This window comes from Dipteris shenzhenensis, chromosome 8 (genome assembly GCF_047967505.1).
Source record: "Dipteris shenzhenensis isolate YYH24624 ecotype China chromosome 8, Dip_SZ_1.0, whole genome shotgun sequence".
NCBI lineage: Eukaryota > Viridiplantae > Streptophyta > Polypodiopsida > Gleicheniales > Dipteridaceae > Dipteris > Dipteris shenzhenensis.
In genome coordinates this window covers 24085163-24157251 of record NC_141603.1, presented here as the reverse complement: position 1 = coordinate 24157251, position 72089 = coordinate 24085163, and the positions used below count along the sequence as shown (strand labels likewise).

The 72089-nt window shown below is 43.2% G+C and overlaps 1 protein-coding gene and 1 long non-coding RNA gene across 6 annotated transcripts; both read left to right on the top strand.

Annotated features, from left to right (window-relative positions):
* Nucleotides 1-19786: 19786 nt before the first annotated feature.
* LOC147899314 (FAM63A-like protein (DUF544)) lies at nucleotides 19787-58577 on the top strand. Of its 4 annotated transcripts, XM_087378159.1 has the most exons (14): nucleotides 19787-20111; nucleotides 20427-20569; nucleotides 32818-32936; nucleotides 33666-33772; nucleotides 38034-38121; nucleotides 38293-38715; nucleotides 38842-39517; nucleotides 39701-39755; nucleotides 39860-39941; nucleotides 40174-40254; nucleotides 56955-57056; nucleotides 57329-57396; nucleotides 57541-57724; nucleotides 58075-58577. In XM_087378159.1, exons 2-14 carry the CDS (start codon nucleotides 20440-20442, stop codon nucleotides 58141-58143), a joined length of 2184 nt encoding a protein of 727 aa, XP_087234285.1. In that variant the 5' UTR covers nucleotides 19787-20111; nucleotides 20427-20439; the 3' UTR covers nucleotides 58144-58577. The 4 variants fall into 4 exon arrangements, with proteins under 4 accessions (XP_087234285.1, XP_087234284.1, XP_087234282.1 ...); XM_087378158.1 differs by having other exon boundaries at nucleotides 19787-19981; nucleotides 38293-39517; XM_087378156.1 differs by having other exon boundaries at nucleotides 38293-39517.
* A 9477-nt stretch (nucleotides 58578-68054) lies between these two features.
* Nucleotides 68055-69782, top strand: LOC147899313 (uncharacterized). 2 transcript variants are annotated; one of them, XR_015541474.1, is made up of 4 exons: nucleotides 68055-68101; nucleotides 68939-69125; nucleotides 69303-69523; nucleotides 69680-69782. It is a non-coding gene; the product is annotated as an uncharacterized LOC147899313 (long non-coding RNA). The 2 variants fall into 2 exon arrangements; XR_015541473.1 differs by lacking the exon at nucleotides 68055-68101 and having other exon boundaries at nucleotides 68846-69125.
* Nucleotides 69783-72089: the final 2307 nt, after the last annotated feature.

The following is a 72089-nucleotide window of genomic DNA, read 5'->3' as shown; positions in this document are numbered from 1 at the left end:
TGTGAATTTTACAAATGTTTCTAGGATATAGTTGGTCCATGTCTCCTCAAATTTTGGAATGAGAGCCTGGCCCATGGCTTCCTCCCTACTCATCTAAATGGAAGAGTTATAAAACTTATTCCCAAGGAAGGGGACAAAACCCAACTAAGAAACTGGAGACCCCTCACAATGCTCAAGTGTGGCTACAAGATTATAGCAAAGGCTCTGGCTCCTATAATCCAAGGTAAAATGGACAAGTGGATCCGAACTAAGCAGAAGGTTTCATTAAAGGGAAGCACTTGCTAGAAGCCATCTTAAACCTATGGAAAGGTTGTGAATATGCTATTGAAACTAATTAAAATATCTGCTTTTTGAAAATAGATTTTGATAAGGCATATGACCGATTGAATTGGGACTTTCTTATTATGTCCCTTGAGATCATGTTCCTTGGAAAACATTTTATTTCTTACATCTAGCTACTCCTGTCTAATGCGTCAGCCAAATTGTCTGACAATGGTGAGATGACCCTACCTTTCCCTCTAAGAAGGTCCATTAGACAGGGATGCCCTATAGCCCTTTTGCTTTATGCTATCGTAGCTAATGCTCTAGGATGGCTCTTTTAAGAGCAAATAGATAAAGGAAATCTTAGAGGCATTGAGCTTCCAGGAGGTATGCAGCTGGTAACTCAAGTTTGCTAATGACACAAACCTTACCCTTAGAAACACACTTGAAGACGTCTCAATAGCGCTCAAATGCCTTGACACTTTCTGCACTGCCTCAAGCTCCAAAATAAATCACTCCAAGATAGGGTATGCAGTGCTAATGGATATAGAGCAATCAATCTTGGTACAGCTAGGATGCCAAAAAATCCCCAAGGGTACAATTTTCAGACTACTGGACATACCAATGGGTTTTGGAGTCTCCATGAAAGATAGGTGGGAGTGGTTTTTGAACAGGTTCAGGTCCAAACTCAACAAGTGGAGAGGGTTTCAAGCTAACTTGTCAGGTATAAGGATTATCCTCAAGCACTGCCTTTACCCTATGTCTATCTTTTACCTTTCTTACTAGTGCTCCTCCAAGACCGCTGGCCTTGAAAAATTCATTAGACTCTGCACAAACTTTATGTGGGGTGGGCCTGGCACTAAGATAATAATATCCAAAGTCAAGTGGTCCTTTTGCACTAGACCAAAGACTGAGGGATGCCTAGGAGTCACATATATCTGACAGGTTTCATACAAGTTGGCTTCCTCGTAGGTAATGAAAGCTTTTCTACACCCTGATGCAGATTGGGCCAAACTGCTTCTAAGAAACGCCAAGTACATGAGACCATTATGAGCTCCAAAATGGAAAAAATACCCCTCCCTCTCAGCCCTGTGCACTCTTTGGTAGGCCTTTGAGCATATCAAGAGTCAGTAGTTTTTTCTAGCAAAGGGGCCTTTATGGGCATTGATCTATATGGGTCTCTGTGTTCTTTAAGTAGTGTCCCCTAAATGATGTGGATTTAAACAAAGCAAGTGTCCTCTTCAAGAAAGGCCTCCAAAAATGGAAGCAACTCTGGCATAAACAGGATTTCAGATGGAAGACATGGCTTGAAATCAGAAGAGAGTTCAAAGTAGCTAACCTAGACCATGATCTAGTCATGAGCAGGATTCTCCTATGGCAGGGACGCGTCACTTGGAAAGGGGGTCATGTGCTTAACTTGCCCAAAAAATTCTCCTAGATAGTACAGGTTTCAGCTCATATGGAATAAGAACATCCCTAAATGTACTCTACCCTATTGTGGCTCATTTTACATAAGGCTATTTGGACAAATTGTAGAAGTGAGAGGATAGGAAAGGGGTATGGACTCTGCAAAAGGTGCCCCTCAAAAAGGAAGACATATTTCATCTTTTCATCATGTGTCCCAAAGCCAAGAAAGTTTGAAAGTACATCTAGATTCAGGTTGGGGAGCTCATTAATTGGAAGGCAATCCTCCTTGGGGACTCCCTCAAAACTTCTCACTCCTCCTAGCTAACCATCGGGGCCCAAGAATTATGGGCCATATGGATCTCAAGAAACTATAATTACTAGTTTCAAAATGATGTAATTAGTGCCATTGCAGTGTTCTCATGCTAGTTTGGAAGAAATGTTGCTAATGTTCAAAATTAAGAGGTCAACTGATGGGAAAGGTTTTCCTGTTAGCAAGCAAAGCATCTGCTAGACCAGTAGATCCATAATTACAATGAAGCCCTCCCTCAACTATGGGAGGAAGCTGATGAACATGCCAAGAACTTAAACTACAGAGAGATTTCTGGCTGTTTACATAATCATGACCTCCCTCCTATTTACCCTGTCAAAGAGGAACCCTTCTAATCCAGCCACCTTTTCCAACACTATTTCTGTTAAGGGTAGGGATAGTGATCCCTGATTGTGGCAACATTCACATTCTATAAGTTGACACATATCCTTAGATTCTCGTTGCATTTAGGCACGATGACGATGGGTGAAACCCAATCAGTGTGCTCTATCTCATAGATGAATTTTGCATCTAAGAGTTTTTCTAGTTCATCATAAACCATGGTGCCATATTTTGGATTTGTTCTAGAAGGTCCACATACCTTAGGGTGGGCACCTTCCCTAATAGGTATCGTGTGTACTGACACTTCTTGCGAAATTCCCTTCATTTCCTTGTATGACCATGCTAGGCAGTCTTGGTATTCCATTAGGAGTGCTTTTAGCTTTGTTTCATCTTCTAGTGTGAGCTGTTTCCCAATGAATACCAATTCTCTTCCTCCCCTTCAAGGGCGAGGTTTACTTTTCTAGTTTTGGCTAGTCCCTCATAGATTGGAGTCTCTCCAATGTTATCGGTTTCCTGCACTTCAGATTCTCATACTGGTCTGAGCATTGCTATGGGGACACTAACACTGGTGTAGTCCTTAAAGTACTCTGGGACTTCACGAAGATCAGGCTCTAATGGTGTTGAACTAGCTGCACATGGGCTATGGTTGTGGAGTGGCATAGTAGTAGTATTAAGATTCATTTGCACATGTGGCTTAAACTTTCAAAACTTTGTATGTTGGGAACTATGGGGTAACTTTTCCACTGGCAAAGTATTCCCAAGTAATGGTTCATTTGTATGCATACTCTTTAAAAGTCCATCAAGAGACCATTCAAGAAGAGGTGGCTCAAATTTTGGGAGACCTAGCTTGGTAAGATACAACTCTACGATCCTAGCTTGGACTCATTCAAACTCATTGAAGTGGTCGGTGATGTCCTCCTTCGGTTTTCTTGTGGGATCTTTTGCTATTATTTAGCTTTGGAGTTTTGACTTTGGGAAGTTTGACAGCCATTAGGGCATGGAGAATGGCTAAATCATTGTCAAAGACATGGTCTTCTAATTGAGCACTTTCAACCTCTGTTTCAAGGTCCCAAGGAAAATTCGAGTGCTTATTGTCATGGATAGCTTCTTCAGAATCACTATTCCATTCAAGATCAACCATAAAGAATGGCACTTCTAGATCTATTGGTTCTTCATTTGTGAGTGGAGGTTTTACTTGCATGACCTTATCATCAATTTGCAAGAAGATTGGATCTAGTATATGGTAGTTGTCAATGGTCACCAATGCTTGGATGCAATTGTTGACATTGCTTTTTGTGTCTCCCACTAAGGCATGTTGTTGCGGGATTGTTGATTTGGTTGAGATCATCATTGAAGAGGTTTCATCCAATGCTCTAGGAACAATGGGTTTTATTGCTCCTGTCCCACATTGACTCTTACTGCAGAGTCACAATTTTGTATTGTCAATCTATCAGTTCCCCAATCATGGAGGACTGATGCTTCATGCAACCAAAGATGTCCAAGCAAGATTTCATAAGATTTCCTAGGGAGATCTAAGATTGTGAATTGAAGAGTAAAGCGGACCCCTGCTACTTTTGTGGATACTCCATTCATTATTCCCAAGGGTTTTTCACGTGAATTATCTGCAAGGCAAATGTTGAAATGAGCCTTTTGCATTGGTGGGAGACCCCATTCATCATAGAGATCCTTGGATAGGACATTCACACCTACTTCACCATCCACAATGGCTTGGACTTCATCATATGCTTTATGGATCAAAGGCATGGTGATGTTGCGTATGTCATCTCTTTCACCCATCTAAGATATCTTTTATGTCTTCCATAGGCAGAGGGGGATTTGCTAATTCAATCCATCCTTTTGAACTCTCCCAAAGATTGGGACAATTCCATAAAAGGATTCCAATGGGAATGGACATAGGGCACCTCAGAATGCTGAGAGTGCGGCACCTTCAAGTTGGCATGGTGATGCATTAAGTTGTGGATCTTGTTGTTGGAACTTGGTGGGGCCAAGTCAGGGATTGGATCTTGTGCTTGCTTCTTAGCCTCAAATTGAGCTTGTCCTTTTAATACCCATTGTTGAAGTGCTTGAAATCAAGCCTTCTCCACTTCTGCATTAGGGTATAGAACTTCTTTTATTTAAGGATCTAGATCTAAGGTTGATGTGCTTGGCTGCTTGTTGCTTGGCGGAGGTATAGGAACTTGTACTTTCTTTTGGAGAGGTCTTCTCGATTGAATGAAAATAGTAGGTCCCTTGGTTGCCTCTTTTTGCTATCATGTAATTACATTCACAGGCTATGATAATATGCTTGCAGGCCCTAGGCTTTGATGGTCCACCCCAATAAGGCTGATTGGGACATCAAGATTAGCCTCATTTTGTTGCGGGACCTTATTTTTAATGGGACAATCCACACAAGCATGGCCAATGTCACAATCTCTGCAGAGTGGTTGGAAAGTAGTGGGGCTCCCACAATGAGGGCATTTTGTGATCCGGTGACCCATAGCACTTGATTGGCACTCGATATGTATTGGGCCAAACTTGATTCGCATAGATAGGGATTAAACCTTATACTCCTTCCACATACTACACTGGGTACTCAGCTTCATAATCAATTTGTGCATCCACTTCCTTGGCCTGAAGTTTGTATTGGAACTTTCGGAGGAGCTTGATTTGGCGCTCTTGGATATTGGCGTGGACTTGGACTTCTGAGTCATTGCGATACTTGGGTTTGGACAGGAACAAGATTCAACCTTAGAGCTGGTGGTGCTTGTGCAAGTGCTAGTTGCCTGTACATTGGGATGGATGCTAGTTGGTCTTGTTGAGGTCGGGGTGGGTTGTTGAAGATGCAACTATTTTCGTCATGCCCACCGACTGCGCAAATGTGGCACCACAATCTTGGCGATGGATTGGCTTGTGCATTGATCTTGGCTCTTAGGATGAGACATTCATTTGTTGTATGGTTGGCCATACAATGTGGACACCATACATTTTCTCTCCTTGGATAAGTCTAAGGTGGTAGTTGAGACATGTGAAGCTTTTGTTCCATGGCATGCATCATTTCTTCTCTTAGCTTCATGGTCATGGCCTCTAGGAGATCTTCATTAGATGCTTCTATATTTGACTTAGCTTTGCCCTTTTTAGAGCGCTTATCTGGTAGATCTTCATTAGATGTTTCTGTATTTGACTTAGCTTTGCCTTTTTAGAGTGCATATCTCGCACACTTGATCTTCCATCATCACCATTAGTGTCAGAGTCGGTCATCAATTGCTGCCACATGAGTTGCACAGAGTGTTTCATAACTGCTAATTTTTTTCATGTCTTTGCGAATCTTCTTCCTTAGGCCTACAATGAACCAGGCTGTGAGGTACTTATCATTGGAGCGTGGGTCACATTTGGCAATTAACCATTTCGTTTTTCCTAGGTACATGTTGTTTGAGCTTGCTCAATTGGAGAGCAGGATCATCTTGTAGTCATTCTATCTGGAACCACCTCTTGAATTCGATTTGCAATAGGTCCCATGTGGCTCGTTCTTCCACCAAGAGGTTGAGGTACCATTCGGAGGCCAGGATTATATACATACATAACATTTGTCATTTCCTTACAATCAATAGAGCTATTGTTGGTGGATCAGAGAGAACTCGAAGGGCTTCACAGCCATCAAGGCTTGTCACTAGCTCTAAAAGTACCTCAACTTCGAGTGAGCCATCTATGCCTTCAAGGTACCAGGATTTGGTTGAGAGTGTCACCAAAGATTTTCAATACAATTTCGAAGATGAAGTTAGCACACCTTAGTTTCCTTCCCACAAGTCCATAATAATGAGGTTTGCAATAGAGGTGACAATGCTAGGATAGAAGTGTGAGAAGGAGGCATAAGCAGGCCCATTCACTTTCTCCTCAGGAAGCATACTCAACAAAGAGAAGCAGATGGGGGTGAGGCCCAGCGGTGCCCAGGAAAAGGGAAAGAGGGTGATGGAAGAGACACCATAGGAGACACTAATTCAGAATTGTAACTCACACCATAGGAGACACTAATTCAGAATTCAGAGTTACATCCTCTTCCTTACATGAGTTTTCAAAAGCTTGATGAATGAAAGCACAAAAGGCTACTGCTACTATCCAGCCCTATTCTTTGATTGAAGATCTGATGGATTTCAGGCCCAACATCACCCTACGCCAACTTTGTCTACTATCTCCATAGATCAAGCATCAAACCATCACATTCTTGAATTGCATGCTAGGAGGTTGACAAAGAGGGTTTGTTCAAGGCAAGCCCACACCAGAGACAATACTGCTTCATGATAGGATGACGCCAGATCATTGCTCAGCCTATGCTACCCCTACGTGTGAAAAAAGTCCCAAGCTCACGATGGTAATCAATGGGGTGGAGCTGAAAGAGGTCTTCTTGGATGGTGGGGCAGTCGTGAACATCATGCCGAAAGTTACGCTCCAACAATTGGGTTTAAAATTAACAAGTAATGTTCATTTTCAAGTGTGCATAGATAATCAATGCTAGGGAAAGCCTATGGAGCTATCGAAAGTGTTCATGTGAAGATTGGGAGAGTTGCATTCTTGTCCAACTTTATTGTACTTGATATAATGGAGGGTGAGTAGACGAGGAGTAGACGTGTCCTCTACTTCTTAGTAGACCATGGTTGCGATCAACAAGGGCCACTCAGGATTGGGCAAGTGATGAAGTTATGTTGCCCTTGGGATCCACATCCTTAGAAATAGATATGGTTACTGATAGGGCTTGTCATTGACCTATGGAACTTGGGGAAGAGGATTTTGAAGAAGAGGCAGGGGTGGAGGAGGAGAGATGGTGGGCTTGTGGGGAATCAGCCCAATTGGAAAGAAGTGTTGGCCTATGTTGAGGACTCATCCTTTCAAGATGAAACCTATGCAACGACAGCCCATGAGGATGGTGAGAGCCTAACGTACCTATTGGTACATGCTGGACCAAATGAGGAACAAGCTATCATCTTGGATTGGATGGGAGCCCTTAGATCCTTAGCAATCAACATGGCAAAGTTATGCTCACAAGAGGATTTTGAAGCCCATCTTGGTACCTCATGGACGGTGCCAGAGGTAAGCCAGGAAGCATCTGCACCTAGTTTGGTTGATCTAATGTATGAACGCATGCCTTTTGGTCTTAATATAATCCCTGCATGTATTAACGAATGATGACCACAAGTACTAGAGAAGGTGGTGGTGAGGTCAGTGGGGTGACTCAAGGACATGACCATGATGCAACAATGGAGACACGTGACATGGATGCCTCATATCAGAAAAGACCATGGGGCAACAACATCGGAAGAGGAAGAGGAATCTGATGAGACTATTAGTGCTATATAGGAAAATGATATTCAAAAGATGGAGCAAGTGGGGTTGATCTACCCTGTTGACTATTCTGATTGGGTCAGTGGCATTGTAGTGGTGCCCAAAATAGAGACTAGCAAATGTTGTGTTTGTGTTGACTATAGGAGTTTGAACGCAGCCACATGCTGAGGTAGGTTCCCTCTCCCCTTCACTTATATGGTGCTAGAAACCATAGCTGGTCATGCTCTATACTCCTTCATGGATGGATATAGTGTTGTCAAAGATATCATGAATATGTGTAACCAAGACAATGCATCTCTTTTATCTATGGAAGCACAATTTCTATGAAGCATCATCTTGTGCTTAGTAAGAGCACATCCATGCACACACTAGAATTATTAATTAGAAATTCTATAATACACATTCCAAGGTTGCTTGAATCTATTTCCTCATGAACAAAGGCTTCACTACAACAAAGGTAATCATAATACGAACCGAGGGGTGCTTGCAAGTCATTCATGAGAATTGCCACGTGATTGAGTTATGAGTGATGTCTATTATATTTTCACACTAATCACAATTGAACATTGAAGACTATGCAGCTATGAATGATCTCTATCTTATTTTCACACACAATTGCTCATCAACCTACATTGTATAACCAAGTTCAGGTCAAACAGCAAGATCAGTTGAAGGCCACCTTTGTCACCTAATGGGGGACATATGCTTACCGGATGATGCCATTTAGTATGTGCAATGCGCTAGCAACATTTCAATGCCTTGTCACCAAACTTTTCCAAGAGAACATCAGGAAGTTTCTAGAGGTATTCTTGGATGACTTCTTGGCTTTCAATGGTAAGAATGCCTCTCACCTCGAACCTACTGTTCAAACTGATCACATTAATAAGATGAGGTGGGTTTTTAGCAAGTGAAAAGAAGCCATGTTGTGCTTAAATCTTCGCAAATGCTTCTTCCTCACTTTGCAAGGGGTTCTCCTTGGCCACATTGTCTCGGCTGAGGGAATGACCACAGACCGAATGAAAGTGGAATTGATACTGACCTTGCCTATTCCTTGCACACCCCAATAAGTCAAATCCTTTTTGGGACATGTGGGTTTTTAAAAGAAGATTCATCCGGCTCTATGCCGACATAGTGGTGGCGCTAACATAACTCCTTTGCTAGGAACATTCCTTTGCCTAGTCCACACCTCACACCTCAATAGTTGGCATTTGACAATCTCAAGGACCTGTCTAGTGAAGGCTCCCATATTACGACAACCCCAATGGGATGTCATATTCCACGTACATGTAGATGCAAGTGGGTTAGCGATTGGTGAGATATCGGATGAGGAGCACAAATTGGACCCCCCTATGTACTTCACAAGCAAGCAACTCAATGGGGTAGAAAGAAATTATAGCACCACTGAATGCAAGGGCTTGGGGATGGTTTACACCATGACAAAGTGTACTAGCACTATCTCTTGGGGAGTAAGTTTATTATCATTATTGATCGTCAGACTCTCAAATATTTGTTGAACAAATCCACCCTTGGGGGTAGACTAAGCAAGTGGATACTTCTTTTTCATGAGTTTGACTTTGATATCCTAGTGAGAGTAGGCCGATTGCATCAACCTGCAAATTATTTATCATGGATCTCTTCTGGTGAAGCAGCCACAAAGGTTGATGATGACCTATTGGATGCGGGCCTCTTCAGTGTTGGTGTCAAAATACTAAGAGACGAGTACTAAACCCGTGCTTTGCATGGGCAAAGATCCATGACCATCCTCAACCACTCCCCATCTGAAGGTGGATCTTCCCTTAGCCAGCAAGCATAATGATCGATTCTTAAATTGCTAATCAATTCATCTTGCATACTTGGATTGGCTTTTGAAATTTTGGCTAAGTCTTAACCCATGGCTCTGAGACCTTTCATCTCCTCCTTTTATTCCATTAACCTTGCATCTCCTCCTTCCTCCCAATGTTGAACTTCCATTTCCTCCATTCCATTGACCTTTTTTCTCCTCCTTCCCCCTAAAGCTACCTCTTGTATTTCCACCTCCTCCCCTCTCCAAGCCTCCATCCAAGAGCTCCTTCTTTGTGACACATGGCAAGCTCTTCTCCTCCAAGCTACCATGTGTCCTCTTTTTTTTATACTATTGTATGTGGTTAATAGGTTAAAGATGAATGCTAGTTTACTGTCGATTGCTTTCCACAAGTAAAAAGCCATCTAAAACTAGTCACTAAACTCAATTTTTGATACGACACAACCAGCTTATTTCTCAGGCTATTCCTTTCAAACTGATCACTGAACAGCTATACAAGCTAGGGGAAGACCACATCTTGAGGCGGTGTGTTCTCCCTCACAAAACACAAGCCATCCTTGAAGAGGCTCACTCAATAATGGGGGATGGCCATATGACTCTAGAGGCTACTACTAGAAACTCAATGCACATGGGATTGTGGTGGCCAAAGTTGTTCTAAGACTGCTATGCCCATGTGCGCTGCTATGACTCATGTTAATGAGGTGGACCAAAGCCTACCCGATGAGAGTACCATCCCCTTCAACCATCAGCCTTGTACCACCCATTTATAGATGGGGATTGTATTTTGTTGGACCCATGTCTCCTGCCACTCGAAGAGGGAACAAGTACGCACTTGTTGCTACAGACTATGACACCAAGTGGGTGGAGGCTAAGGCCATGAAGACATGTACCACTCAAGTCATGGCCTCATTCTTGTGTAATCAAATCGCCTCTAGGTTTAGATGTCCTATAGAATTGATGAATGACATAGGTACCCATTTTCTAAATGATGTCATTGCTGACCTCATCACCCAATTGCAAATCGTTCATAAAACATCTAGTTCATACTACCCTTGAGCCAATGGCTTGGTTGAGAGCTCCAATCGAACCATGTCTAATATTGTGGCTCGTTTATGTCTTCAGAGGGGAGGGATAGGGAGGCAGAGAGGGGGAGAGGAGGATGAGGTGGAGGGGAGGGAGAGGGAGGATGAGTGGAGAGGATATATGGGGAAGGGGAGAGACAAGTGGAGAGGTGGAGGGGAGGGAGAGGGAGGTCGAGAGGGTGGAGAGGTAGAGGTTAGGTGAAGCCATGGGAGAGGGAGGCTAAGAGAAAAGCGAGGGGGTAGGCTAAGAGGCAAGGGGTAGTTAGGAAGCGCATGCGAAGAGGGAGGTGAGGGGCGAGTGGAGAGTTGAGGGGCTGAGGGGAAGGGATGAGTGGAGAGGGAGAGGGGCGAGTGGAGAGGTAAGGGAAGGGGCTATTGTGAGGGAATCGAGTGGAAGGGGGAGACGAGTTGAGGGAGGGGAGGGGAGGCAAATTGAGGGAGTGAAGGGGAGGCAAATTGAGGGAGTGGAGGAAGAGTGGCTGTTGTGAGGGAGGCGAATTGAGAGAAGGGAGGGGAGGTAAGTTGCAGGTTATAAAAAATGCAAGCGCTGGATCTAAAGGTTGACAAAGCACTAGGACTTTTATGTCGAGAACTTGGAGTGGATTTTCTCCATCACATCAACACCTTGAAGATGGCTACACAAAGCTCAAGTATGTTGGAGACCCTGTTTGGCTCGAAAGTAAGGAATTCAAAGGTGATGCTCAAGCAAGAGCTCTATGCACTTTAGAAGGTGATAGTCTGGCGACTCATTAAATCGTATGCAATCAGTTGCATCAAGCAATCCAGGCTTTGGGAGTATGAGTTGATGATGATGACACCAAATCCATCCTCCTTACCAGTCTTCCAACAAGGTATAGTGAAATTGTGACAATTTTACTTGTGAACTCAGATTCACTCAGCCTTCATGTTGTTGTTGCAATCCTCTTGAGTGAACCGAGAAGAGTAGAATTAAGTCCTACAAGTATAGCAAAACAAGCCTTTGCACTTAAAGGTAATTGGAAGGCCAAGGATAATGGGAAGCAAACCATGCCATTGTGTAGCTATTGTGGTCATAATGATCACGAGAAGAAGACATGCTATAAGAAAGCATTTCCCAATAGAAATGGTGCTAGCAGCCAGATAATGAAGAAGAAGTTCATGTTGCACGGTTGGTACAAGAAAAGGAAGTTCTAGTTATAGACTTGGTAAGAGATTATGCCTTCTAAACATCATGCCAACTGAGATATTCTTAGACGACAGTAGCCTTTGTTTCTTTATTTTCATAAGCTTTTTTGGTTTGCAAATATTGCTTCCACCTTTCAGTTTAAGGGGGGGTGTTAGAAATGGTTAACTGCATGGGGTGACCACATGGTGAGGCTGCATGGTAACCTCCTACGTATACCTGCATGAAGGCATGCTGCTCTCACTTCTACACTTCCAGAGAGATCGATGAGAGTCATCCCCATGAATTCATGGAGGTCACTTGATGACCTCTAGCTTCTAAATAGTGCTAAGAGCACTCTTGATTGGAGCTCTATGAGCTGGTGGCTCTTGGTGAGTCCGTTTCTTCAGGCAATTTCCCTCTAGCGTTTGGTTGTGGGCATGTGTCACCATCCACTATATATGAGAGCCTCTTCTCTTAGATGGTGTGTGAGAGATCTTTCTCTATCTTGTGCTAGCTGAGTGTGTCATAGCAAGTAGCTCGGTGGATCTCGACCTGCATGGCCATCCAAAGTGACTCAGTGTGAGTCGTCTTTCTTCATTTCGTGTAGTACAAGCCTTTGTGGCTAAGTCATTTGTCATTTTTGCTTGTAAACCTCCACAATAAGCCCCATGGAGATGCGTGGATGTGGAGGTATCTAGATATTTTTGAGTAGTGGTGGTGATAATCAAAATATATTTGTTTGGCTTTAAATCCATCTCTAGTTTTTGCTTGTGAGATTTCTCTTATGGTTTAATTTGCATTTTAATACGAACAAAGAGGTGAGTTGAGGGAAAGGAGAAGAGGTGAGAGGGAGCCGAGTGGGGGCAGAGGGAGGGGAGGGACCCCTTGTGAGTGGATGGGAAGGGGAAGGGAGAACAAGGGGAAGTAATAAGGTGAGAGGGGGAGAAGAGGCTATTGTGAGGAAGAGAGAAAAAAGGGGTTGTTGTGAGGAAAAGAAGAGGGAAAGGGACTGTTGTGAGAAAGCCATCATATCTTCAAAGTAGCTGCTAAATCTCATGTCTTGTAGAGGTGCCATATCTCCGATTCGGGCAATGATTTGAAGGGATCTCCAAAACATTCTATGCAATCTCATATATTGTACATATCTTGAAAACGGTAAATTCTCTCGCGTCAGTAACTAGAACCAAACTGTGTTTTGACCCTAACTAGATTTGGTTAGTTGTTTGAAGTGAAACTTGCATGGCCAAAAGCATATTATGTGATGTTTTAGAAGTGCCCTCCTCCATTTCTCTTGCTCTCTATTTCTTTTCCATTGCTCTTGCTCTTGCTCTTGCTCTCCACTGACCTCAGTCAGTGCTTTGGGGCACCCTTCTCCATTGCTTTTCCTCTACTTTCCTATTGCTTCCACTCTATTTCATGAAACAACCAAGAACACACTTCCTTTAGTTTTTCTGATACAACCTCCTCTCTTGCTTTTGGTCTCCATTCCTTTGGCTTCTGCTCATATTTGATAGGCACCATCCTTGCAATGCATCCCAAAATAGTCTTTCTTCAATTCCTTGAAGCTCAAATACTTGCCATTAGATACGACAAAGATAGTGAGATTCTGTTGCATCAAAAAATAGGTATTGAGGATGCCACCATCATGTAGGCAGTTAGGGACTTGGAAGGTGGAGAGAAAGGCTACAAATTAGATGGTAATTTTGGTATTTCAAAGTATCTCTCCTTACCCTCCATTGTATTCCTAAGCCCACCATTCCAGCACTTTTGATAGCAAACCAATTTGCACCTACACTATCTGCCATAAATCCTCAAAATTGGGGTTTCTCAATCCCATTCTTTAGCGTCTGCTCATCCAACATTTTCCAAAATTGCACTTGTGCATCAAAGTTTTGCACTTTCAACTCACATGTTTCTATGGTTGGTAGTTCACGTACATATGGATCCTAAACATGAGTGGCCCTAGTAGCCCAACCTCTAATATGATGTATATGATCAAAATGTACCCACATTTCTACAAGATTTCCTCCAGGCCTCATTCTATTTGCCAAGTCAACTCAGTAGACATTTTGAAAATGTTAAACTAACTACTATCTTGAAGTTAGCCACCAAGAAACAATATGGTTTGCAAGAAAGGACTAGGATGCCATTGATTCAGATCTAGAATTGCAAGAAATAGTATGCTTTGAAAGAAAATGATTAGTACACCGTTGCTTCAAAGCTAGAGTTGCATCAAGGCCACCCTCGCTTATGTAAAAATCCATTCTTGCACACTCACATATCTCTAAAGATGCCTACAGTGGCAAAATGAAGTAAGTGTTTCAAGCACTTTATTAAACCTTGATTCATCTATCTCATCATGTGTAGCACCCTCGTCAACGACTATCCTATCCATTAATATATCTCTTTTTGCTGACATCTAAGTGTTCTTGCAAGAAGCATATAGAGCTCGCATAGCACACATTGACACCATATCTTCCACTTGCTTGCTTTTCAATCTCAAGATTCCCAGCTCTACAGTGTGATCATGCGTCCACATGTGAATTGCATATCTTGTTACTTTGTTGCAGTCATGAGGCAAGCGATAATAAGTCGGTGCACTACACAAAGCCACATAGTCAAGTGGCCCACCACAATGCTTATTACAAGCCAATGTTCCAATATCTTCTAAGAGAGGGCCTATAGATGGCACATTTTTTAGCTTACCCATCCATTAAGTTTTATTAACAATGCCATTGCGCTCAGTATAAGCACAATCAATGTTATAGCATAACAAAATCAACATGGGACTCCCTAAAGGCAGTTTTGAATTGGTTGTTGATTTGATGCTAAAAATAACATTCCCTCTTTTTTCTTCTCTAGATCCTATCAAGCCTTAGTGGTAGCATCTTCTGGGGCTTTTTCGTGCCTCTAGATATCAAGTTATGGGTCCAAATAAAGCAATATAGAATTTCAATCCTTGTGATGGCATGGAGTCTCACCTTGAGCCATCTGCCTCGGTACATCGTGATTCATAATCTTAAGAAAGAGCTTCCTCTTTGTGGCAAGGAGAAGCACACTATTTTCATGATGAATTGTTGATGCGTGATCGAGAACAACCTCAAGTACGATTGCATTCCACTTTGCAATATAGTGATGCTCCTCAAGCACAGAAGCCTTCTATGACTCAAGTCCTTGCTCAAACGATGGAAATACATTCATGATGTTGGACCTTCAATGACACAATAGGAACTCCAACATGCCTCATTGATACCTATGGGGCATCCTTCATTTGCTTCTAAGGTATTCAATAGGGAGAAAAAAGACTTGCAAATAGAATATGTGTCTTCTTGGCTTAACTATTGGGAAGCACATTTTAGTGTCATGCAATGTCTTGAAGACCACATAATAATGGCTATGGAATATGCACCTGTGTGGTAGTGCACATGTATGGCTCACTAAATTCAAATGGAAGTTGAAGACTCCATTCATGTGGGATGATTCAAAGCTACATTAGTGGCTGAATTTTCTAAAGGACCTGATGATAATTTTATAGAACGACATACTATGTAGGGCGAGACATTGGAGGCACCCACATATGAGTTTGAACTTTTTGAGCATAAGTTTCTACCTCTTCAGATCAAGTCTAATGCCTGTTCTTGTATAGTGGCCTTCCCTAAAGACTACTAGAATGAAGTGAGACATGACATTAGGAAGAGGTTATGCATTAATCCAATACTATCATCTCTCAAGGAGATAAAGGTGTATTGGGTGCATCTTCTCTCAAGATTCAAGTAAGGTTTGGAATCAAAATTGAGCAAAAAGGAGCTACACTATCATGTTAAACATGTTTTCTTTCCAGTGCGAGCATCCATGTAAGCATTTTTATGAATCTCACAAAGGCCTTCGCAAATATCTTTGCATTTCAAGTCTAATCAACAAGGGCACATAGGCAAAGATTGTTCTTCCTCATCATCACACTCTCTAAAGCATGGAGGCTAGGCTATTGCTCACATAGTAGAGGGAAAGGTTTTAGATGTGTCAATGGCAACCTCAGCTATTGAACTTTTTGCTATTGATTCTTGTTGTGATAGTTGTGACATATTTAATGTCTTTTGGTTCTCGTGATTTGATTCTCGTGAGAGAATCTTGTTACGTATTGACCAATGAATATTATTTTTGGAAATGCAAGCACTCAAACTTCACTCATATGGCATTGATGTAGGAGCTAAACCCCTCTAGTGGTGGTACAACTTGGCCAAAGGTGGTTCAAAGCTTTGGGATTGATGCTATTTTCAATATACAAGGATATGAGGAAGGGTTGAGTTTCTACATTATATCCTTGGATTGAATCAATGTGTTATTGGGAAAAGAGTTACTTTTTCAAAAAGAAAAACTTGTAAAATTATGGGACAACAAGGGTATGGTATCGAAGTTAGTTGATTCCATGGAATTGAAATGTGGTCTAGTGGACTCTAGATTTGTTAGCAAGGTTGCGCATTCGGAGGGTGGATTGCCTATTGCCATGGCTCCAATTTCACACATGAACAGTATTGGAATTGTACGCAAGTGTCAACTTAGGGGTGGATCAACTTTTCCTTCTAAGGATTCAAAAGAGGCAAAGTTCCTCCAGTGCCTTTTGACTAAATTTTCATATGTATTTCCTTCCTTATGGTTTACCTCCTTTGCGAGTGGTAGATCGTAGGATTGAGTTGCTTCCTGGAGCTCAATTGGTATTTTTGCAACCTTACTGAATGAGCTTAAAAGAGGAAGATGAAGTTGCTCAACAACTCAATGAATATATTTGTATGGGATGCATTCACCCTAGTAAGTCTCCTTGGGGAGCATGAGTGCTACTGGTTTATATAAACGATAAGACCATGCACTTATAAAGGTCTTAACAAAGTTACTACTAAGAATAAATAGCCTTTGCCAAGGATGGATGACCTCATAGATCGTCTCCATGGTGCAAAATATGCCACCGAGATTAATCTGTGATGTGGCACCATCACATGGAAGTAGATAGCCCTAAAACGGGGTCTCTTACACAATATAGGCATTATGAGGTCATAGATCATCTCCATGGTGCAAAATATTTCACCAAATGAATGGGGTATCATTAGATACATATTAGGGAAGAAGATATTCTTAAACCGGAGTCTGGTACATGGTACATTCATTATGAGTTCTTGGTTCTACCATTTGGAATCACAAATGTACTAGCTACTTTCCAACAAATGCATATTTGGGAAAGTTTGTGATCGTGTCATTTTAGATGACATACTTTTGTACAATGGAAGTTTAGACAAAATCAAACCATCCAAACTGAATTTGAACATGAATCCAATCTAACTCAAGCCATGCAAAATCCATATTCGGGAAAGTTTGTGATCGTGTCACTTTAGATGATATACTTTTGTACAGCAGAAGTTTAGACAAAATGAAACCATCCAACTAAATTTGAACCCGAATCCAATCTAATCCAATCTAGCCAACATGTGATCCTACATTGCAAGGTCCTTGTTTACCTTGGGTATGTGAAGTGCTTTTGCATGTAAGGCTAGTTGCTCTAATGATGGCAAACCAAATGCAGAGCACATCAAATGAGGCATCATGTTGTTGGCCCTCTCTCACGTCTTTAGGTTTTTAAAGCTTACGTTTGTGGCCCCATTGTGCCTATCATACAAGCAATGGTGTTGAGGGAGGCATAATGTTTGCATAACATGGGGTGAGTAATAACAATAGAATGGTTATAGCCCCTGACCTTTGTGGGGTAGGTGATGCTATACCTATCGTTTCTACCTAGCTCATATCATGTTGCACCTCAAACAAGTCGATGGAAGGATTCATGGTAGTGACCCTGCCATCATTACCCATTGCATTTCACATGTGCATGTGGTGCCTCGAGGATGATTGCATCAAGGGTAAATTGGGGTCACCTTCCCTAAATCAAAGCAAATGGGAGTAGAGAAGAACAACCTAGGCATTGGTGTGCACCTCGCTCTATGTGAAAGATGACTACATGAGATTGGTGGTCACATTGTAGGGCAAGTGAGGCATTGGGTTAGACGAGTCATTGCTCACATGAAAGGCAAGGTGATGGCATTGAAAAGAAAGGCAGCAGGCGGAAGATGAAAAGCAGAGGTGCAAAGTAGCCATTGATGAGGTTTCAAAAGATGCCATCAATTAAAGTTGCAAAGAGGGCCTTCACTCTTAGCTATAGAAAAGTTAGTTCAGTACAATGCATAACTCAAGCATCATATAGTCATTGTTTTGACTATAGTCATTGTACATTGTATTATTAGTAAGTTTTCAAACTCTTACAAAGTGTAGCATCATATAGTCATTTTTTGACTATAGTGATCGTACATTGTATTGTTAGTAAGTTTTCAAACTCTTACAAAGTGTAGCAACTGATTTTGAATCATACTGTATCAATGATAGTAGTTGTATTGAATTTCAAATCTTGCATCTTATAGCCATTGATTTACTCTAGGAACTTAAGTATACATGTATTGAATTTGCAATTTTTTCATAATATAGTCATTGCTTTGCTTACTGAGTTGTACATTATACATTTTGCTACAAAGTTCCTAAGCTCTATCTGTCCACCTGTGGTTCACAAAAGTCTTTGAATGCCTCCATTTCACATGCCTTTGTGTAGTTTTTGAGTTATCAAAGATTTGCCTTCTTCTTTCTTTTTGGGACATCTTGAATGCTAGTTTGACTTTTGCGGCAACTTTGAAGGCAAATGCAATACCTTGCATAGTGGGACTAAGGGCTTTTTGCTACCTACCATTAAACCTAACACAGTTCCATTTTCATTGGTACCTAATATGTTATCCTAAAAGTGGCCTTAATAGCAAGTTTCGGATCCTAATTCATACAAAGCGGTCTATCTTTACATTGTGAAGTCCATTCTATGAGCTTGAGATCACAAGGGCTTCTTCATTTCACAAGTTCTCAAAGGAGTCACCATGTTATGTAGTTTTGATTTGGTCTTGATGAAAATTCAAGGTTTAATGTCAGGTGAATAACAAATTTTGGAAACAAGCCTTCAAATTTGGAAATAAAAGGTTTTAAAGCTTGCAAATTTCAAGGCATTTTAATAACAATTATTGCGTAAGACTTGAAACTTTCAATAAAAACCTTTGAAATTTCAACTGGAAGGTTTTTGTATCTATTAAAGAAAATGTTTTGTGTGAAGAGTGGGACTCGTGACCCTCAAAATTACATTACTCATAATCGCATTTCATATCTATAAGGATTTTGTTACGGGCTTAACCCTCAAAATTTTGTATTTGTTAGGAATTTTGTATTAGTTGGCCTGCCCTTTAGGGAAGGTCTTAGTGATGGTTCATTTTGAGAGCTAAAATTATTTTATGGGAATTTATTTCCTCCATCCACTGTGGAAAACTAAAATAGACCCTTCCTTTGAATGTTTTTGACATTAAGGGCTTCCTTTAATTGTTTTCGACATCAGGTATTCCTTTACGTTTATAGGAGTTTAGAGGACAGGCCGAATGATGCTATTCGTCTTTTTTCCCTTGTTCTTTGCATTTGTTGGCAAATTTCCAGGCATTTTGTATGTGTCACGAATTTTTTGGCCTACTCTTTAGGCTAGGTCTTAGTAATAGTTTCATATTTTCAAAAGCGAAAATTATTTTTCATGGTATGCACCTTGGAAAAAGATCTTTGGGGCATCAAGGAATGGGGCAATTAAGCGCAACAACCTATTTTGGGGCACCTTCTCTCTCTCTTTTAGCTTCTTCCCTCACCTCCTTCCACTTCACCCTCTCTCTCTCTCTCTCTCTCTCTCTCTCTCTTCGAGCTTCTTCCCTCACCTCCTCTTGCTCCACCACCCCTCATTGGCCCCGCCTGCATCCCCTCGTCGCCTCCCCATTTGGTTTTGGGCAGAGGCCTATTGAGTATTATTCAGCGAGTTTTGTTGGTGTGGACCCTCAAAATTATAATCACGTTATAGTAGCCAAAATGGACACAATGCAGAGAGAGGGGAGCGAGCCAAAAATAAGCAAGAAAAAAACAAACCCTCACGTGTCTCCCAAGTTTTCATTTTTTTTATAATATTGGTTGGTTCATTTTCATCTATCTACTGAGGGAAACCGCGTTTCACCCATCTCTGAGCGTTTTTAGTTTTGCTCAAAAATCCGCATTTCGCGGTCTTGCCCTCATCGATTCGCCTCCCTTTCGCACCTTCCATTTTCGTTCCCCTTGCTCACTTTTCCTCATCCTTTTCGTTTTCTCCATCTTCAATCCACCTCTCCATCGCTGCATCTCCCATCAGTAATCCCATTCTTCCGCAGGTTCCTCCTTCATCCGCACACCACATCTTCTCTCAAACACCTCTTGCCTTCTCAGTAGCTCGCACCCAGACACACCACATCTGACAGCTTCAAGCTTATTGCCAGCTTCATCTTTGCCGGCGCGACTCTTGTACGTCCATTTGACAATACTTTCACTAGAATTACTGTATGAATTCAAACGCCTCAGATTATGACCCAATTTGTGGCCATTGACAAGCTAGCCTTGTGATCGTGCCTAAATACTTCCTGATTCGAGGGTTAGCTTTCCTACGGCTCTTCTTTGAACATCTGTTCGTTCTTTCTAGCTCGTGAACAAGTGAAGCCGAATTATAGGCTACAGAATTGGTCCAATGCCGTCCAATAGCTTCTCTATGAAAAGGCTAATCTCACTTGAAATGGTACTCTTTATAGTTATACACTTACACTAATAGTTTCTTTTGCACAGGAACTGGACGGTAATGGGATCTTATGACGATGACAGAAAGGAGGCTGCAATCGTGTACAAAACGAAGGCTGTGCAGTTTCTTGGCCGTTCCGTCCCTATTATTTTACAGAATGACAATGGCCCGTGCCCTCTTCTTGCTATCTGTGAGTTCCTTGTTCATTATTATCCCAGGAAAATTGTGACGTTGTGAAAGGACTTTCACAAGATGTGACCTCATAAAACCATCTAACGATTTCCGTTCTATGTGCCTTTTTTATTTCTTTGAGCACCATTGTATATTTGAACGAGCATCAATATAAGGCCCCAACAGACTAGAGTTCCTGGCATTTGTGATTGTATGGATGGCGGCCGTCACTTAATAGCTTTGGTCTGCCATCGTGCTTGAGTCTTCCTTTTACATGTTACATAAGGATTGAATTGAACAGTCTCTAACCCCTTTTTGTTCTGAAAACAATGATCCTAGCGTGACTAATCCTCTCCTCACAAGAAGCAAGTGCCTAAGGAAAATTGACGGAAGACTGAAATCATTAAATATTTGTTGGTTGACCTTGTCAAACCATTGGGACTTTGTGCGTGAACTACTTTCATATAGCCCCTTTTATCTTGCAAGCCTTTTGAATGTTATAAGGTCCTTTCTAGGGTATGGTTGAACGTTGAAGCCCGTGAAAAGTTATGTTGAGAACCCCTCATGTTTTGCTCTTTATCTGCTCCTGCAAGAGATTTGTAAAAAATAAATAGGTTCATAAACTTTTAGTGTGCATGAAATTAGCTTTCTTGGTTATTGAGCTCCACGTTTGTGTTCTGCTTGGTCAAAGAAATCAGGTTTCTACAACGATTTGAAACATAAAGGACATTAGCGAGTATCTCTTTGTCATTTTGGTAGGTAGAGACTGCCACTGGCTCCTTCAACCATTTTGGACGTGTGCTTACAGGCGCTAGTGTCTGTCCTTTTCCCATGTCGTTGAACGGTCATTGCAATGCTGAACCTCTAGAAAGAGCTCCAGTTACAAACAGATTTGCATCATCTTACTTTTGATTTTGATTCTGCAGGCTTGTCTTCATCTTTCTTGTTGTGGTCTGCCTTTTCCTCTTTGCAGTCTCTTGCAAAGTGAAGCTTCACACAGCTTTGGTTTTTGGTTTCTATGGCTTGAATACTTCTCACCATTTGGAGACTCTGCGTATCCTTGTGCTTGTACTCCCTTTACCCTCAAGTAGGTCCTCTTTGTCCTCTTTGTCGTACTTTTTTGTCCTCGTTGCTTCTTGTAATAGCATTGCTGTGATTTGTGTCTTTGACCATTTTGCTGTTGTGACATTGGTGATAAATCCTCTGAAGCCTTGGAATCATGTATAAAAGAAGCATCGCTAGTGCGTTGGTGTCTATTTTCAAGCAGCTGCCAACAACTAATTTTAGTTCAACTTGACATATGTTATGTGATCATGCATCATGTCACCTTTCATAATCTTCATCAGATCCTATAGAATTGGTTGTGAAGACTGAGTTTTCATGTTTGGTTGCTTCTCTCGTAAGTATCCTTCAAAATTGTCCATGCTTTGAAGGGCATCTTCGCAAGCTGGATATGAGGGATCATTGGATGTTTCGTTGTTAAGTTCCATAATGCTCCAACCATTTATTGTAGGTCCTCAAATAAGACGTGACATGTTTGAACAATTGTGCATCAAGCTCACCTTCTATAGACCCAAAGAACATTGGGTCACCCTTGAGCCCAAGGTTTAGGGTTTCCCCTCGGTTAGCTCATGTTTAAGGGGATTTTTATGTAGCTGATAAAGCCACACTACATATAGCCACAGTGATTGAGGCCGGACAATTGGCTTAAACCTCGTGATTTGGCTATTGATCATTTTGGTGTTTGGGTTCCTCAGTGTTAGCCCGTTCAGTTAGACTTCAGCACCACACCCGTAGCGTGTGTTATATGGGTGGCAATGGCTCCCTATTGGATGCCTCTATGATCAACTACGGATTACAAAACCAAGAAGATAATACATAATTCATGGAAATTTTAATGGAGAATGCAAGGAGAGGGAGGTCGCGAAGGTCTAAAGGGAGTCATTTTGATGATGGAGAATGCAAGGAGAGGGGGTTCGTGGAGGTCTAAATGGAGTCATTTTGGAGAGAGAGAGAGAGAGAGAGAGAGAGAGAGAGCACAAAAGGAAACTCATACAAGCCTCAATGGGCAAAGTGCACAAAGGAAAACTCATACAAGCCTCAATGGGCTGGAGCAAAGGGTGTGCTAGGGTCCTTGCTAAAGTACTAGTCTATATGGATCTAATGTGCTCTAGAGCTTAAGCAAAATAAAAACATATACAGATTGAAGCAAACTGAGAGTTGGGACTTGGAAGCTGAAGCTTGTTGGAGTAGCATGGAGACAAGATGGAGAGAGCAAGATGATGGAAAGGGAGAATGTTTGTTCATGAGAGATATGCCCAATATATAGGCACAAGTTACATCCAAGTGACATCATATATGAGCTCAAGAGAGCATCTCTAGATCCACAATTCTCTCTCAATCACAAACCACACTCCTATATTCACTCAATCACACCTACTAACTAACACATCATCAGTCACACCTATACACACCATGTGTTCACACACTCACAACCATAGACCTTCTGACCCTAGGTATGATACCATTACATCAAGTTGTCCTTCATTCCCCCCCACAAATTGATGACCTCATCCATCAGCAGTAGTACATGGGATGCTCCATGGCTTGCCCACCATCATGTGGCAACACACATGGCTCCAACCTGTGACTCACTCCTAGGATTCTTGGTTTACAACTGGGAGATAGACAATGACTGCATGGGAATACCCTATGGGTCCAACAAGGTAACACATAAGACTAACAATCATTTGAGGGGGACATCCCAAGGCAGAGAACCCTTATTGACCACACACACAAAAATTCTAAATTGAAGATGTGGGGAAACTCCCCCCTTTGATGGCATATCTTGTCCTTTTCCTCCTTCTCTTCTAAGCTACCATAGTGTGACGTACATTGTCATTGAAGAGGTTCTTGGTGTAGCCCTTCTTGCAACTCCTTTGCGCTTTGATCTTTCTTGCATCTTCTTCATAAAAGAATCACTAGCTAGTATAGCTAGTATATCACCATTGACGCACATAATGTCTTCCTTGATCTTCAGATCTATGCTCATCAAATCACTACTCAAGTGAAGCACATAACCTTTCACCATTATATGCATTTTAGGCAAAGCCAAGGCAGAGAACCTATGAAGAGTATCCATCATATGCTTCAATGTTGCATAGCATAGTGTATGAAACATAAAGCCATTACATAATTAACTTCAAACTTTTGTAGTATACATAGAGCATATCATCCACATAGAAAGGCAAAGGGCCCGTTTACATCACGGAATCACCTTCAAGCATCAAATAGGCTACATCATTGTTGTCAATGAAGCTCATCATCTAGTCAAACATAGTCAAACTGGATAGCAACCCAAAGATCAATCTTGAATCGATGCTAGAAGACATTATATGGGCAGATGACCAAAAGCAAAAGTGAAAAATGATAAACAAGGAAACTTTTGGGCATCTAACCACTTGCAATGCTTTAGCCATGAAGGAGATTTGAGAGAAACCCCCAAATTGAGCAAACAGAGATTGGAGGATCAAATTCGACCTATCCTGAGCAGCAACCAAGGGGCATTTATAGTGAAATGGAAGCTCTTACTGAGGAGAGTATCCAGTATGAAGCATGGGCGAAAGGCGCGTGATTTCATTCGGGAAACGTTGATGAAAAACGACTGGCTTTTTGTAGAATTCTCCTTGGTCATTGTAGAATTCTCCTTGGTCAGTGGACCAAATGGTCTCAGACTTGCACTCAAGACTTCTTATACCGTTGCCCAACTATGGCTTGAAGGAACTAGAGAAGTGTGTTCTCTGTCAATGGAATTGCGCAAAAATTTGACGATAGAGATAGTGGCGGCACGGCGCATATAGTCCATATCTGGCTAATTGCTTGATGTTGTCATACAAGAGGAGTCTACGGCTAAGGATTATGACAATGGTTGCGTGTAATGGGAGAACTAAGCTCTGCAAGTTTTGGAGAGAAAGAAAAAGATGATGGAGAAAATGAAGGTGGTGATGACACGTGGCACACGTGGGTAGAGGCTTAAGGAGGATCATACAGCTTTGATACCACATGTGGAGTAGCATGGAGACAAGATGGAGAGAGCAAGATGATGGAAAGGGAGAAAGTTTGTTCTTGAGAGGTATGCCCAATATATAGGCACAAGTTACATCCAAGTGACATCATATGTGAGCTCAAGAGAGCATCTCTAGATCCACAATTATCTCTCAATCACACACCACACTCCTATATTCACTCAATCGTACCTACTAACTGACACATCATCAGTCACACCTAACTCGGGCACACCTACATACACCATGTGTTCACATACACATACTCACAACCATAGACCTTATGACCCTACGGAAAACGCTGATGAAAAACGACTGGCTTTTTGCAGAATTCTCCTTGGTCAGTGGACCAAATGGTCTCAGACTTGCACTGAAGACTTCTTATACCGTTGCCTAACTGTGGCTTGAAGGAATTAGAGAAGCGTGTTCTCTATCAATGGAATTGCGCAAAAATTCGGCGATAGAGATAGTGGCGGCACGGCGCATATAGTCCATATTTGGCTAATTGCTTGATGTTGTAGGTTCGCCCATATAAGAGGAGTCTATGGCTGAGAGGATTCCGACAATGGTCGCGTGTAATGGGAGAACTATGCTCTGCAAGTTTTGGAGAGAGAAAATGAAATATGGAAGATGATGGAGAAAATGAAGGAGGTGATGACACGTGGCACACATGGGTAGAGGCTCAAGGAGGATCATACAGCTCTGATACCACATGTTGGAGTAGCATGGAGACAAGATGGAGAGAGCAAGATGATGGAAAGGGAGAAAGTTTGTTCTTGAGAGGTATGCCCAATATATAGGCACAAGTTACATCCAAGTGACATCATATGTGAGCTCAAGAGAGCATCTCTAGATCCACAATTCTCTCTCAATCACACACCACACTTCTATATATTCACTCTATCGTACCTACTAACTGACACATCATCAGTCACACCTAACTCGGGCACACCTACAAACCATGTGTTCACATACTCACAACCATAGACCTTATGACCCTAGGTATGATCCCATTACATCAATTGTCCTTCAAAGCTCAGCACCGTGGTGGCTCTTTGATGAGCTATGAAGATATCTCAGATCTGCGTCTGTCGAGCTATCTCACGCTGTGGTGGGAGGCACGGTCTCTTGGATCTCTGAACCCATTGAGCTATGTCCAGAATGACCCTCGTGTCTGTCGGTCTTCCTTGAGGAATGCTGTGATAGGCCGGACCTCAATAAAGTGAGCTCTGGTCGCTCGGCGGCCTGCACGTGGTCCTTGCGTCCCTCTCGCGATGGCATTGTTCTCTCTGTTGACCTAGGCTGCTCTCATATCAACTAGCTCCTCCTCTACTCCGCTGTGTCCAGGAGTTGATTGAAATGCATAGAAGTCTATGTCTTGCTGCTGTACTTGGTCAGCCTATGTCTCCTGTGGCCTGGTCGCCTCCTGTTGCTCTCTTATTTGTCGTAGTAGTGTCTCCCTATGTCGGCACATCTTTATCAGATAGAGCTTAATATTGACCTGATCATGGAAGTGGATTAGTCGTGAGAGTGGATTGAAGTCGCTCCCCCTCTAAGTAGAGACAATGATAGTGTCCTCGGATATCATAGTAGGCTGTACATGCACAAAGAAAATGCTCCTTCGTCTCAACCAACCCCAATGTGCATAACATGCAAATCTGCTGCTGTCTGGGTACCTGCGGCTCTCCCCGCCTCAATCCTCAGCTAATGGGACGAAACCCACATCTGCCCAATGGCGATCCTCAGTGCGTGTGAAACTCCTCTGTCCTCGAGATACTAGGGTTTGATGATGAAACCCTCATCCGATACTCTCAAGAAGTGGTCGTGATAGAATTGGGTCTTTGTGGGGAGCTCCTGGTCCCGAGTCCAAGATTGATGGAGCTGGAGGAGATCTAACCATATGATATGGTTGATCTCATCTCGTGGGATCGACTCAGGTGTCGCGTCCATGTTGAAGTCTGTCCATCTGGATGTCGGGCTTGGAAAACCATGTGGATATACGTGTATTCCATGTGTCTGCTTTGCCCTCTGCCAGTCACCTGGATGACCTCTAGGGCCAGCCTCGATAGTCTCCAATGAGGTAAGTCCCAAACTTTGTGGATGAATGTCACTGTATGAAAGGTGGCGTCAACTTGGAGAGGTGTAATGGCAAACTCTACGAAGATGGGTCCTGTGAAGACTAGGACTGCACTATCTCCACTAGCTCACCTCGGTAAGTGAAGCTATGTCCGTGCGTGAGGTGTTGAAGATCATAATCTTGGTCTTCCCAAGGTTGACAGTCAGGTCTCTTTCTCTGCAGAACACTCTAAGACCTCCAAATGTCTTTGCAGCCCCTCCGGTGAAGATGATGAGGACTATGTCATAAGCATATAGCAATATGTGTATCATGAGGTCAGCCAATAGTGATCCCTCGCCGCCCTATGCGGTCTATGAAGGATGTGATCTCATCAATGTAGAGCCCGAGGAGAGTTGGTGAGAGGAGGCAGCCTTGCTTCACTCCTATCGTGCTCTCGACCCAAATCCGATAAGCCTCCTAGGGCATGAACTCTTCCTCTGACGGACTCATAGAGGCTCATCGTATCCCAAATCCAAGTCTCTGGAATTTGCATCTCCTGTAGTCTGAGACTTGGAATTTGCATCTCGTGTAGTCTCTTCATCGTGTTGGGATCGCGGGATGGTGTTGAAGGCCTTTCGAAAGACTACAAAGCAAGCGTAGTCTTTCTGGTGTTTGGACTTGGCCTCGTCAGTGATAGCCCTCAAAGTGAAAATGTGATCTAGAGTTGAATGCTGCCTCTAGAATCCTGCTTGTCCTAGTGCTGTTGCCTCTGAGCCTGTGAATGACTGCTGATCTTCCTCTCTAGTAACTGATCCATAAATCTTGTGGCCAATCAAGAGGGTGCGGTAATTCTCAGTATCCATGGGGTCTCTTGCTTTGTGTATGGGTACGATAGTGGTAGTGCTCCAAGCAGGTGGGAAGCTGTGGCATACAGCATGGTCGAACATTTGTGCTAGAATCGGGGTTAAGACCTCCTGTCCATGTGCAAAATCCTCAGTCCGTAGGCCCTCATGATCTTGTGCTTTCCGGTTGTGCAGCCAACGGAGCGCAGCCTGTACATTCTGTGTAGTGAACAAGTGACAGTTAGTGGGCCTGGGCATAGAGGACATGTCCGGTGGTGCCTGCATTGGAACATCATATAGAGCGCATGCATACGTGTGCCACACATTTGGATCAATGATGGGAATAGGTGGCTTCCCCTCCAATAGAAGCCCCCATCCAGTGGTCGGATCTCCTCCTTGAAATGATATGACAATCTCATCCATCCTGTGTGAGAGAAAGGCCTGCCTCTTATGGCGGTGTTAGTCGTCAGAAGACCCGTTGTGCCTCAGATGCCATGAAATGGCCTAGTGCATGCCCCGTCTGAGGTGGGCTCTTGCCTCTTTGCATTCGTCGTTGAATAGAGGGTTTTGAGGCATCTTCCCATCGCGGGCTTGTGAGGATCGGGTCGTGGGAAAGGATCTGGTGGCAGCGTCTTGTACCACTGAGGCAAGTCTATATCATCTCCCAGTAGGGCTGGAAGATCTCTGGCTAAGTGACTCATATATTGGGTTGAGGGCACGGTCAAAGTGGATCTAGGTACAGGCAGGCGTGGGAGGAGCTCTCCTTGTAGCTGGCATAGCAATATAGATGAGAACTCTGTGATGTCATCATGCATTGTCTCATATGGGCTGTGTCCCTCTGTAGTGAGACGTGTTTGTGGGGAAGTAGCAATCAGCAATGAAGATCGGTTGGGCATTTGGTAGCTGGACTCGTATCTACATATGGCGTGCATGCTTCTCTGAAGAGGGCAGCCATGCCCTCAGAGCCTCGTACTCCATTATCTCTCCTCAATGCCTTCCTATGAGCTGACTCCCATGTGTATCCTGTCACTGTGGGCAGCTGTCTCTCTGGGCTTTCATGTGTCTCAATGTAGAAGATAGTGTCTCTATCTGTGTTGTCTCCAAGAAGTCCCCCGGGTTATGCTCACGCGAAGGTGAGATTGACCCCCATCTTAGTGATCAAAGCTTCAGCATCTGCCATGGCGGTGTTCCCAACTGCTAGACCTGTAACAAGGACGTTTAGTGCTTTACTATTTCTTCTCTTTTCTTCTTGTAAGGCATCAGAAACTGCTAGACCTCTAACAAGGACGTTTAGTGCTTTACTATTTCTTCTCTTTTCTTCTTGTAAGGCATCAGAAATGAATTCTTTCTTTATTGGAGCTGCTTTGCCCTTAGCGACCACTTCTCTCCATTCTTTCATTTTAGCCTGTCCCTTATGTATCTGCTTGGAGAACTCCTCATGCTTCCCTTGTATTGCCATGTGTAGGGCAGCCATCTCTTCCTTGAGTTTTTAGGGCAGCCATCTCTCCCTTGAGTTTTTTCATTTTCTGTTTTCCTTGAGTTTTTCATTTTCTGTTTTTGTTTACCTCTTTTTTCTTCTCTTTCATTTTCCCTTTCATTTTCTTTGTAGATTTTTGGTCTTTAGAACAACAAGAAATCTAAATTTGTATGATTGGACTTATTCTAGTCTTACAAAGGTATATTCTGTTTTCAGCATGTTCAACTCCTCATTGAGAGGTGGTTTCCCCTTCTTCAAGTGGGTTACGTGCTTTCAGTAGTTCATTCTCTTCCTTGAGCTTGGCGACCTGCATTTCCAGCTACCTGCATTTCTAGCTCTTTAATCATCAATGTGTGATGGTTAGTCTTGGCATCAACCATGCGGGTCATCTCCTCACGTACCTTACCAATCTGGATTACCATTTGTATATGCATATCTGACTTCTATTTGTTCATTTCCTCCTAGCAGCCACGCTTGGCTAAGCCAAGCTATAGACTATGCCTTGCAGTTGTGCAGCTTGGCGCATGGCGTGGCAGTTACACGGCCTACGAGACTCACCACCCCGACAACCTCAAAGGGAGGCCCAGGTGCAAGATAGGCAACAGAAAAGCCAGGGGAGATTAACGTCCATGGGAGGCCACGGCTAGCAGAGAGCGGGGCAGACTGTAGAAATTGACCAACAGAGGGTACGCTCAGTGGAAGACTGATAGAATAGCCCAGGAGTTCACACAGTGTGTGTGGGGAGTGGAATCACAAACTTCTTAAACTTATGTGCTTCAAATAGATGTGCAGACTCATCAATAGACAATGATCCAACCAGATATAGAAGCTACCAAAAGCCTATATTTCCATCCAAAACTATGGACACAATACAAAGAGAGATAGATCCAAAGTCCCACCAAAGCATGGTCCTTTGATCTTACCACCACGTACTTCTACTATTTGCCGGATATCTCTAGACTTGAGCCTGCGTGCTCCACCTCGAGCATATGTAGACTCTGATCCTTGCACCTTGCACCCGCGTGCTCCACCTTGAGCGTATGTTGACTCTGATCCTTGCACCTTGCTGTCCAAGATGGCAGCCAAGGGTGAAGCCTCTTCAAGTTCCCTGTCTGCAGGTCCTGGACACCTTCCTGGGGCTTATGAAAGCCTGTCTGGCTGGCCGCCTCCTCCTGCAATCTGCTGCTGAGTTGCTTCTTCTGCTGGATGAATGAATGCCCAGCTTTGGGCTCTTTTTATAGGTCTAGGGGCCCCACAATAGCCGACTGGCCAGCCCCATTTTGGCCCTACAGCCGACTAGGGCTGGCTCCTCTGGCGCACAAAACTAGGCCTTTATGGCCCTTTCTTCCATGCCCTATATGGCCGACTTGCCTGCCATAAAACCCCCCCTCACCAGCCCTTTATCTTGGGCTGTGCAGCTCTGCTTGGGCGGTGTGCCCTGTACCTTTAAGTGGGGGCCCAGCCCCCCTTTGTAGTGTTTGCCAGCTCCCTCACTCCCCCTTAGGCATGGGGCTGTGGGCCGACCAGCTTCCTCCTGGACCCTATATAAGGGCAGGTTGCTGCCCACTGCAGCCCCTCCCTTCCCTGCAACACCTGGCCCACGCTTGTGCTACTACCAGGCCTTGTACCCTCGCTTCTTTGCTGCTCTTCCGTTGCCTCGTGCCAGGCCAGATCTAAGGCTTGATGTCCTGCCATCTCTCCTGCACATCAGCTCCTTTGATGCGCCTTCTGAAGCTCCGGTTTGCTGTGAGGTGCTGCCCTGGCAGCTCCCTCTTTCTTTCTCTTCTCTGGCCATCTTCTGCCCTAGGTCTCCCTCCCCCACGCTCTCCTCATTTGGGAGCTTATAGATGGGGAGGTGACCTTTCCAACAGACACATGGTATGCACGTATATTCACATGGCTTGCCAGGCATGGTATGCAGATGGACATGCTTCCCCCTTTCAGTACAACACGGACGCACCATCTGAATCGATCCCATGAGATGAGATTAACGTATCATACGTTTAGATCTCCTCTAGCTCCATACATCTCAGACTTGGGAGGGGGGAACCAGGAGTTCCCCACCAAGATCCAGTTCTATCACGACCACTTACTGAGAGTATCTGAGGAGGGATTCATCATCAGACCTCTGTATCTCGAGGAAAGAGGAGTCTCACATGCACTGAGAATCGCCATTGGATAGACGTGGGTCTCGTCCCATTAGTTGAGGATTGAGACGGGGAGAGCTATAGGTATACCAGAGAGCAGCGGATCTGTATGTTATGCATGTTGGGGGCGATTGAGACAGAGGAGCATTTTCTACATGCCTACCTTACCTACTATGAGATGCGGGGCTGATACTAGTGTCTCTATTGGGAGGAGAGCGGCTTCGGCCCACTTTTACTATTGATCCGCTTCCATAACTAGGTTTGCATTGGGCTCTACCTGATTGACATGCGTCGACACAAGGAGATACTATTGCGACTAATCAAAGAATAGCAAGAGGCGACCATGCCACATGATACAGCGATAGACTGAGCATAGCGACGCGTTAGAGACTTCTATGCATTTGAGTCAGCTCCAGGACACAACGGAGTGGAGGAGGAGGAGCTAGCTGATGTGAGGACAGTTTGGATCAGCGGGGAGAGCCGACACGACACTGTCGAGTGAGGGACGTAGAGACCACACTTGACACGGAGAGCAACTTGAGCTCACACTATTGAGGTCCGGCCTATCTCAACTTTCCTCAAAGGAGACGGCTACAGACGAGGAGTCACTCTAGACATAGCTTAGCGGGTTTAGAGATGGAGGAGACCATGTCCCCTGCCACAACGTGAGACAACTCAACAGACGTAGATCCTAGATATTTTCACAGCTCATCAAAGAGCCACCATGGTGCTTTGAGTCCCAGCTCTCAATTTGCTTCAGCTTGTATTCAATTTTGCTTGAGCTCTTTAGCTTAGCATAGCATAGCTTAGTACTTTGCAACCTAGCGCGCCCTTTGCTCTAGCCCATTGAGGCGTGTATGAGTTTTCTTCTTGGTGTACTTGGCTTTGGATGACTTTAAGGCCAGCTTTGGTAGTCTCCAGTGAGGTAAGGCCCAAACTCATTGAATGAGTGTCATTGTCTGAAAGATGGCATCAATCTGGCGAGGTGTCATGGCGAACTCTGCCTGTACTATCTCATGTGGGACTGAGGGATTACTCCAAATCATCCTAGACCCCATGGTCACTTGTAGCTGCTCAAATCTCCTCCACATTGTCACCAGGAGATCACTCCTCTAGAAGGGTGTGGCACACATGGCAGTCAGCCGCACTAGTGTCGAAAAGCCACCTCTCTAGCCGGGCCAAAGCACTCTGCTCCCATGTGAGTCGTGCCATGGCTGCTTTGAGTCATCGTGAAGACGGGCCTTGTTGAAGGCTGCTCCCAAGTATTGTAGGACTGTGCTATCTCCATTGGCTCACCCGGGTAAGTGAAGCTATGTTGGTGAAGCATTGAACGTGAGGTGTTGAAGATCATAACCTTGGTCTTCCCAAGGTTGACTGTCAGGCCTCTCTCTCTGCAGAACACCTCTAGGGCCTTCAGATGTCTCTGCAGCCCCTCCGCTGAAGATGATATGAGGACTATGTCATCAGCTTATAGCAATATCTAAATGATGAGGTCCTCAGTAGTGATCACTCGCCCCCTAGGCGGTCTATGAAGGATGTGATCTCATCAATGTAGAGTCCACAGAGAGAGAGAGAGAGAGAGAGAGAGAGAGAGAGAGAGAGAGAGAGAGAGAGAGAGATCCTTATTTTTAGCAATTAGATTCAATGATCTATAGTCAAATTATGTACTTACTTTGTGCAGGCAATGTTTTGCTACTCCGCAATAACGTCAACCTGAGTCTAGATACCGCAGAAATATCTTTGCAGAGGTTACTATCTCTGGTTGCAGAGAGGCTTCTGGATTCCAACAGTAACATAGAGGTATGGTACTTGATTGTGCACTTTTATTTTGATATGAGTTTGTTTTGCTGGGGTTGGCACATTTGGGACTTCAGCATAGAATTGTGTTATTCATTATTAGGATCTTTTGTGAACATAATGGTCTTTCGAAATTCACTTCTAAAAAGCTTTTGCCATGTCTTGTCTGTACACACGAGCAGCGTTCTTGGAAACATGCATGATGTTAGGCAGATCTATATTTTTTGGGGAAAAATGAGCTAGAAAATTTGTCCATCACAGTGAAATTGCCTCAGCTTAATAGGAAGATTCTTTGTTGTTGGATGTGATTGGAAACACGCATGATGTTAGGCAGAACTATATTTGTTTTGGGGAATTTGAGCAAGAAAATTTGTTCATCACATTGACATGGTTGACGAAGATTACCTCAGGTTTAATGGAGGTTGTTTGTGTTGTAGAATAAAGATGAGGAGTATGTTCGTAATCAGCAGCAAACATATACAATACGAGCGATGTGCTTGGAAACATGCATGATGTTAGGCAGACCTATTTTTTTGTTGGGGAAACTTGAGCAAGAAAATTTGTTGCCTCAGCTTAATAGGAAATTTCTTTGTTGTTGGATGTGATTTGAATATGCATGATGTTAGGCAGAACTATATTTGTTTCCGGAAATCTGAGCAAGAAAATTTGTTTATCACAGTGAAATGGTTGACGAAGATTGCCTCAGGTTAACGGAAGCTGATTGTGTTGTAGAATAAAGATGAGGAGTATGTTCGTAACCAGCAGCAAAACATATCAGATGCTATTGAGCTGCTTCCTCGCCTTAAAGCTGGGCTGGATGTCAATGTTCGATTCAGGAAGTAAATTCAACATACCCTTGTTCAGGAAGTTTCAAATTTGGCTTACCACGTGTGTTCTTTTTTTCCTGAATCTTTCATGCATTTGAAATGTTCTACTCGTAGATTATAATTGATATTTCTTCTGAGATTGAGCATTGTTTAAGGAGAGCAAGATTATTTTGTCACTAGATCATTATTTAAGCTTGGATACATCCCTGTCTGCTGCTGAGTTTGTCTTTAGAGTAAGCAGTGACCCTTTCAGTTGTCCAAGCACTGACAATGCAACCAGTAAATGATACAAACAAAGCAGGCTTTAATCCTAGTGATTTCCCTTTTGATCGTAGTTGTTGTTTGCTCATTTGGTGTCCTGATACTTACACAGTCATTTGTATTTGCGGTTGGAGGTGTTTAGCTGAGGGCTTTTAGCTGAGGTTAAGCAATTAATAGGGCCGGGCAAGGCAAGAGTCGCTCTGGAGTCACTGGAAATTATATTCCAGACTTTGTCAAAGAAAATGAAGCTGCAGCACATTTCTGCACTGTGTGAAAATTGGAAATTATATTCCAGACTTTGTCAAAGAAAATGAAGCTGCAGCACATTTCTGCACTGTGTGATTGTCCTGCAGCTTCATTCATCTTCTCTTTTAACTGAAGCATGAACGAGATTTCTGTGAGAAGTTTTAGTCCCGACTCCATGAGGTCTCGAGTCAATGAGCCATCTTTGCAAGTCAATTGCCATTATTGAAGCCTTAAGACAGCTTGTTTGATGAGGTCAATACCGTTGTGATGGATGTCCTTTCATTGAATGCCTTCAATTTTTTTGGCTACTTCTTTTCAAGGAAATTATACTTGTAAAAATTTTGACAAATTTGTAAATGCTGGGGCTGTCAAATCTGAGAGAGTCTACAATCAGTTTTTTTGTTCAAAAAGTAAGTTCAGAATAAGGTCTGCATTTTAGTGCAGCTTTAGGAAAGTTTGGAGAGAAAGTGGTAAAAGATTCTCTTTCCTCGTGGACTGTGGCCAGATTATTTTTCGGTTGTATTATTGTAAATGAGTACTTAACATCACGGGCTTTACTCAAAGAAGATGGTTCATTGTCCAACCTGTAAGACTCCAAATGAGGAGAGCATAGGGACGTCAAGCATTCATAGGATTAGGGAGATTGAAAGGCTGCCATTTTTGCATCAGACATGCATGCCACATGGGCAAGTCTGGATGGAAGTGGTCGCCCACATGGGCTACATATGGTCAGCACAAAGGCTGACATACGGGGAGCAGGAATTGGAGATCACAGTGTTGTCTGTAGGACAGCAAGGCGCAGCCTCAGGGGTTGCCACGTGGGCAGAAAAGCATGCACATGGAGAGGCTGGCAGGTCTGCAGACATGGAGTGGGAATCTGAGGAAGAAGAGCTTTATATAGGCTGTGGATAAATGCCAGAAATAGTGGCTGAATTTAGGAGCAAACTTGGAACTCAGCCAAGGGCCCAAGCAAATTGGGGGTTTGGGTTATAAATATATTGGCCATCACTTGTTGGTAATGTATTTGGTCAGCCCATCACATCTTGCAACGAAATCACCCTTCTTACTCTCTCTCTCCTTCTATCCCAATCCAGTATCACTTCCCTTAAACGTTGAACCAGCAGTCACTTGCAAGGCATGAACATGAATTTCGAAATTGAGGCATACTTGGAGAAAAATTCGTCCAAAATTCTCGTAACAGAAGTTCCTACCTCAGGAGTTGGCTTTGATACCAACTGACACGACCCCAACACTCCTGAAACCTCTGATTTGCAAGCAAACACAAGAACACACCAAACGTGAGGAAACTAAGCAGGCTGCTCACCACCCAACCATGACATCTACGGGATGCGATCCCGAATCGATCCCGAATCAGGAGATGTCCCCTCTGAGTCACGAGCTGAGCTACTGGCACGAACTCCCAACTAGATGCTAACCAGCCTGGTGTCCCATACCACTAGGTGGCACTGTGAAGCCTGGGATCTATTGCTGGGCCTTGGGCTACGCTATGATGCAGGCGCGCGTCCGCGACTCAATCCAGAATTAGACCTAGCGCTTGGGAATGAGACTTGCTCCCATCGGCTCTTCGAGAACTGAACCTCTGGGCCCCTTATATAGACTCGGGTCCCAAGTGCCAAAAATAGCAAAGACCTCTACCTGGTTCGTACCCTTGCCACTCAACCCGAGAATCAAGCCTGCCTAGCCCTAAGCCTTCCCAGGCTACCTGAGCTAGTCTTGTGTACCCAGTACACGTCAGATACCAATCTGTGCACATGACATTGCTACCACTAGGAGCTGAGTACACTTATCTCCTCACGCAACGACGTGTCATAGACTTCTATGCATTTGAGCCCTCAACAAGCACTCAGCAAGGGCCTTAGCGTGCCCTTTGCCTCAGCCCACAATGGCTTGTATGAGTTACCTTTTTGATTTTATTATGTCTCATAGACCCGTGAAGCATCCCAAAGACGTTAATACATCTTCTTCGTTCTTTCTTCTTTAGTATATCCATCCCCCACCATATGACACACATCATGACACTATCCACCTATCATGACATCCATTTCGATCATAGCCTAACCCACGAGTACTCTGCACGTCTTTCCACCTCACTCAGAGATCTTGAGGACATTCCGCCCCTGGAAGATCGAGCCACTCCTTTCATGAGGCCATCTTGCACACTTTTGCACACACCACTCATTCCACTCACTTGCCGTCTCTCTGCTCAGTCTCTTGCAGTAGCTGGTACGATGATGTGTCAACTGAGATTTGAGAATAAGCATTGGTATGTATTTGCATATTTATCTCCTAGGAGACAGCCAAGGGTGAAGCCTTTCCTTGATCTAGCTCCTCAAGTGCTGCTGCAGTGGATGATTATGAGCCCAAGTGTGGCTCCTTGTGTAGGCCCTGAAGGGCTCCAAAAATGGCTGACCCAGCATCTTGGACCAACCAACCACTCTTGGTCTGTAAAAGCAACCCACCAGCCCTTCCTTGGGTCTATGGGGGCCTGACTGGGGTCTGTTGGCTGGCTGACCTGGCTGGTCATCCAACCAGCCTGTTTGGGCCCTATATAAGGACAAGGGGACTGCCCATTGCAGCCCCTTTCTTCGCTGTACCTGGCCCACAGACTGCCCTGTACCTGTCCTCTCTGGCCAACCTGATCCAGGCCTTTTCCAGGGCCTGTGCAAAGACCCTGACCTGCTCCAAACATGCCACCACCTGTTTGTACAGTTGCGCCACCTGTCGCACGTCATCCTCGACCTGCTCCTGGCCTTTGGTACCTGCCCAAGGCTAGGTCCGTTCTACAGGCTCTTTTGCTCTGTTCTGTTGCTCAGGCTCCCAGGCTGCTGTGTGGCATTTCCGTACAGTCCTGGGTCTTCTTGACAGCCCCTTCATTGCTAGGTCTTTGTCTTGTGTGCTGCCCATGTGGCAGCCACATGTCCATGCTGTAGTGAGCTTGTATGCTGCCTACATAGGAGCCTACATGCTACCCATGTGGCAGCCACATCAGCCCTAAGTCCCTCCCCCATGCTCTCCTTATATGGGGGCTTACAGATGGGGAGGCGACTTCTTTAACACTCCCTCCTTAGGTGGTGATTGGCTGGACAATAGTAGGTGGATTTTTACTCATGTAGACATCAGGATGTTATCTACTCCCATTGTGAAAGCTTGGTGCAGTTTCATGAGTTCATTGGGGCAGATTCTTCTTTCCACACCAAATGAGATTGATAAATAGTCTATCATGTGCAATGGATCAGTGTTGAGTGATCATGTTATATCTCTTGGAGCTTTAGGATATATGCGGTGGTCCAAGTGGGATAGAGGTCCTGCTTACTTGGTGGGATTTTGGAAGGCCTTTCAAGACCTTTCTGAGGGTCAGAATTCTCATATGGGACACCATCTCAGAGAGAGCATTAGGAGGATTGTTCAGACTCAGGATCAAGTTCGTTGAGTATATACTTTTCCCATTTTTAGGAGATGGAAGGCCTATTAGTGTCTTTTATGTGAACAGCTCTCTTTTTGTGATTATGATCAATCAAATTGAACGCTTGTGGCCTTGCTTGTTGTATCAATATTGTAATATGTTGGTATAAATACACATCTTTTTGTAATTAAAGATGACCTGGTTGGGCATATTGGAACATTGGATTTCTGTTCAAGAAGTGTCGTAGTTTCTTCACATTGTGTTCAAGGTCTGCAATCTACTCGTATACATGTATGAATGTTAATGGTATTTGATCCATTCTCTGTTATGACTCTCTTGCAGTATACATGATTTTGAGTTCACACCAGAGTGTGCAGTCTTTGATCTCTTGGACATTGGGCTTGTGCATGGTTGGTTGTGTGACCCCCAGGTGATGTTGTGTTTATACTAGTGGCATCCAACCAAGAATCTATATTCATAAATTCAATGTATTGATAATCCTTCTTTAAAGAAAATCAAGGTCACAGCTTCTGATTATTTGTAATAAATTTTTTTGGACTCTGGAACTTCAAGTCTCAGTATGGTTATATGTTGCATGCAGGATGAAGCGACGAGCAAAGTTATTGGAGCAAATTCATACAATACTTTGGTCGAGAAGCTTGTTCAGTTACAGGCCAGCAAGGCAGAGATGCCAGCTATATCAATGGATTTCATCGACTTTGCTGCTGCGACAACAGCAACGTTAGGAGTACCTTCTCCTTCACGTGAAATTCTTTCGAAAACAAAGTCTTTTGAGGATCAAGAGGTACTAGCATTGGCAGATGCCAAAGAAAGAAAGGGGGATGCAGAAGAAGCTGCTCAGCTACTGGAAGCGTTGAGGTTTTCAGAGGAAGAGATGTCATCTAGTTTCACACAGGTCCCAGCGGTAGAACTTGAAGATGGAAATTCTGAAAACAAGTTTCATGCAATGCAACCATTTGCAAACAACCTTGATGATGGACATGGACACAGGATTTCAAAACCGGTAAACTCAGAGTCTGTGGCTATACTAGCTGACAATTCCCTTGGAAAGGACAATATGGAGGGATCCTATTCAATTTTGCCTGATGTCTTCCCAGAGGAAAAGGATTCAGATGAATCATTTGTGCAGGTAAATTCAGAATTTGAACAAGAGAGCCTAGGAGATGGACCAGCTACCCCGGGATTGGTTGATACAAGTGCACAGACAGTTTGCAATGAGAGTTTGCAATCTAGTAAAGGAATCAAAGCTGAATCAAGCCATCCTGATATAGATGCGCCTGGTATGAGGGAAGACGGTTCAGGGCTCTTGAAGGGCAGGCTAACTTCTCCTATACAGCAGCAGCCAGTTTTTGATGAGGATGGATTGACTGTATGCCCTGCAAAAGAGGAAGCAGATTTTCTTGAGATTCAGATACCATATTTCCCAAAAAAGTGTCAGATTACTGCAGCAGAGGTAACAGCTGCGTTGAAAGATCAGAAATGCCTGGTTGATGAAGAAAGACCAGTGGAGCACAACAAGTTATTAAATGAAAATGACATTTTGGGTTCTAACAATGATGTGACAAATGAAGCTAGCTCAAGCCAGGAGCACTGTGAACCTTTCTATGAAGGGGAAACTTTGTTAGTTGAGGTTGGAACATCTAGTCTTGAGAGTAGGGAACCTTTATATGAAGGAGAGGTTATTTTAGCTGAGTGCAGTGATGGAACACTACCAATGGAAGACAAAGCTTCCAATTGTGAAACGTTATCAGAGAGGTCAAAATCGAAATTGGAAGAGGAGAATCTGAGTGTTGCTGTATCAGAAGGTGAGATTCTTCTGGTTATTCAAAATTGTCTGCTCGGAACTTTATCCAGATATCAAAGCAATTTGTAAAGTATCCATTTTCTCTGCCCCAATATTGGAATGAAAAATTCCGAGCTGTTTTTGGTCAGTCTCTGATACTTTTGCAGGCAATCTGGTGTTCTGACTCAATGATTGTCTGATGTAGGAATGCTAATTGAGAATTTTTTGAACAGCCATGCAAGTCAGCTGACCATCTATGGGTCTGTGAGAATCCACACAGACTATTTGGTTCACTTTGCTGTAATATGCAGGTGTATCGAAAAAGCTATTTTTTGCAAGCTCATATAAGATCGTGTCTTTTCAGGCTTTTTTGTCTTCAAGAAGGGCTAAAGGAACGCGAACTTTGTGTTTTTTTCCGGAATAATCATTTCAGCACAATGTTCAAGGTACTGTGGAGTGTTAGGCAAAACATTATGCCACGGCATTTATTTGGTAGTCACAACTTTGTTTTGTGAAACTGATGCCAACATGTTCGTCTACCCCAAAGAAAGTACTTCTGCCATGTAATTGATCTTTTGCTTGTCTGCTTGCAGAATCTGATTTCATAGTTTGCTTATATGACTTTTCAGAATGCTGGAGCTTTCCTGATTAGACATATTGTTGGTTGAATTGTGCCAGTACAATGGGGATCTATACTTGCTGGCTACAGATCAAGGCTATTTGAATCAACCGGATCTGGTTTGGGAGAAGCTTGAGGGGGTATGTGTGGTTGTTTAGTGCAAGTGAAATTAAGTCTCTTTGATATCAGCAACATATGTGAAACCTCTGTGTAGATGTTTTAAGGTAAATTGTTTATATGAAATGTGCATTAAAGATCAGACTGATGAGCTTATGGGTGAAAATGTATTTGAATGTTTCTAACTTGATGTAAGCAACAATAGTGAAACCTTTGTGTAGATGTTTTAAGCTAAAAGTTTTATATGAAATGGCATTAAAGAACAGACTGATGAGCTTATGCACGAAGATGAAATTGAATGTTTCTAACTTAATTATCGAAAGTGGGTTTTGAATGCCTGCTATCTTTTCAAGAGGGAGAAAAACCATGTGAGCTGTACGAGTTTCTTGTGAGTGGTATCTCTAGGGTCTCGGAGTGGGAGTGAAAAATAGTATCCCTTATCTTTTCACCCACCATCACAAATAAATGGGCTCATAGAACAAGGAATGCACCATGGACAATGCTGTTGTGAAAAGAATCTGACTGGTTGCTTTGATTTTTGAGCAGCCAGAGCAGCAGCACACAAGAGCAGGTGCAGCAAAAGTGCAACGAAAAACACACAAGGAGCTTTTGCTTGACGTCCAACCCCTCTGGGAGAGTGAGGGGAGAGATGGAAGGTAGGGGAAGGGCATGCATACACATGCATGACAAATCGCACCTCCTTCTTGCCATTTGCCCCTTCATTAAAGTGCTAACGCCCATACCAAGGACAACGTTGGTTGTCCTTGGGTCCAACCTTTAGAACCCTCTTTTAAAGCCTTTGCCTCGCCCCTAGGACCTAGTGGTGCACCTAGACTTTGTCCCCAGGAAACTTCTAGGAAGCGTGCACTTCCTCTAGCCAGTCCCTCACAGCCAAACTATTACTGCACTTAACCATGGTTAACTTTGGGTTAAGCGTGGGTTGAGTTACAAAGATACTTTACATCAATTTTCACGTCCCCATGACATACTCTCCTCTTAAAACAACAAACTACCTAGGTTGCTGCTGAAAAGTTCAGTGAAAGTAAAGTAAATAGGCAGAAATAGCCCATACTAGAATACACATCATTTGTAAGATACAACCTACAATGATAATATGGGCTAGGAGAGCTCGAGAGTCCATCCATACATCAATGCATCGTTTGGGTTGAGTGCCATGAACACCCATCATGGAGACCTCACGGCAAAAATACTGTCAGCAAACAGCATCTCGGGTTAGACAATCGGTGCCACCAAGCGATCTCCAGATACATGAGTAGTTTGAATTAAGAAAGGGGAGGTGCTACCCTCCTCTCGAGCACTAGGCAATGCTCTAGATCTCTGCTTTGTTGAACTTGTAGGAGCCTGTACCGCAGTGGGCGTAAGCTGAAACGCTTCCAGGTAGAGTTGCAAAATCTGAGGTGACTCTGCTAGGTCACCCTCCTCCATCCACTTCCCGCTGTCTGTGGTAGAGGGGTGAGCTCCTTCCTCGTACCTATCCTCTGTCCAGGCTCCCCGCGGGGTGCATGTGGCTTCTAGCAATTATGATAAGAGAGAAAATGAGGGTAGAGAGTGGAGGGTGAGCGAGAAAGAGCTGTAGAGGTCAACAGGTAATCATATTTCCCCCAAAGCCTCGACCCTGGGATCTTATGCCTCAATCTCCATGCTCCCACAGTCCGTACAACAGCAAAGAGCCTCGAATCGCGTGCCCAGTAGGCCGCATAGCAGTAGAGAGCCTCGGGTCCTGCGTCAAACAGTCCGCACATCAGCAAAAATATATCAAAATTTGTGCCACATGTCGTACAGTCTCTCGAAATGCGCGCATGCAGCCAAGCTGCCTCGAAAAACGTGCCTGGGGAAGGGGGGTGGGGGTGGGGGGGTTGAGCAGTCAGAGCAGCAGCACACAAGAGCAGGATCAGCAAAAATGCAACGTAAAACATACAGAGAGCTTCTGCTTGACGTCCAGCTCTTCTGGGAGTTTGAGGGGAGAGAGATGGAAGGTGGGGGAAGGGCATGCATGCACATGCATGATAAATCGCACCTCCTTCTTGCCATTTGTCCCTTCATTTAAGTCCTATCTCCCATACCAAGGACAACGTTGGTTGTCCTTGGGCCCAACCTTTAGATCCCTCTTTTAAAGCCTTTGCCTTGCCCCTAGGACCTAGTGGTGCACCTAGACTTTGCTTCTAGGAACTGAAGAGATCTAGTAGCTAGCTAGGAACGGAATGGAAATATGGAAAGCATAATGAAAGGCAAAATGGAAAGCATAATGAAACATTTGACACTTAGAGTGTGTGTGCCTATCCTATAAAGGCATTGTACTTTCTCATGTTAAATTATGAAGCCTCAAGCCTTTCTTGATCATTTTTTTTTTGCGCAAAAAGTAGTGCTAGTTATATTACTTGAAAGCGAGAGTACAAGAAGGCCTAAAGGCCAGCGGGCTGCAATCACAAAACGGATTCAGCCCGAGGAGTCAAAATGCTAAATACAAGCCTCTCAGGGCATAATCATCAGAGAGTGGACAAACAGCCACGGTGGAGGGGCGTAATGCCACTGAAGACTCTGAGTAGAGTGCTGGAAGAACAACTCCCGGTGGTCCCAGTGGCGAAGGAAACGTCGTCTCTTTTCCTTCCCTGCCCGGGACTCTTCCTGAATCTGATCCCACGGACCCTTGAGCGTGTGAACGATCATGCTCCAGATGTCTGCGAGGGTCTGGGTAGTAGAAGTAGTCTGAGCTCCTACAGTCTGCGCGCATCTGGAAGTCCAGATATGCCAGCCTGTAATGCTCCCTACGATCTCCCAAACTGGGTGCCGAGGCATCGCTCTTGCATCTGTCTCTGTCAGATGCCAAGGGAAGCTGTCCATGTATGCCCAGGTGGCCTGCATGATGAAAAAGACGAGATCCTGTCGAGAGAACTCATAGGCCAAGTGATGTCCCGTCTCAGTGCTGCACCAGCAAACGGCTTCCCAAGTGATCGGTCCTAGCTCGGGTGTAGCCCTCGCTAAGATCCCCACGACTCCCTTCCAAACCGTCTGCGCATGCGAGCAGCTCCAAAGGCAGTGCTTCAGGGACTCCTCCTGAAAACACATTTGGCAATGCCCCTCCTGCCCCATCTGCCTCAGCCAGCTGCCAACTGGAAGCCCCTTGTGTGCCACCATCTAGAGGAAGTAGGAGATCTTCCTCGGTCGCTTTCTAAGCATGATATATTTGGGCACTCTGCCCTGGGGGTGTTTCCCAAAACTGAATGTAATAAATCATGTGTGTTGAGTCAATAAAGGTACTCTCCCTTGGATAGTCCTCCTAAAATGATGTATTTCGTTTCTATTTTTGGTGTGTGGCTCCATGTTCCTCATTAGTCTTTGGAGCCAAGAGGGGATGTACTGTGGGAGCCATATGTTTTGGCTTTGATAGGTCTATTTGTTGGTGCATTGGTCTCCTAGACCTTTGAGTTGATCATACATTCATGCATGATGAGCCTCTGAGCCATGCTAGATGAGATTTCTATGTGATGCTCACTAGCCTCTGAGCCATGCTCACTTGCCTTTGAGAACCATGTCTAGTTCTAGACCGGCATGCACAATTTTTGATGACTGTCATGTTTTGTTCTTGGTTCCATTCCAGTAGTCCCTCACCTTTCCTCCATGGAGGGTGTTAGGAAATGGAGTCAATTTGAGTGACTTTTAGTGTGTTCTAGAGTAGTACTATACTACTTTATATCCTAGAGTGCCACGTGTCACTATGGGACTTATCCCATATACATTTGACACGTAGAGTGTGTGTGCCTATCCTATAAAGGCATTGTACTTTCTCATGTCAAATCATCAAGGCTCAAGCCTTTCTTGATCATGTAAGTACTTTGCTTGGTTGTACATTTCTTTCTAGCATTCTTTCATTTCCATTATATTTGCCTAGTCTTGCTTTTCTACTTTCCTTTCCATTCCGTGTCTTGCATCTTCAGAGAGACTACTGGAATGGAACCAAGAACAGAACATGACAATGATGGTCATCAAACTGTGCACCTTATGTAACTCAAAGGCTAAAGTTTGAGCGTGTTCAGAGGTTGATCCAAGCACTCTCATGGCTTGAGACTCAACATGGTGCGTTGCCCTATCAGCTAGATTTAGATTTAGATGCTCGTTGGGGAGACACTAAAATGAAAATGTTTAGACTTCACAAGCAGTTGTAGCTTGAATGAAGAGATTTTGGACTACCTTTTGATTAGCCTTCTCCTTTAGTGCTAGCCTTCATCATGGCTGAGTCTGCCCTTCACCTCCGGAGTGCCGACAGAAACTCAGTACGAAGACTTTGTATAAATGGATGCTCAAGTATGTGTGGGTGTGTGGATTTGTATGTGTGAGAGCATATTTTTATACTATGGTCTATACCCACTGTTGGGCACTGATGATGTCAGTGGGGATGTCATAGTAGCTAGTCCCTGCTATGCATGATGGAGTTTATGGTTTTCAACCTTGTGAGTGACTATCATGAGATTGAAACTGCACTATGTTGTGTTTTTAGAGGATGAGCTTGGGAATGTTCTCGGATTCATCTAGGTATATGAGACTCAACATGCTCAAAGGCTCACGTTATAGCATGGCTACATGACCAGTTCATAGGTCTAGGAATACACCAACATCTTGGAACTCGGCTAGGCTTGATAACGAGACCTATCAAAGCCAATACATATGGCTCCCACATACATCCCCCCTTAGCTTCATAACAGGACATGTTAGGAAGCCACACACCAAAATAGGAAAACCAATACATCTTTTTAGGAGGACTATCAAAGGCAGAGGACCTTTAGATGAAACGCTCAATACAAATCTCTGATTTCTTAGCGTCGAATCACGGACAATCACAGGCGATGGCATCCGATTTTTCTCCCAGTCTTAGTCATAGATTGCATGCACACAAGATACGTAATTCATGCCTATCCACAAGCCCATAATTCCCTAGATGGTTCCCCCCTGCCACATGTCATCATTTTAGACCTTTAGCTTGGTACACCATTTACCTCTCTCTTGGGACACAATTAATACATTTGCCCCTTGGCATTCTTACACATTTAGGTGCACCTAGGCATGAGCACTCAGAACCACCTAGTCGATGCCAATACACCCTCACCTAGGACCTTGGCAGTTACTTCCCTTGACCATTTAATTTACGCACATGAAATATTACCGAAGTCGGTCCTCTAAGGAAAAATGCCCACCGATCTTTCCGAGGTCATGCTATCTCGGCTAGAGCATAACATTCCTTCTCTCTTCAAGCATCATCGTCCTCGATGATGAAATCTGGGAATACTCTCCATAACTGGTATACGGATTCCCAGGTAGCTTCTGATAGAGGTAGACCATGCCATGCAACCAACATCGTGGGTATCTTCTGATTGCGCACTTGCATTGTTCCTCGGTCCAGGATTCCTGTTGGTTTGCGTCTTGCATTATCCTCTACCTCCTGAAACAAAACAACACCTTCGATTAGTGAGTCACCAGTATGCAAAAATTTCTTTAAACGAGAAACATGAAACACTGGGTGCACCTTACATTCCTGTGGTAATTCTAATTTATAGGCTACCTTGCCTATTCTTTTTAGAATTAACCATGGCCCACAAGATCGAGGTGATAACTTAGCACACTCTCCTGCAGTCAAAGACTTACAGTGCAAAGGAACTCTGAGAAAAACTTCTTCTCCTTCCTTGATTTCTCTAGCGGATCGATTTTCATCCGCATACGCCTTGGCTCTATCCATAGCTTGGCGGATGTTAGCTCTCGCAAGTGCTAGCATCTCCCGCATCTGAACCACAAAGTTCGTGGCACTAGGCACTTTCTGAGGTATTTCAACTATAGTTGGATTCGTTGGTCTATAACCATAGTTCAGCTCAAACGGACTGAACCCTGTAGAGGAATGTTTTCTATTATTGTAGGCAAACTCTAACAATGGCAACCACTTGTCCCATGTATGTTGCCTCAATGACACATATGCTCTAAGCATATCCTCTAAAATTTGGTTGATTCTTTCTGTCTGACCATCCGTTTCTGGATGATCCCCACTACTCATTCCCAACTCAGTCCTTAGTGTCTCAAATACCGTTTCTGGATGATCCCCACTACTCATTCCCAACTCAGTCCTTAGTGTCTCAAATACCGCAGTCCAAAAATGACCGGTAAATTTGACATCTCTTTTGCCCCAGCTTGAGGTATTCTTCCAGTTGTCTTCGCACCTCAGCTTCTTCGGTAAAGCTTAATCTATAGGGAGGTCTATTTACAGGTTCTGCCCCCGGGATAAGCTCAATTTTATGCTGAACATTCCGCTCTGGAGATAACCCATAAGGTAACTCATCCCTAAAACAATCAGAGAACTTCTCCGATATCTCTTTAGCCAACTCGGCCATTTTTCCATCTTGGGTAGCCTCAGTGCTAGCCGATGCATCATCAATCGACTCTACCGATGCTATACATAGACACAGAAACCCTTTCGGAGTCTTCTGAATTTCCATGGCTGAAATCAATGGTCCTCGAGGTAAATCCTTTTCACCTCGCAAAACATATTCTACCCCGTTCATCTTGAACTGGTAAATATGCTTTTTCCAATCAATGGCTTGATTTTTTCAAAAATGCCAAGCCATGCCTAGGGCTATATTTGCGTGAGCAAGCCTGGTCAACTCAAAGTCCAGCTTCTCAACATAGTCATGTATTCGAAGTTCCAACTGGGTAACCCTCTGGTCCCATACTTCAGTTGAACTTCCGTCCGCCATCCTGACCGTATAAGCATAGTCAGACGGACTAGTTTTCAACTTGAGCCTCTTAATAAGCTTCGAGTTAATTACATTGTGCGTTGACGTTGAGTCAAACAATACAATCACATCATGATTGGCTACTTGTCCTTTCATTTTAATCAACTTGGGCTCATCGAAAACCGTATACCCCGTTGTTGCGGGCTTTGAAAGGATGTTATCGGGTGCACCGCTTACTAACTTAGTAACAGACACACTTAACAACACAGGTACTAACCTCTGAGAAGGTCCCGCTAATTGCATCTGCATATGTTCGGCATTGGGACTCTCCTACATTTTCGTGTCGCATTCATATATTATCATATTGGCCGTGCGACGGTCTTTGTTTAGTGGACAATCTTTCCACTGATGTCGCTGAAGGCAGCCGAAGCACAGTCCTTTTCTAGCTTTTTCTTTTTGCTCAGGGGTCAACGAGGACTTTGACCAAGCCCGGGCTGTCATTGGAGTTATTTTTCTTTTCACCCCAACGGTGGTACTTGTCTTTGCTTGTCCCTCAACCGGCTTCACCTGCTTGGTTTACTTGGCTGCGAGACACTTGTCTTTGAAGTCCATTTCCTCTGAAATCCCCCTTTTCTCGGGTACTCATGCTGAGTCCCTGCCTGCACAAACCCACTAGGTCTGCCTCTGGCATCCTCATAGTTCAGGGCTACTGCAATAGATTCATCTAATGTAGTCACATATTTAGCCCGAACTTCCATTTTAATCTTGTCATTCAGTCCATAGATATAGTCTTTAACTGAACCGACATAGGGAGAGGGTTTGTTATTTTCATAACACATTCCCTGAACTTGTCAGTGTACTCTGCCACCGACAAATTCCTCTGGCAAAGGTTTCTGTAAGCATCCCAAGCTCGGGACTCTTCGTCAGGTGGAAGAAAGTGTGTCTTAAATTCAGCCTTAAACCCTTCCCAGGTGGTAGGGGCAACCTAATCTTTCTGTTGCTTTATCCACCACCTATCCGCTGCCTCAATAAACAGGTGAGTGGTCTTGCGGATTTTTTTTAGATCAGATCTGATTTCACAAATGGCGAAGGCTTCTTCCCACTTGTGTAACCAAATCTCGATCACATCAGAACTGCGCTCGGTCATCCGACCAGCGTACTTTTTTGATCTATAATTAGCAATATTAGGTACCTTGACCTTCGTACGTTCCGACGAGTGTATACTGGGCTCTGGCTCTGCTGGAGCTTTGCCCTTTTCATTTCTAGATGGTCTAGCCGACAAGGCTTGCACCATCTCTCTAATTTTATTTTGACTAGCGTTCACTTGAAGCTACTAGTTCATGATCTGTTGTAAGGCATCTTCTAGTACAGAAATCCTACCCACCAAAGTAGGTGTGGTGTGATGGGACACTTGTTGCGTGGATCGTGCTCTAGATTCACCAGGATTTACCCTGGAATCTTGTCCCTCTGCCTCCATTCTTTCAAAAGGGAAAATAGAATTTAAAATAAATAAATAAATAAATAAATAAATATATTTTCCCATACCCCAAAACTCCAAAAGTATAGCACACTTCAAATTCCCCTTTGCTGTACAGGAATAATAGACTGCAAACTGAAAACTGAAAATTTGTATAGAAGGGAAAAAAAGATGCTCCCTGGAAGCTCCACGTAGCGTAGATATCTTGATTTCTTTTGCGTGATACCAAATTACAAGCCTACGACTGTACGCGATCCTGGTCTCCTTCAACGAATCCATCAATGGCTCAGCCGCTCCATCAACAGAAGCAGCTGTCTGCGCTCACATCCCTGCATCAGACCTCAAACCGACAACTTCACCCAGCCTAAAGCAAGCGAACAACGAGCTCCATAGCCTCCACTAGCGCAAACGCCTTCAAGCTTCATCAACACCACGATTATGCCATCAACACCAAGCGGTGGCTCTCCAAACGCAAGCCCGCACGAACATAGCCACCTAAAACAGCCAAGAGGCTGTCGTTGCCAAGAGCCCGTCAGAGCCCGTCAATGCCCATCGCCGCCCATCGTCAGCCTACCCCGTTGATTTCCGTCGCCGCCCTTCTTTCTTGCACTCACCCAAGCTATTCGCTTCTCTCTCAGACGTAATCCCTCTCTTTCGGAATCAGCCTGGTCTTCTCCAGCCTACTCTCTGTTTCGGAATCAGCCTCAGCTCACGGGCTATTTACGTGACCACATCTCAGATGTACAACCTTCCACGCATCTTCGGCGCTGCTCTCTTGTACGCAATCCCCTCGTCTAGCCTGAACGCTATGATACCAAATGAAACGCTCAATACAAATCTCTGATTTCTTAGCGTCGAATCACGGACAATCACAGGCGATGGCATCTGATTTTCCTCCCAGCCTTAGTCATAGATTGCATGCACACAAGATACGTAATTTCTTATTCTTCATGCCTATCCACAAGCCCACAATTCCCTAGATGGTTCCCCCTTGCCACATGTCATCATTTTATACCTTTAGCTTGGTACACCATTTACCTCTCTCTTGGGGCACAATTAATACATCTGCCCCTTGGCATCCTTACACATTTAGGTGCACCTAGGCCTGAGCACTCAGAACTACCTAGTCGATGCCAATACACCCTCACCTAGGACCTTGGCAGTTACTTCCCTTGACCATTTAATTTACGCACATGAAATATTACCGAAGTCGGTCCTCTAAGGGAAAATGCCCACCGATCTTTCCAAGGTCATGCTATCTCGGATAGAGCATAACATTAGACACAATGAAAACCAAACACTCAATACATATCATTTTAGGGGGACTACCTAGGACAGAGGACCCCAAAATATATCAAGCTGTAGGAATAATAAAAATAGATCTCTTAGGAGTAAGAGATGTTCTCCAAGTAGCTAATGCACATGTGTGCACATCCTTGCGAGTCGATGACGATGTCAATGAAGCACCAGGCACGGATGCCCCAAAATATGTCGGTGAAGTCCATGGGGTAGCTACATGGAGCAATCACATGATGACTCTCAAAATGCAAGGAGAGTCACCAATGTCGAAGTAGAAGCCTCAGGTACCACAACCAATCGCGAAGTCAATCAATGCGAAGTACCTCAGGTACCGATCGAATAAGCAACGTTGAAGAAGTGACTTGTTGATGTAGAGTGGTCTACATCAAGCTCGAGGTAATGCACTAATCAGAGAGATCACTGTAGTGGAGTGTGTCGGAGTAGTATCAAAGAACTCACATCTAGCTCGGGAAGTCTTCACCAATGTTGGAGTAGTCACGTGAAGGAGTAACCGCAATGTAATGTCAAGAGCTCACATCAAGTTCGGAGAAGCTTCACTTGTTGACGGGGTGTGTGTGTTAGAAATGACCCAACAGAGGGTACGCACAGCGGCAGACTTATAGTAATGCCCAGGAGCTCACACAGTGTGCGTGTGGGGTGTGGAATCACAAACTTCTTTACTTAATGTGCGTCAAATAGATGTGCAGACTCATCAATAGACAATGAACCAGCCAGATAGAGAAACCACCAAAATAATATATTTCTGTCCAAGACTATGGACACAATACAAAAGAGATAGATCTAGAGTCCCGCCAATGGTGTGGTCCTCTGATCTTACCACAAGGTCCTTCTCCTATCTGCTGGCTATCTCTAGACTCGAGCCCGCGTGCTCCACCTTGAGCTTCTGTAGACTTTCCGTCCAGTGAGTTCTTCTCCACCTTACTGCGTGTGAATCAGCCTAGGTGGGCAGCCCCTGCCAAGCTTTGTCTGCAGCACACAGGTCCCCTTGGTCCTCCTGAATGTAGGCCCCAAGATAACTGTTCCATTGCTCCAACCTGCTTGTGAATGGCTGCTCCAGAAGATGATGATCTCAGCAACCTTCTGCCCTAGAAGACAGTCTAGGTTCAGCCTCTTCCTGGAGCTAAGTCTGCAGCACTTGTTGCACTCTCTCACCTCCTGTAGATAGGCCCAGAGAGTAGGCTTCCTGCTGCTCCTTTCTGCCCTAGAACTGCTGGCTATGCTGGATATAGAAATGAGGCAAGTGCCTCTGCTTTTATAAGCCCTAAGGCCTGTCATAAAACCGACCAGTCAGGCTGCCTATGGCCGACCCAAACAGGCCGACCAGGCCCTGACCTGGACTGTATATAAACGCCCCTTTGGAGCTCTCTTTTCTAGGGCCTTTGGCCCACACTTCCATGCAAGGGCTGAGCCCTTGGCCAGCCCTAGATAGGGCCTGGTTGGCTGGCTTTGCCCAGCCCAACCAGCCCTCCAAATGGGCTGCCATGTGCTGCTCCATCCCCCCGCCATGTCAGCACCTGTTCACCCTGCTCTCCTGACCCGCCTGTACCGCGCCTTTGTCCCAGCCCTCTGGTCATCTGCATCTGCTCCGTACCTTGCTTCCAGCCCTCCGTACTGGCCTGTACAGTTGTGCTGTCCGCCTGCACGTCTGCTGCAGATACCCGCAGCCCAAAGACCTCGCTCCAGGTTCTCCAGGATGCTCTTGAGCAGTGCTGCCCACATGACAGCCTTGCTGCTGTCCATGTGGCAGCCATCTCTTCACTCTTGGCTGTGAGGTGCTGCCCATGTGGCAGCCCCCTCCCTTTCACTTCTCTGGGCATCTTTTGCCGTAGGTCTCCCTCCCCCACGCTCTCCTCATTTGGGGGCTCACAGATGGGGAGGTGACCATTCCAAGAGTGTGGAGCATGAGTAGCAGATCTAGAGCTGCGTGGGCAGCAGCAGCAGTGTGGAGCGTGGAGCTAGAGCTGATTGCATGCGGGCAGGCTGTACAGGCAGACTGGTACGGCATAGGACTGCAGGGGCAGATCGTTGGCAGTACGGGCAGATGCAGCTGCTAGTACGGACTGTTGTACGGTGCACCAGTCCATACAGTCTGTACGGCTGGCTGTACGGCTGATGCTGAGGCTAAAGGAGCGACCGATGGTGAGGCATGGGTAGGAGGAGAGGAGCTCAACGTGGAGAGGCAAAGGAAGAAGAGGGAGTGCTCAAAGGAAGAGAGGAGGAGAGGAGGAGAACTAGAGTGGAAGGAGCTAGCCTCTCCATAGGTCTGAGATGGGCTTCAAGGCCTCCTCATTCCTTGAGGAAAGCTAGCTCTGATACCATATGAAGAGACCTAGTAGCTAGCTAGGAACAAAATGGAAATATGGAAAGCATAATGAAAGGCAAAATGGAAAGGAAAATGAAAGAACGAGTGCTAGGCAATGATAACCAAAATACTCACATGATATAAAGCTTGATGTTGACTGATGTGATAGACAATAGACAAGTACAACACTATATAGTGTGCCATAGTGTGCCACTAGACTCTAGAAAGTCACAATGTCTATGGGATATCTCTCAATATGACACGTGGCATGTCTAGGACTCACTAGACTATAAAACCACACCTAGACCACCTAGAACACTCATTTTAGACTCACTTTGGCTTCATATTCTAACAGGAACTTCTAGGAAGAGTGCACTTCCTCTAGCCAGTCCCTCACGGCCAAACTATTACTACACTTAACCATGGCTAACCTTGGGTTAATCGTGGGTTGAGTTACAAAGATACTTTACATCACTTTTCACGTCCCCGTGACAATGTTCCACAAATTCTTGGCAACCAAAACATGCCCGGGTAATTTGTGCCATCAAGCTTGTCCTCAACCCCAAGCATCCCAAACAAATCATTCTTGCTGCTAGTCATGGTGCTGAAATTCAAGGCAAATGCACCAACTGGCAAGGCAAACGAGAGGAAGGCAACCTCTCAAAATCAAAAGGCAAAACTCTGCTCAAGCTTCAAAGCTTTTCATTGCAAAAGACTCTGTTGTCTCAATGTGTACTTGTTGCAAAAATTCCCTAAAAGGCAACTCCAAACCTTCCAAGGCAACACGGGGTCTTTCCAAAATGCTAATGAAGCAAAGAAAGGGCTGTTTTGCAGAAATTGGAAAGAACCAATGCAACAGAGGCTTACGCAATGATGTAGCCTGAAAATACAACAGGGAAAAGGCTCCAAATGTGAGCAAAGGGATTCACCCTTGAAGGAGAGGTGAAAAGGACAGCAAATGGCAATGAGAGATACCAAGAGAGGGTTGGAAATGACAGTTACAGCAAGAGAAATCGCTCCCACGAGGAGGATAACATTTTGAAATGAGAGGAGGGTGATCCAATGGAGGGGAACTCGCAGCCCAAGGCAAAGGGAAGCCAAATGAAGAGGAATTCAAGGAGGGACCTCTAGATCACTGCAGCAAGCTCCAAATGTCTTCTAGCACCGGCACGCAGCACGAGAAACCATGTAACGCCTCCGAACATTGGCACGAACCTCGCAAGAGTCTGTACAGTTTGCAGAAATGCATTAATTTTAGGTGCAAACGTCCGTACAGCCTCCAAAGCGCGTTAAATGCTGGTGGAAATTTCTGTCCAGCAATAAATGCTGTTCTGACCGCTTTGTACATTCCGTACGGCTGTACGAATCCACACATGTGAGGCGGCAGCAGCAGGAAATGAATCGAAACAGGAATTCCTTTGCGGCAGATGCTCCAAAATGCGATCTTCACTCGCCAAATGCAAAGCTCTTGGGACAGAAGTTTTTGGAGAGGCTACAAATGCTCATGGGTGTGTAGAAAACCAGCAAACTAGCAAGAATGAGAGGTCCAGGGGCTGCCAAACAGCTTGAACAAGCTGCCAATGACTGAGGGAATGGATCCCCAACTTGCTCTGATAGCACTGTCTAGGGAACTATGAGGATAGCTATGGAGGGTTGAAGATAAACATAGCTGAAAGGGATGAAGTGATGAACATGAAATGCAATAGATAATCTCATTCAGAAAGAGAAGCCTCTAAATAGGCTCAATACAAAGGTAGATGACATCACACATGAGCTCAAGAGAGCATCTCGTGATCCCCATCACACCAACCATATCCTCAATCAGCTCCTAGAATCTCTCAATCATCCTATGTGGCATCTACCAGCACCTAACAGTGCTTATGGGCACCTAACTGTGCCTCTAGCACACACACAGAGAACCCAAGGTGTGCCTGGGGCACACCTTGGGATATCCCATCAAACCCCCTCTCAGGGGAATGCCTCAGGCTATGTCAAGGATACATCTAGTCTCATAGTTTCTCATGCCATCTCATGGTGGTCAAGGATAAATCTATGGCTAGGATCTCATGCTAGCAAGAGTTCCCAAGGGTATGAAGTAAACAAAGGGATACATAAGACCCTCCAATGGTTATCTCCCCTGCATGTACATGCACACAATGTCTGCAGGAGGTACCATGGAGCAAAACACATACACATGGCCTACTTCATATGGTGACCAGAGGTGTTTACAAAGAACACAATAGTTTATTCCATTCATTTTGGAGAACTATCCAGGCAGAGTACCTTGACTCAACATAAAAGAGAGATCTGGAGCATATGTGGAGTTGGTTCAAAAAGCATAATCATCATAGGAGGCCTCATCTTGTGGAGGCACATCAACTGAAAGTAAATTGGCAGTTTCTGGTTTTGTAGTTGCTTCCTTTTTGGCCTTACAAAACTTTTCATGGTGATTGTTTTTGCCACAATATTTGCAAGGATTGATCTTGAAGCAATCTTTTGAGAGGTGATTAGTCTTCCCACACAGGTACGTCCACAAAAGGACTTTAAGAATTGCATAAGGGCCAAGTCTGCAGCATTGAACAAGTCGGCCATGCTCCGCAAAATTGAGAGCCAAGAATGGCATGAAAGATACTCCCACAATCACTGAACTAGCAACAAATCCAGCTCCTTCAATCGCTGGAATAGATAGGCTTTATACTTTTGGGAAGACTCCAAAAATACACAGAAGTGCCGTAGAGTTTTCCAATCGATCATGCAGCATGAGTGAGCAGCTTTGAGTCTGCTTCTTAATATCATCCACACACTTTTGTGATTAAATGAAGCAATCAACTTCAGAACTTCCTTGTTATTAGGTCTCGTGGAATGAAGGAGGGATGCCAAACCTCAGATTCACAAAAGTAGTCGCATGTGAAACACATGTGGTTGCTCAGAAAGAGCCGAAAATGAACTGCAGCAGCTGGTTGCTGACGTTGGCTTAAGATCTTGGTTAGCAAAGTATATCTGCGGCAATGTCTCTCTCAAATACAAGGAGATGAGACAGAATTGTCACCTCGACTTGAAGAATCAAATAAGCCTCTAAATAGGCTCAATACAAAGGTAAATGACATCACACATGAGCTCAAGAGAGCATCTTGTGATCCCCATCACACCAACCATATCCTCAATCAGCTCCTAGAATCTCTCAATCATCCTATGTGGCATCTACCACCACCTAACAGTGCTTATGGGCACCTAAGTGTGCCTCTAGCACACACACATAGAACCCAAGGTGTGACTGGGGCATACACCTTGAGATATCCCATCACAATGTAGGCTAGGGCAAGCAATGGAAGCTCAAGAAATGAGGCCCGCATGGCTTGTTTCTTTCTCATCAACCCTCAAAGTTGTCACCACACTTCCGCAACGCCCTTTGGAAAGAAGACTTGGAAGCTGCGAGATGTCAAACAAGCCGTAGCACAACCAAATGATCTTGCAATAGTTGACAGAAAGTTGAACATTCCTTGTCATATGAGTCTGACTCTTGAGATTTTACCCACGACTCATTGCGAAATCTATACTACGCAGTCCCAAATTTAGAAACTGCACTCGTGTCCACAATTTCCAAAAACTCGACCCCTCTTGTCTGGCACATGCACATAGGTGAGTTCTTTGCACTGACGAACAACTAAGAGGCGTTGAAATGCGGAGTTTGATCATTGTTGTCAAGTGCTGATATATTTTTTTCTAGAGTTGTTTCCCAATCGTGCTCCTAGCGGGCATTTGTTTTCAGTTGGGGCTCCTATTGTTATGCCTTGCTTCATTGATTTATGTTGCATTGCAGCTGAGCAGGGGGAAGGGATAACAAAGGTGCCCGGGTCAGAGCTCTGATACAAATGTAGAAAAGGGGTAGGGGCAGATAAGAGGAAGGTGGATAGAAGAGCAGAAGGGAGGGAGAATGAGCGGAATATGGGAGAAAGGGCGGAAGAGGTGGAAAAGAGGGGGGGGGGAAGAGAGAGAGAGAGAGAGAGAGAGAGAGAGAGAGAGAGTAGGCTGCAAGTAGGAGGAAGGAGAGTAGATAGGATTAGATAAAATTGAGTACTATAGTCCCCTCCAGTATATCTTCATTTTGCCCCTCTCTAGGCCTAAAAATCCCCTAAGCCAACTTAGACCTAACCTTCACTAACTTGGCCCAATCTTGGCCTTCATTACAGCAAGGGTTGGCCTCCGTATATGTTTTCTGTTTTTACACAGTGACGCATTTGCTGGATGTATATTACTCTACCCTGGTTGTTAGCCCATGTTTCAAAGATGTCCTAGGCAGTGAGTTGGGGTTCTCTAGAACAAGTTGGTTTCTTATGACAGCGAGCTTTATCTCTATTTACCATGATTAGCACCTTTCGGATTGCTGATTTGTATGGTTGGTTTTTTCAAGCATTAATAGAAAGTTATTTTCTCTTTTTTTTTTTGGGGGGGGGGTAACTGCTGATGCAACTAGGAATTCCAGGAAAGAAACTCCTTGTGTCAGTTGTTACCATATCCTAAAACGTGTCCCATGTCATGTCTTGAGCATGAGTGACCTGAGATTCACATGGGGCTGACTAGGATCCCATCTCGAGCCATTGTATGTCTTGAAGCATGTTTGAAGTCTGCTGCTGACATTCTTTGCTCCTCTCTATATGAAGAAAGAGAGAAAAAAAGAAAGAAGTAAATATATACATGTGTGTGTGGGTGTGCCCAATTACCCACTAAGATACTGGCAAGAGCATTTAATGTATTCAATGCCACGTGTTGAGATAAGGTCAATGGCATTATAATGGCCCATTTAAATAAGGTGTAGGGCAGCATTGTCATTGACTTCAATACTAGCGAGTTTTTAATTTAAGTGCAGTATCTCCTCTGCTGTTTTCACAGGTACATGGGGACTCGGTGTTCTTAACAGGCAATTTCACACCGTTCAAAGCAGATCAAAGTAGTGGTTTGTGGAATGAACAGGATGCTGTAGCTGCTACTGCGGTATTTTTATACTGTTCTACGTCTTTGCAGAAAATTTTAGTGGGAAAGATAGCCACTCTTTTTGTAATTGTCCCAGATATTGAGGCTGGCTTTTTTATTCTAATGGCCAAAATTTGATAGAAAGCTTGTCTTCTTTTAGGCTATGTTGCTATTTATTTTTTGGAGTAAGGGCTGTCTACATGTCATTTCTTTGCGAGTTCTTGATCTTGTTCCAGAGATTGAAATTTGAAGCACACTGAAGCAGGATGTTTTTTGGATCTTTATCCCCTCAGGACTATCTTTCATCTCATCCAATCAATGACACAGGAGCTCAAGAAACTGGCTTCAATCCCAGCTACAAGTATGTGTAGGTTGTGTTTGCTGTCTTGCAAGTTCAGTGTCTTTTCAAGTTTTAAAAAGGCTATCTACAACAAGAAAAAAATGGAGAGGTGTCAGGGATGAATGGTACAGCATCAGCCTGATAGGGATTGATGGATATATGCAGTTCTGACCTCCAGCTGGCTCTAGCCCTTCAGAAGCAAGAGTTTGAGCAGCAGCAACAGCAACAGCAACAGCAGCAGCAGCAGCAGCAACAACAACAAACACAAACTGGGTCGCCTGCTTCTCGCCATTCACATTCTCAGAGTACAGCAATGGTTACAAGGCCAGATGGAAGTCGTCTTGTCACTGTAAGTTTCAAATTTGGTCGCTTGTCTTGGGCTTTAGCAGTCTTGGCCCCATGATTTTACTAGGCTATTGTCTCTTGCTACTGTGCAAATATATCCTGTTGTGTCTTATGTAACATTGCGATTGAGATTATGCGTGGCACTCTCCTTTTGTAAGGGCATGAAATGCATTATTTTTGCTAACCCATTTTGCATGCAAATTCTGGCTAATGACATGTATTTTTATTAGAAGAAAGGATAAAGTTATGATGGGGTAAAGTTTTTGCAAAAATAGAAGTATAGAATGAATCAATCATGTTTTTGTTTTTTTGGTGCATCATGTGTCAGTCACAATCCTGATGTGTTCTTTGCAGGGACCCAAAAGGAGTTCTTATACCTCAAAGCCAGATACAAAGACAAAGGAACGGTGTACGATTATGTAAGTTGGGGTGCTACATATTTTTGATGCCAGCTTTATTCATTCATTTGACCTGAGAGTCAGGGAGGAGAGTTTGCAGATACTGTTCGTGTAGACTCCAAGCCCTTTTGTAAATTGTCAGGCCAAAAGCCTCATCTGTATAATAATTGTCAAAGCTCTTCCTTTGAAAGGACGTAAGAGTGTCTTCCCATGTACATATGAGACTTATTTGCTGAAGGTCAATTCTCGGTCGGCTTGATTTAGATTGACTTGGCTTGGAGAATATGGCCATGAGAGAAATGGTAGGAAAGACATCGTAGTATATTGCAACTCTCTCTCTCTCTCTCTCTCTCTCTCTCTCTCTCTCTCTGTGTCTGTCTGTCTCCCTACCTTTGGTTCAGATATATAAATGTAAATTCCCTGCTACATGGTTAGTTCAAGCAGATTTTAGACTTTATCTGACTATGGATAATTTCGATCTATATAGAACTTTTTAACATTCGAAGATGTGAGTACGTGGTAACTCAAAATGTCTGTTGATAAATGACTTTTTTTTTGCAGAGTAATTTGATTTTCAACATAAAAGAACTTGTGAGTTTCCAGGTTTTGTAATATGTCATTGATTATTCAATAAGAAGCTAGAAACTCAGATTTCTTGATCATGTCAGCACGCTTGTGAAGTTTTCTACGATGTCTTGTATTTGCAATGCTATCATTGAAGTAGCAAGGGATACAATATAGCATGTCCTATCGGACTTTCCCTAATTGACCATCAAAAGGGAAATGTGGGGAATAATGAGACACAAACTCTGTGATCTCCTTGGAAACAATGATCCAAAATGATTCAGTATGGGACTTTTTCCTAGTCGATGAGATGTGGAATCATAAAAAAGGCAAAATGTGTGGGATATAATCAAACACGACTCGTTTGATCTCCTTTGCCTTTTTGGTCTGACATCTTATTTAGGGACCAATTTGTTATTTTTCATTCCAATAGAGCATGCTAGGATTTTAGTGCTGAAGGTCGTCAGTAATGTGCATACTGTTTTCTGTACTTGATCACATACTTAGGTCAAGGTTTGGGGAGCTATTCATGAATCTAAGCGAGATTGCAAATTATATTTTTAGAAGGTTCCCATTTTGTACTTCTTGAGTCAGTCTTAAGTTAGAGTTGAAAGTTGTCAGTAATGTGCGTATTGTTTTCTATACTTGATCACAGACTTAGATCAAGGCTAGGGGAGCTATTCTTGAATTTGAGTGTGACTGCAAATTATATTTCATAAGTGTTACCCTCTTACTTGACTTTGTCAATTACGTTAATCTTTGCGGTTGATGCCTTCTTTTTTTCTTGGATAATTATTTGCATAATGTTCCTCTTTATGACAGTTGAAACAAGTTCCCTTCTTCAAGTCGGTCTTCTTTTCTTCATTTGATTTGTCGCGATCCTTCTAAGATGTGATCGATGGCGTAAAACGAGAATACGGTTTAAACTTAAACTTCTTGTCCCTCTTTTGAAAAGGAACAAAAGGTTTATTCTTTTCTCCATCCTTGGGTATCCCGTTCTTTCTTGCACAATTTGTAGCAAGTGATATAGCCGAACTCAAGGAATGAGGATTGACATGTTGATCTCGGCTTTTATTTTAGCCCTAAGACCAAATACAAATTTTCTCTTTTGTTCTTTCTCAGAAATTCTATCCATGGTTTGAAGTTGAATGAGAGATTTTCAGAATCTCTCAATATATAAAGCAACAGTTTGTTTTTCTAATTGATGCAAACTATCCCATTGTTGACGGACTTTCAACTTGAATTGTGTCGGAAGAAAGTCTTTCTTCAATCTTTTCTTCAATTCCTTCCAAGTAGTTGGTCGTATTTTACTACTTTTGACCCCATTCCACTAAAGTGCTGCATTGTCAATAAGATGATTAACATCATATTTAATTTTTTCTTTTTCAGGAAACCTTTAACCCTGGAAATAATCATGCTGACTAATCCATGGCATCTTTCTTCCCATCATATTTTTGAAAAGCAAAAGATTTCCCACTAATTTTCATTTCCTTCTTTTCTCTCAATGCAGATTTAATCTCTCTATGAATCACTCCCTCAAAATCGGATCTTGAAGTACTCTCATCTCTCTCATGTCTCTTCCTTTTCTTGTTCTTAGTTCTCTGAAGCTCTTTCTCTAATTTCTCTCGATGATCTCTCTCTTGCAAAAGTTGAAGGTGAAGTGCATTAATTTGCTCTTGAATTGTTGTTGGAGATGGTGGGAGATGCTGTGCCATTTTGTGAAAAAAATAAACTCTCTTACACTCAATAAAGCAAAATTTACTCAATTGTTATACTTATCTCTTGTGTTCTCACCACCCAAGTTGAGAGTGTTCACTAGCGTTGCAAATCATCTTTGCTAAGATACATAATACCAACTTTACGATGCATCAATGTGTGAGAGAACCTTATTGATGCTTAGTGACAAGCGCTTATAACTGAAAAACTTCACTTATCATCTTCTTCCACGTTCTTCCCTTTGATAAGTGCATTCGGACCCGCTTCTGAAGTCAGTCTTGGTCTGAATGGACAGGGTATTGGATTCAAAGGCCATGAAAACCCCAAATCTGACTCCACGAGATTCTGTTGTCGCCAAAATTTCATGGCCTCTTCTTCTCTTTCTTGCCTTCTCCACAAGTTCGTCGCAGGAAGAGTTACTTGCTAATTTTTTTTTGGACCGACCGTTTTTTGCCGATTGGAGAAGCTTGGAGGGAAGACTTGGAGGGCATTTGCATTGGAGTAGAGAGGTAAGGATTGAATAGAGAGGTATGAGAGGGAGAGGTAGCCCATCGTGGCAATCCTAAACAGAGAAGAGATTCTTTGTTTCTTCTTCAAAAGAAATAACTTTACTCAAAAAGGTAAGGGGCCATCTCCCAAGTACCATTTGAAGCTTCCCTTGCAATCTGAGATGACGGTTGCTTGAGCTCTCTTCCATGGCATTTAGTAGTTCACGACTAGTAGTAGCTCATGACTAGATTTGCCCATAACATGCTGCTTACATGCACGCATAGACATTTTATTTTTTAATGAAAGGTGTCGTTTTGAAACTAGTAGCACTCCGCCCATAACAGGTTGAGAGTTGATTTTGGAATTCAAATGCACATTCAAAATCTATGATTTTGAAAACAGTTAAGAACTACATCTTAAATACAGGTTTCACACCTAAATTGAATATCATTATGTTGTGTGTCTGTTAAAATTTACATGGTTGTTTGTTTCAATTTGCCTTGGCTAGCAAAATCTCTTAATTGTTGTCTCTTTTGCACCAACTCCTAGCGCAAGGCAGATGTTTGCTAAGATGTTGCTCTGTACATATCGCTTTGTTGTTTTTGATGTCAAAGAGATGGCTACAATAATAAAAGGGAATACATTGTTAGTGTATTTATAGGATGAGGGTGATTTTAAAATGCAAAACCAACTTTGTGTTTACTTTGTTTGCACTTGCCTCAAGTGCTGCTATTGTGGTCACTATCAATATGACCAACTTATCAATCTTCACGAGTTGATTCACACTTTTTTTAAATCTCCCAAGGTTCGGTCTTTTATCCTTAATGATCCAAAATAACATTATTCTAAATCTAATTTTTTATCTTCTTTCTTCTTTTACTATTATAGAGCATGTAATGAGAAACTCATCTGGTTGCATTACTTGATAGGCTTGCATCTTGTTGCATTCATTTATTAGAGCTTGGCATGATTGGAACCTCAGAAAAAGGGATTTCAAAGGTCATGATTTAGTACTCTTGTATTCCAGTAAGTTTGTCAAACACAAACCTAAGTTTGTAAGTGGTTGGACAGGCCCATTTTTCATTGCCAAGCTTATCCCAAGTGGCGGAGTCTACTTGGCCACTTTGCAAGGCAGACTCCTACCTACACCAGTGAATGGGTCACGCATCAAGAGGTACCATGATCAATGAGGAAACACCCTCCTAGTCCTTGTATATACACTCTTGCCTTCTCCTTCTGAGTGTGACTAATCATTAAGTTGGAATATAATCTAATTGAGCATTTTTAGAAAAGAGGTAGAAAAAAATTAGAAAAGTTTTAGAGACAAGACATGACATCATATCCATAAGGCCATTAACATTATTCTAAATCCAATTTTTTATTTTCTTTTGTTGTTGTGGAGCACGTAATGAGAAATGTGATAGGCTTGCATCTTGTTGCATTCATTTATTAACCGAATCAAATGTTGTATAGCTTATGTCGTTATGGAGCACATAATCATTAATTTGGAATATAATCTAATTGAGCATTTTTAGAAAAGAGGTAGAAAAAAATTAGAAAAATTTTAGAGACAAGACATGGCATCAGATCCATAAGACCATTAACATTATTCTAAATCCAATTTTTTATTTTCTTTTGTTGTTGTGGAGCACGTAATGAGAAACGTGATAGGCATGCATCTTGTTGCATTCATTTATTCACTGAATCAAATGTTGTATAGTTTTATGTTGTTATGGAGCACATAATCATTAATTTGGAATATAATCTAATTGAGCATTTTTAGAAAAGAGGTAGAAAATTTTTTAAAAAGTTTTAGAGACAAGACATGACATCAGATCGATAAGACCATTAACATTATTCTAAATCCAATTTTTTATTTTCTTTTGTTGTTGTGGAGCACGTAATGAGAAACGTGATAGGCTTGCATCTTGTTGCATTCATTTATTAACTGAATCAAATACAACATAGTTTTATGTCATTATGGAGCACATAATCCATTAATTCAAAATATAACCTAATTGAGCATTTTTAGAAAAGAGGTAGAAAAGAAGTAGAAAAGTTTTAGAGACAAGGCATGACATCGTGTCCATAGGATTTGATCCTTCCTGTAAATATTAGGGGTAATGCTTTTATTATTCGTGATGGACAAAGATTAGTGCTTTTTGAAAATTGAAGCCCAACAAATACATGAATATGGAATTTCTTGGATGAGTTTGTGAGTTCTCTCTTTGATACGATGAAAGTAATTGTCATTGCATCCTTGAAGATATAATGAGCTCAACCATGATCTTTGAATGTTAGTACTTTTGCCCTTTGATTTTGCATTTACTATGGTATTTTCTTTTGATTCGCTAGCTCTTGCCCACCATTAAGAAACATGCATTAAAAAAGAGAGTTTTGGTTAGGTAAAATTTTCAAGGAAATGGAGTCAATTTGAGTGACTTCTAGTGTGTTTTATTGAGTCCTAGACTGAGTTCTAGACTATTTTATATCTAGGAGTGCCACGTGTCATATTGGGAGCTATCCCATATACATTTGGTACTTAGACTATGTGTGTGCCTATCATATGAAGGCATTTTACTTTCACTTGTCAAATCAATCAAGCCTCAAGCCACTTTGGTTATGTACGTACTTTCCTTCGGTTGTTCATTTCTTTCTAAATATTTCATTTCCTTCGCTTTCCATTTCCACACCCTCATCCTCTAGGTGGAGCTAGAAGAAGGGGAGCAAGACTAGGAACATAGGAAGCTGCCCTCTCTCTTAATGGTGGAGTCTCCTTTCCCTTTCTTGGCCTCTTCATTCAACATTCACTTCATGCTCCACTCACCTCGCTGCTTCTTACATTTGCTGCCCAGCCTGTGCACCTCACTTCCAACCCTCATCGCCTTCATTATGCTGTCTCAATTCTTTAGTTTTGGCATCGCCGGGTTGTAGCAGAATAGTAGAGCAGTAGGACTAGCAATATCAAGGCTTGAAGCAACAATTATTACGCAACCTATCTTGAGCAAACACTTCAGCATCAGATCTTCTCAGTTACACACAGTTTCTAGCAACATTCGACTTGATATTCAGCCATGTTTGGCCCTATTTCTTCCTGAAATCGTGCCATCCCTTGATGTGTCTTCTGGATGGACATTGCTGTCCTACTTGTCACTGCTTGTTAGCCTGAAGATGAAGCTATGCCTTTCCAAGTGAGAATGCCACATTTCGAGGCATATAATTGCTAGTGATTCATTTCAGTTTGCTGCACATCTTCACGAAGTCATTTTTCATTATGAATTCCTTATCTTCCAATTTGGTGCTCGTGGAGAAGTTTAAAGGGGAAGGATTCCCAACTTGGCAAATAAGAAAACAGCTGCTTATGCGAGAAGGAGTTTGGGATGTGATTGAAGATGATGAACTCAGTGCTTCATCCTCTGATCGCAAGGTATGGAAGCAACATAATGCTAAAGCCATTGCTCTTATTGGTCTTTGCCCAGCAGATACACTAATCCATCACCTGGACTTCAAGACAATAGGCAAGAAAATATGGGAGCGCCTAGAGCGCCTTTTCGGTAACGAAATTACAAACTCCAAAGTGTTTTTGAAATTACAATCTTACAATTTGCAAATGGAGGATAATGATGAGTTCCATGATCATTTAGCCAAGTTGCAATCGCTTGTGCAACAACTATGCAGTTTAAAATGTCCACTAGATGATGACAAAATGGTGGTTCTCATGAAAAGTATGAAAGGTCTCTTGTTTTGAGAACACCCTTGAAGTTCTTCGACTTGCAACGACCACTTTGAGGACATGGTGGCTCTTCTCCTTGAGAAGGATCGATGTAACAAGGACACAACTACAATAAAAAGACTCAATGAAGACCATACACTTTTTTCGAAAGGCAAAAGCAAGTTCAAAACCTTCAAATGTCCTTATTGCAAAAAGCTTGGCCATTTGGAAGATCGGTGCTTTCAAAAGCTGGCAAAGCAACAATCAAAGGAGCATGCACACTTGGTGTAAGATGCCACCAATGAAGACGACACTTTGGAACAAGCACTTACAACAGAAATCCACAATCTATCTCTCCCTCTAGAGGTAGGTGAGAAAAATGAATATATTTTCTGAGATTGATGTATTTGGCTACTATGCCCTGGGTTGTTTCCTAAAATGAATGAAATAATGATGTGTGATTGTCAATAAAGGTTCTCTGCCTTGGATAATCCTCCTAAAATTATGTATTGCTTTTCATATCTATGGTGTGTGGCTCCATGTCCTTAATTAGTCCCTAGAGCCAGGAGGGGATGTACTGCGGGAGCTATGTGTTGGCTTTAATAGGGTCTCTAGGATGTTGGTGTATTCCCTAGACCTATGAGCTAGTCATGTAGCCATGTTAAGACATGAGCCTCTGAGCATGTTGAGTCTCAAGCCATGAGAGTGCTTGGATCAACCTCTGAACATGCTCAAACTTTAGCCTCTGAGTTACATAGAGTGCACAGATTAGTAGTCCTATCATTGTCATGTTCAGCTCTTGGTTCCATTCTAGTAGTCCCTCACCTTTCCTCCCTGGGGGGCTATTAGCAAATGGAGTCAATTTGAGTGACTTCTAGTGTGTTTTACTGAGTCCTAGACTGAGTTCTAGACTATTTTACACCTAGGAGTGCCATGTGTCATATTGGGAGTTGTTGTCCCATATACATTTGGTACTTAGAGTGTGTGTGTGTGCTTATCCTATAAAGGCATTGTACTTTCACTTGTCAAATCAATCAAGCCTCAAGACTCTTTGGTTATGTAAGTATTTTCCTTTGGTTGTTCATTTCTTTCTAAGTATTTCATTTCCATTTCATTATGTTTGCTATCTAGCCTAGCCTAGCATGCCTCCTATGTAGTTCCATCAAAATCATAAGTTACATAGAATTTAAATTTGAATGTGTTGTAAAATGGAACTCTACATATTCAATTCACAAATAGGACGCTCTTGCCCTTTAAAAAGACCCAAAATAATAAGATTTTGGAAATTAAGAATTTGAGAATAGTAAGAAAATGTTAAAATAAGGAAGTTGCAAAAAAAAGAAAAGAAAATCCATACATGACGTAGGGGAGAGGTGGCACACTTGCAAAAAAAACAAGAAAATCCATATGTGACATAGGGGAGAGGTGGCATACTTCCGCTCTAGTTTTTATAAATTGAGAGCTTTGGCTTCTGTTCCTTAGCCCCTCTCTCATAAGCCTTGGTTTCAGTTCTTTTCTTTCAACTTTACTTTCAGCTTTGTTTCCTACTTAGCTTTCTATGGTTAGTTCAAATGTGAAAACATTACCTTTATGGATTGCTCACGTGCTCCTTCTTAAGATAATGCTCGTATTTGATTGGACGTCCACATGGCAATGAGAACACATTAAGTAAATTTAATTCACAAGCATTAAATATATGCCAACAAAACACACATACCTATACCTATATACAAAATTATTGACATGTATAAATGCTTCCATATGCAACTATTTATACATCTCCCAAATCATCGACACAAAATAGTCCCAATTGTAGCCTTTTTCACCTTAGGCCTTGCTTTGTTTAAAAAAAAAAGTGTACACTTGTAAGATAAGGAATAATTATATCATGGAGACAAAAGCACAATCATTTCCAAAAGTAATCCCAATTGTAGCCTTTTCACCTCAAGCCTTGCTTTCTCAAAACGGAATAATTATATCATAAAGACAAAGCACAATCCTAAAGTGGCAGTTAGACACTACAGTTAATGAATTGCCATTCAAATTTCATATTAAAGGCTTTTCTTTAAGCTCCTTGTAAAAAATCCAATCAATGAAGTAATGGTTTACTTGCCATGTAAAGAAGAGATGCAAGCTATATTAGAGCTGCAAAAGCATGAATTTTTTGATATCCAGTTACAACAAGAACTACGAGATACACTTTCTATAATCACTTACAACAAGAATTTTTAGATACACACAGAGAAACATATCTCACACAGAGAAACAGAGAGTACTAGTAGCACTCAAATTTTGATTTACACTGGATGGTCCTTAATGCAGTTGAATTCGAATCATCAGTGCATGATTGTCATCTTGCAAGCTTTTCAAATCAAAACTGCTATTCTTCACTCGTATGTGTACTGCAATCCTGACTTTAACAATTATCATATTCTCAAGGGTTGATGTTGCTAACCGTAGGTGTATTCTCAACAATGAATTCCAACAAGGGGAGGAAGAAGATCTCCAAGACATCTAAACCTAGGAATTTGTGGTTGAGAAAATAGAAATGAATGTTCTTGGTCTGGAGTTTGCCAGGCAAGAAGCCCACCCTTTAAACTGTGGCTTCCTGATGCCACTTGGTCTCCAGGACCAGAAACCCACATTGGTCAATCCAATGCCACCCATTTAAAGACATTTCTAGAAACACCAGTTGAAAGAGTTGGCAAAAAGTTTACCAGCAAATTGCCAATACCCATCGCAGAACTCAAATGTGAATCCCCCAATACATTCATTGCAAAGGATGCTAGACAAAGCCGGCCTTCTCGAGGTCTTCCATGTAGAAATCTAACTAAAGGATGTATACACAGAGATTGAGATGTCCACGAAATGTAATTGTATTGAATGAATGTTTGTTGTTACATAGTTCGTGGATTTGATTGGTCGTGCTCCCCCTTAATGCTAACATTCTAATTAAATTCTTCTAAGTCCTAAATTTGAACAACATGATTGGGTAACGGTTTCGTGAGGAAATCCGCCCATATTAGCTCCGTCGGTGTGTGCAGGTATGGAAAGGAGGCTATCTTCGTCGAAGATTATGGTGCGGCTATATAGGAATCGGCGACGTGAGGGATCGTATAATCGATAGCCCTTCACTCCGTGTGGTTCGCCGTAGCCTCTAGTATAGTCTTTACGGCATGGTCCTGCAGTTTGTGTCGATGTGCTGCAGGGACGAATGCATTAGCAATTGAGCCAAAGACTCGTAGGGATTTGTAGTCGGGTGGTTTATCGTACCACAGGGTGTAGGGGATTGCCCTGAAAATTCGATGGTAGGTCCTATTTTGGATGTAGCATGTAGTCGCAACGGCCTCTTCCCAGAATGGTGCTGGGAGTCCTGCGACTTTGAGCATGCCTCGTTCATAAATGAACGATTCTTTCGTTCAGCGATCGAGTTCTGCTGTGGGGTATCGGGTATAGTTAGACGCTGATGAATGCCATGTTCTAGATAGTAGATGCGAAACTGGTGGGATGTGTATTCCCCACCATTGTCGGATTGGAGGGCTTTAATTTTGTGTGGTATTTGATTTTCGACTAGATTTTTATAAGCCATGAAGTTTTGGAGTACTGTGTCGGATTCCTTGTTCTTAAGGAAGCAGACAACTGTAAATCGGGTGTAATCGTCGATGAAAGTTATAAAATAGCGGTTATTTGTCAGGGACTCGGTTGGGAGTTCACATAAGTTTGTGTGAATAATCTGAAGTGGCTTTGTTGTTTTGAGGCGGTCTTTTGAAAATTTTCTCCTAGCCAGTTTTCCATAGATGCATGCTTCGCATAAAGATAGCTGACTGGACGAAGGTAAGTGACAGTTCAGGGCTAGGCGCTCTCGTGAAATTAACTTCATAGTTTGTAAATTCAAGTGTCCTAACCTGTAATACCAGAGAAGAGTCTTATAAGGGTGTGTGGGTTCCGTCTCAGCTGTGTGTACTTCATGAGCGGGTTGTGATGCTCGTCCTAGGTAGTACAAGCGCTCGTATTTGGGGCATGTTACTACGTAAGTGCGTCTGGAGGGAAGTTTATGATGGATTAAGCAATGGTTATAGTGAAATTCGACATGGCTATGGGGGTCGGTAACCTTGCTGACAGAAATGAGGTTTTTTGCTACTTGGGGACATAGTAAATGTTGTTGATAACAACAACATTTCTGTCAGACAGCTCTATATGAGGACTGCCTGTTCCTATTGCATATTGGAACGCCGTTTTTCCAAATCGTATGTCGATTGCGTCGGGTAATTCGCTCTATGAGTGTAGCCAATCTAGACGGGAGGTTAAATGACATGTTGCACCGGTGTCTAAAATCCAGGTGGAGTTGATCGGTTCTGTTCGATGTGAGGCAGCGAAGGCAAAGTTGACATCTTCTGAAGAAGAGGCGTCAGAGGCCAGGGAAACGTTATCGTCCTCATAGTCTGAATTATGCGAACCGTCAGAGTCGTACGCACAGTTGGCTGTGCCATTGCGGAATTTCGGTCTTATTGAACCAACAATCGCATGTGAGATGATTCTTTTTACAGTTTTGACATTGAGGTTTAATTAGTCGAAAATTTCGTTGATCATTGATAGAGGGACGTTTAGTATGATATTGCTGGTTCGGGTATTTGAGTTGTTGGGGTGTGATTTATTTCTAAAGCGTGGTCGTTGATTTGAGTACATCGCCAATTGTGGGGTAGACGAACTGGATTGCACAGACAGAGAGCCGCACATGGCGTGTTCCTGAATTATTGCAGGGATGACGATCGGAATTGTGAGGTTTGCTACAGCTATTTGAGTACTAATGAACGGTTGCCGGGCAACGCTGCCAGAAGGTAGATGCCTTGGACCTTTTGATCAAGGACGAGACCTGATAAGGTTAAATCGTCCATGGCGGTGCGCCAAGTTTGGATGAACTTTGGTAGATCATCCGATTCGTTCATGTTTACTTTCATAAGTTTTTTTAAATTCGAGATTTGAGATGAGACATCTGTGTGCTCATATGTTTGGACTAATTGTGTCCAAATCTGATGTGCGGTGGTGAGAGTTCTCACCGTCTGTTTTTGTTTCCATGTAGAGGAAGAGCTCCAGCCGTGCGTATAAGTCCCTGTTTTTCTAGGCGATCACATCGGCGGCGTTTGTAGAGCGACGGATGGATGGGGCATGACCGATGTTCCGTCCTGTGGAACACAACACAGATACCATGTAGAAATCTGACTAAAGGATGTATACACAGAGATTTAGATGTACACGAAATGTAATTGTATTGAATGAATGTTTGTTGTTACACAGTTTGTGGAATCGATTGGTCATGTCTTATGATCAGTTTCCTTTTTCATTTATTTATTTGATGATAGCATTATTTATTTTACTCCAGGATGCTTCCTGGAGTGTGAACTCAACATGCCTCCTTTTGTTTGGGAGACTTCCAGACCTGCTTCGCTTTCTTTCTGCCATACATTAGAAGAATCAGTTCTAGCTTCATGAACGGCTAGACCAGACATTTCATCGAACAACATGAACTCTTTGCTCGACTCCACATATGTGATTTCCATTGTCTCTAATAGGATATGAAGCCATTGCCTGCCCAACCTTCTTTGTTCTGTCAACTCCATTCGAATATCTCCAGCACTTCCGACCTTTCGTGCCCATAATTTTGGAGTTTGGCATTTGAGAGACGAAGCTTGTTGAGGAATTTTTCTGATCCTCTTGCCAACCACGAGAGTCGCACGACACGGTTTTCAGAATCACAGACGTTTGCTTCAACAAGGCATGAACTGCGGAAGCTATTTCTCAACTTGTGAGACTTACTTCGTATGTATTTACAATAAGGAAGACAAGTTAGAGGATTAGGAGCTTCGATTATTTCAAAGAAAGGGTTGATGCCGCAACAGCTTGGCGGGGCTGAGATTGTTGGGCGATTTCTAATGTGAGAGCTTGCTTAGCTTGCCAGATGGGTTATGCCTTGGGATTGGATGCTTGTGAGGCCATGATTAAGTTGAGTCTTATGGAAGTAGAGGTTATGCTATGATGATAGGAAGGATTGCAATAAACCATGATCAGCTATTCCTCAAAGGGGAGAGGGAAAAGGCTCGATGTAGATGCATTAGAGCACAAGGAAACTTTGGGGGGCGAGGTGTATTGAGGAGGGGGAAAAGAGGGTGCATATTGGGAATAAGGTTAGAGGGAAAGCGCCTTGGGAGCCGGGAAGGTGATGAGCGATCAGAGGCGGCTTCTCGTCAACCGAAAAAGGATGACCTAGGCCCTTTTTCATTTGTCGAGGGGCCGAGGGAGGAGGTGGCATAGTGGAGGTGACACAGTGAAAAAATGTGGTGGCACAATATTTATGAGGCGTGGAGGTGATTAAAATGGCAAGTGTGAGGCGATGACAACCATTGAGTTCTATGAATGTCAACCATTGAATTCTGTGAATGAGGGTGCAACATCATCACGTATTTTGCTCTACGTTACTGTGCAATCAGACATGTGCAATCAGACAGTGTGCATGTGGATGTGCACCACATTAGCATGTGTGGCTGCGTGGCTATGCACGGTCAAGTTTGGACTATTAGAGTCAAGATTATTCGGGGTCAAACTATTGGTGGCTGATCATGCTGTGCCTTCACTCGCTCAGTCAAACTGTTCGTGCTACTCTGGTTCAAGCTGATGTGGTGCGGATAAGTTGCAGTCCTTTGGTGATGATGTGGCACATGGAGACTCTGTGGAGTAGAGTAAAGGCATTGATGTGTCATGGCACTCATAATGAGTTCTAACTTCTATCAATTTGCACCACTTGTCCTTCTATATAGTCTCATCTCGGGTTGCTCTTTTTGTTTGGAATTGTTGATGTATCGGTTTCTGGTGCTGTTTCAATTTTTCGATGTGGTTTTTACCATGCTCCGATTGGGTTTTTAGCTTTCTTTCAATCTAGAAGGATATTGGATTGAACAGTGGAGATCGTCCTTCCATAGACCTCCACCGTTGACAGAGGAGGAAAGAAGAGGGGATATTTAGGAGGAGGGAAATTTGGGGGGTAGTGAAGATGTCAGGAATCGAGGTACTAAGGAGGAGAAGGGTTTTCTTTCGAGTCTTCATCATCATCATCATCAGAGTAGTAGAATTGTTGTGTGGATGATTTTTGGCAGACTTGTTGTTAGATGCCACCAATGAAGAAGAAGAACATGGTGAGGGCTAGAGGAAGTGTGAGAGATAGGGATTTGTAGGCTATGGCGATGGACGTATATAAAGCTTGTTCAGCTTCTGAGTAAAGGTCTCACCCTTTTGTCTAAAAGTGTATTTGAGTCGATTGGGTTAGCCAATAGGAAAATCATCAAAACGTTAGAGGACTCTTGGATCAAAAGAAATCCGAAGGCTCTAAGTTATGCACATGGCTTAAGGAGAGGCCACCTTGTCTCTTGATGGACTAACCAGGTTGGTCTTGTAAACACCTTCTAATGAAAGGTGTGTTCTAAAAATCATTCTTATAA

Bases quoted from the DNA above. Each gene is read 5' to 3' on its own strand.
- LOC147899314 (XM_087378158.1), top strand. From the start codon at position 20,440: ATGGGATCTTATGACGATGACAGAAAGGAGGCTGCAATCGTGTACAAA. The intron at 33,773-38,033 runs GTAAATTCAACA...ACTCTCTTGCAG, and splicing joins GTCAATGTTCGATTCAGGAA to TATACATGATTTTGAGTTCA. The intron at 39,942-40,173 runs GTACTGTGGAGT...GAATTGTGCCAG, and splicing joins ATTTCAGCACAATGTTCAAG to TACAATGGGGATCTATACTT.